The sequence below is a fragment of the Phoca vitulina genome, unplaced genomic scaffold, assembly GCF_004348235.1.
Source record: "Phoca vitulina isolate PV1807 unplaced genomic scaffold, GSC_HSeal_1.0 scaffold19, whole genome shotgun sequence".
Lineage (NCBI taxonomy): Eukaryota > Metazoa > Chordata > Mammalia > Carnivora > Phocidae > Phoca > Phoca vitulina.
This window is the reverse complement of record NW_022589722.1, coordinates 3,956,277-4,028,365: the sequence shown is the minus strand read 5'-3', so window position 1 is coordinate 4,028,365 and position 72,089 is coordinate 3,956,277. Positions and strand designations below refer to the sequence as shown.

General features: G+C 35.4%; 1 pseudogene; it reads right to left on the bottom strand.

The window, feature by feature from the left end:
- Window positions 1–35,160: 35,160 nt before the first annotated feature.
- LOC116639986 lies at window positions 35,161–35,514 on the bottom strand (annotated as a pseudogene).
- Window positions 35,515–72,089: the final 36,575 nt, after the last annotated feature.

Here is a 72,089-nt window from a genome sequence, read left to right as displayed (position 1 = left end):
AATTAGGAAAATCTAGGTTACAGTGCAGTAATAAAAATTCCCTGACTCTCTGTGGCTTACACAATAAAGATGTCTTTCTCACTCATGCTACACACGTAAGTCATTTGAGGTCAGAAGTAGATGGCAATATCAGAACCGCTCAGAGTCATAGAACCATGACTTTTAGCCACTTACTATGCATGCTGATATATAAAATTGCCTCTACTTTATTAAGAATATCATTTCTACACTTTAAGTGTCAGTCTACATGAGAGTGGAGATAAAATGTTTAAAAAGTCATGCAGTAATTGTAGTCAGAGGCAGCATTTAAAAAAATCAGCCACAAAGTACAAAGACATCTTTGATGTTCTCCAACAGATACCATTTTGTTGGTGGGAATCAAACTGAAAGTTAGTCTTTCTTCCAAAAGGAGTTGAGATACAATCCAACCTACTACCTCAGGATCAGTGAAAAACAGAGACAAGAGCCAGAGTGTGTGCAGCAAGGGTCAGAAAGCAGTAAATCTCTGCATATTCAGATGACAGGATCATTCCTGGCAAATACGTAATTGCAGAAAGCATTTTGAAGACTTGAGCATATTAAGCCATTATAATAAGGATTTGATGATATTTGGTTATTGTTATTGTAGGACTATTTAATTTTTTCTATCTTTCAGTATTTTGCAAGTATTCTAAAACAGAAATGTATTTTGTAGAAAAAAATTGAAATAACCAATTGATGAGTCCTCTTATTTAAAAAATTTTATGCATTTTAAGGATCTTGTTATAAGGAAATAATTTAAATATATAATGGCATGGGGCACAAAGAAAAGGGTCTATAGAATTTGGGGGGAGAGGTGGAGAGAGGGAGAGAGAAAGAGAGAGGAGACAGAGAGAGAGAGAGAGTTTGCATAAAGGAATTCTCTAAGTGTTCCCACAAAATCCCTTGGTGGAATTGGAATAGGTGGTTATATCAGATCTCCACCATATATTATTTGTGGTAGACTCTAAATGTTTATGTTTCTATTAACGGTATAGCAAAATGTCAATAACTCCAGTTCCATAGAGTTGGGCCCATCATTTACAATAATAATTTGTTGTCTTTTTAATATCATAAATTAACAAACCCCATCCAGGTACTGTTACACATTGTGCTATGTTCTCACTTCTGGAGCTTGTTCGGGTTTTGTTTTTTAAAACTACAGCTGTCATCTTGTTGGGGTGCTGATCTCTAGTGTTTTCTGGTTGTGGTGCTGAGAAGTACACTCACAGAAACTTTTCAGTAGATATATTTAAAGCTCCAGGGATGGTAGGGTCCAAAGGTCACTGCATGACACGGTTGGCCTTGAGAGTGGTTGGCTGCTGATTTTGCCTCTCTGAATTCCCCTTCTACGATGGAGATTGTTCACCGATAATGAACAAAAATCTGTACCAGATTCTTTAATTTAAGTATAAAAAAAGAAATTTGGACCCAAATTTTAATTATAGCCAAAGTCCAGAGCTCAGAATGTGATGACAAAGAGAAAGAGTGATCCAGGTCCTGCCCCCAGGAAAAGACAAATTTTCAAAAAGCAATTGCTAGAAGTCCATGAAAAAGCTGAACCCTCGACACTGAGGCTCATAGAATCAGCAAAGATTCCTTTGCTCAAGCTTAGCCCGAGAGCAGCAGAGCAGCCTCTCTTCAAGGGGCAGTGCAGGCATGACAGTAAAGACAACTGTAATTAAGAACAGATGATAAAGGTACTTCCCCTATTTTTATGGGTACTGCATGAACTTCAAAGATCTCCATGTGTTTCTAGAGATAGGAGACTACTCCTTTCAACAATATAGGAGTTTGAGTTTCCTAAGAGTTGAGATCTCAGCAACAGATTTTATTCAATAGAAGCAAATGTGATTGCTTTGCCCAAGAAGGGGCCACTTGTTTTGTTTCATTTTTAATTAAAATATTTTCTACATATAATATTGTATAAACTTAAGGTGTATAACATGTTAATTTGTTACACTTATATATTGTAATGGGATTGTCATTGTAGCAATAATTAACACCTCTATCATGTTACATAATTATCCAAAAACAAAAACAAGGAACCTGGGTGGCACAGCCGGTTAAGGGTCCAACTCCTGGTTTCAACCCAGGTCGTGATCTCAGGATCATGAGATCAAGCCCTGCATCAGTGCTCAACTCGGAGTCTGTTTAAGACTCCCTCTTCCTCTCCCTCTGCCCCTCTCCTTCACTCTCTCTCTCAAGTAAATAAATAAATGAATTGTTAAAAAAATAAAAATATTAAACAAACAAGGAAGATGAGGTCTCTGCCCTCAAACTACCTTTGACATTCTGCCTCCAAAGTTGTTCCTTCCTGACTTAGAATCCTAGACTGTTAGATCCTTATTTCTTAAGATTCTTTCCAGTATAATTCTCATTTTTTATGAGTATTTTTCATTTGTTAACTTTTCTTACATGTTATCACCACCCCTGGATTAATCCATAAAACCCTAAATAAAGATAGACATTTCAATAGACCAGAAAAAGAAAGAAAGGAAGAAAGAAAGAAAGAAAGAAAGAGAAAAAGAAAAAGAAAAAGAAATGGCATTCCTGACACACTTGATTCCATGGAATAAGATTTTACCTTTTTTTTTTTTTTTTTGATCTGGATATTCACTCCTTTATTTATTTAAAAATACTGAGTCCTTCTATGTATTAGGCATGCTATTTGGTGCTGGATATATAGCTGTAAAGAAATCAGCCATGTCTCCCACTTTCATAGAACATAGGGTTTAAGGAAGGAAAAGGAGTAATGATTAAATAGTAAATATATCGTTTCTTTGAAGGAAAAGAGGATGCCATCATGGGAGAGAATAAGAAAGAAGATCTATTTTAGAACAAGAGATGGCATCCATGGATATCTAAGTGAGGCACCAGCAATGGGAAGTGGGAAGGGGAAAGTTGTACAAGTAGAAGCAAGAGCCATGAGGGAGCAAAGAGCTTGTCATGTTGCAGAATTCAGCAAAGGCCAATGTAACTGGAAAATAGTGAATAATGGGCACAGCAACAGGAGATGTAGTTGGAAAATAGGCAGAGCCTGAATTTTGCAGGGCTTTGCAGATCATGCTCAGGATTTTGGTCTTTATTCTAAGCCCAGTAAGAAGTTTTTGAAGGATTTTAAGGGGAGAGAGGTGATGTGATTAGAGAAAGGTTCCTAAATGGTCATTCTATTTGCAGTGAGAGGAGTAGAAATGAGGAAGATAAAGGAGGCAAGTAAGTTGGCCTTCTCACAGTACAAATTGTGACACAGGTGGTGGTCTAATCAAGAGGCGATAATGGTATGGACTAGTGTGGTGGTCAGGAAGACAGAATATATACTTTGGAGATAAAATTGATCAGGGTTGGTAAAGGTCTTAGTGCCAGAGTTGGGCAAGTGGAGTGTGAAGAAGATAATGCCCATTTTTTCACTTGGCTAATGACAAATAGTGCCATTCACTGGGAAAGTTGGATTTGGATAGGAATTGGAGCACGTGGAGGTGGGGAAAAGAAGATTTGGCTTGGTCTTATTAAGTTTAAGAGCCTTATGAAACTTAGTGTTCAAATATCAGGATGACATTTAAACATACTAGTTTAGACCTCAAACGAGATTTCTCCCTAGAGGGGTGCCTGGGTGGCTCAGTTGGTGGAGCGTGTGATTCTTGATCTCCAGGTTGTGGGTTCGAGCCTCATGTTGGATGTAGAGATTACTTAAAAGTAAAATCTTAAAAAAAAAAAAAAAAAAAAGATTTCTGACCAGAGGTCATATTTACAGCAATGAGTATTGATGAGATCATTTAGAAAATACAGAAGGAGAAGAAAAGGAGTATATGTGGAATGTCAACAGATAAATGCAAATGGATCTGCAATCTGAGTTCCCAGGCAAAGGGAATGCAATCTGGGGGGCTATTATAATTCATTTTAATAGAATTCTGATAAATTAAGCCAAAAAATTGAATAAAACAGAGAATCATTTACTATTGACCTTGGCTCAAAGGTTTACTTAATCACAAATACTTCCTTTTCCATGGATGTCAGTGTCATTAATAAAATTCCAAAAGGTTTTCTAGGAATCAGTTCATTGAAGAAGGAAGTTGATAAATTGAACCCACTGGGGAGTAAATGATAATTTACGTTGATAATTGATCCAAATTGATTATTACTTTCTTGTGCATTGTTAAATAAGGTGTTAAATTAAATTTTCCTTTGCAGATTAAGAGTGGTAGCTCTGTTTTCTGGCTCTGGAAAGTTATTAGCTATGAGAAAGATTTTCTTTTTAGAGTAGAAGCAAACCAGATATTGTAGGAGAATTCCTCAGGCCAAAAGAGTTTTTTGAAGAAGTTAAAGTATTATGGTTGAGTATAAACATTATTATTATGTTAATCACTATCTTCAAGTATTTAATGTCAATAAAAACCTTTCCAAGTTTCTCAAGGGCACTTCCAGGCACTTTTTGAGGAAATATTAGAAAACCTCCCACTACATTTGTCATATTAAAATCCAATTAGGCACAAAGACAAGACAAAGGAATAAACTAAATTGGAGAACAACGTAGTACACATATTACAAATAGGCTTAAATATCACATACTGGTTAAAGCTTTACTTTTTTTTCTTAGAAATCTGAAGAAAAACGTGAAAGTTTAGAAAAAACTTGGAGTCTTAAAAATGGATGCTAATTCATGAAATATAAAATCAGCATCATCTTAACTGATAAATTTCCTATAACATCACCTTCTCTTATATAATACACATTCTACCTAATTGCCACTTAACACAGGACTACTATGCGATGGGCGGTATTGTAAATAGTCTCAAGCTACATCTCTGCAAAAGCCCAAAACTGAAAAGAATAAATCAGAATATATATATAAGTGTTAGCAAAGCTCTTTTTAAAGTAATAAATGTGGGTGGATTGTTCCAGTTGAATCTATTTCTTCAACTGGCTTTTTTTTTTTTTTTAAGACAATGGAAGCTTTAACAAAGTGACAAAATTAAGACAATTCAGCTTGTAGCCCTTTAGGCTGTACACAAGAATTAGGAAAAGAGATGGATTTTCATTTGACAAATGCCATTTAGCCTTGCACAGAGCAGAGCACCAGTAAAAAGTGGTTCCTAAATGGTCATTCTATTTGCAGTGAGAGGAGTAGAAATGAGGAAGATAAAGGAGGCAAGTAAGTTGGCCTTCTCACAGTACAAATTGTGACACAGGTGGTGGTCTAATCAAGAGGCGATATGTATGGGACCCTCTTTTGATCTTTTCTACTAATTAATGTGATAAATGATCAAATACTCATCCAGAAGGGACAATATAGTACGAGATGAAAAGTATTTTGGTAGCAGTCCATTTGTCCATGGCTGGATATTTGAAATCTTTGGATGTATAACTTTTGGAGATAACTAATTATCGAAAATTACATATGGCTCTGTTAGCTAGTTTACAGCTGGATGAGTTCCTTTAGCTGATAGGAAGAATGTGTAACAGGTGTTTTTCAGACTGTTGGATGAGTACCATTTCAGACTGTTGGATAAGTACCATTATAATTGCTAAAAGTAGGTTGGGGGTGAGCCTGGAAGTTCCAACCCTCTAATCACATCTTTGGTTCTCCTGGCAACCAGCCCCCATCCTTAGGTGAGGTCCAAGTCACCTTATTAACAAGACACCTTTATCACTCCTATCACTTAGGAAATTCCAAGGGTTTTAGGAGCTTTGGGCCAAAACAGGATGAAGACCAAATACATATTTCTTATTATAAAGCACAGTATCACATATGTTCAAACATACTTTGAACATAATCTGCATAGAGTATCAAAAAATAGATCAGTCTCCCCTCTGTTATGTAACATCCCAAACCAGTTAATCATGTGTTGTTGAATAAACAAAGCAGACAGCAGTTTATTTGAAAACCAAAGAAACAAGCAGTGCGTTCTACATTAACTTTAATTTCCCATGCATTCCTCAGCTTCATGGTTATTTATAGATCTTTTCCCCAGAATGATTTATAGTTAAAGTGAATAAAGTTTAAAGCTATGGGAAGTTGCCTTTAGTATCCTTTACTGTGAGGTGTTTTTTTTTTTTTTTTTCTCATCTATTTAAAAAAAAAAGATATGACTACAGTAATGCAGATAGCATTTGAGTGGAAAGCTATGATCCTCACTGATTAAGGACCACAGAAATAGCTTTTATATGCACTTCATAATTTAAGGATGCATTTGCGTGTATTACCACAATCATAGTCAGAATTATTATCAATATTTAGTGATGATCAAGTAAAGAAAGAATCTGCCTTCTTAAAAAAAGAAAAAGTCCCCTAGTCCACCAAGATTTGGGCAAATAGCTCAGATAGAAAAATCTTCTGATGGGAAAGGAATGACCAAAAAATAATCTCTCCCTTCCCCTTAAGAACACTGTTGTTGTTTTTGGTTCTTTCAGCTGGACTGCAATCTGGCTGTCAAGGCAGGAAGGAAAAAGATTACATGTAATTTCCAGAGTATTCTTCCCTCCATGTTCTTATGGCCTTACTTGTTTTGACCTGACTAAATCAAAATAACCTTGTCAGAAAGAGTTTTGCAATTAAACTCCAAAGGAAAAAAATAGATCTGGCATAAAAGCCACCACAATTCCAAATCTATAAGTGGTGCTAAAAGACCAAAAGCAAATAATATAACAACAACAAAAAAGGAAATTTACAGAGCTCCTTACCCTAAAAAAAATTGTCCATCCGCTTCTAATGTGTCAATACAACTTGGCAAGAGCCACTGCTGATGTGCTCTCCTCCTCGGCCACTGGTCTCCTTATGAGCTTTTGTATTGGCCTGTGCCTCTCTCTTCAGTCTCATCTTGAGAAATGCTTCGTGTTCTCTTTTGGTTTTATAAGTCATCCTGCTCCAAGGCCCTGAAAGGATTATCTGGTATCATCTTTTTTCTCTTCTCATCATACTCTGGCCTAGTTTATTTGGCTGTGAGGCCAAATGCCCAATCCCTTAGGGAGGTCTTTCTCTCTCATCCCAGCCTAAACCTCATTCCCTCTATGTGACTTTCATAACCATACACCTTTCCAACTTAACATAGGTTCTAATTATATGTTAACTGGTAGAATAGTTAATGAATTTTTCCTTCACTAAAACTGTATGATACATGAAGAGTATGGCAATGTCTACTTTCCCATCATTATATCTATAAAACCTAGCAAGTATATGTTAAATAAATGGATGAATGGACGATTAGATATATGGTTGGGTGGAGGGATGGATAAGCTCTCTCCCAGTAGATATGTCCTCTAACCCCAGCTATGTGAGGGTATCATAATATTGTAGAACAAATTATCCAATAGAAATGTGGGTCATATATGTCATTTTAAAGTTTTTCATAGCCACATTAAAAAAATAAGAACAAGTGAAATTTTAATATGTTTCATTAAACATAACGAGAAGACTATAAAATATAAAATATTTTAATGAGATTTCACTTTTTTCCATACTAAGTCTTCAAAATCTTATGTGTCTTTTACAGCTCCAGCACATCTCAATTTGGATTCGCAGCATTTCAAGTTCTTAATAACCATATTACCTTGCAAACTCTGGAGAGCCAGTGAAGTGGATCTGCTGAAAGTTCGTGTGTATAAAGAATTATCTTGGATGGAAAGGGTGGAATTTATCTTAGACAAGAAAGTTGAAAAGACACTTTTGTTCAAGATCATTGGTTTGAGTGAGAGAGAAGAAAAGATTTGAAAATATTGCTCCAAAGAAGACATACAAATGGCCAACAGACACATGAAAAAAAAAATACTCCACATCGCTTGGCATCAGGGAAATTCAAATCAAAATCACAATGAGATACCACTTTATACCAGTTAGAATGGCTAAAATTAACAAGACAGGAAACAACAAATGTTGTGGAGGATGTGGAGAAAGGGGAAACCCTCTTACACTGTTGGTGGGAATGCAAGCTGGTACAGCCACTCTGGAAAAGCATGGAGGTTCCTCAAGAAGTTAAAAATAGAGCTACCCTATGGCCCAGCAATTGCACTACTGGGTATTTACCCCAAAGATATAGATGTAGTGAAAAAAGGGGCAAATGCACCCCAATGTTCATAGCAGCAATGTCCACAATAGCTAAACTGTGGAAGGAGCTGAGATGTCCTCCAACAGAAGAATGGATAAAGATGTGGTTCATATATACAATGGAATATTACTCAGCCATCAGAAAGGATGAATACCTACCATTTACATTGACATGGATGGAACTGGAGGATATTATGTTAAGTGCAATAAGTCAATCAGAGAAAGACAATTATCATATGGTTTCACTCATATGTGGAATATAAGAAATAGCACAGAGGATCATAGGGGAAGGGAGGGAAAACTGAATGGGAAGAAATCAGAGAGGGAAAAAAACCATGAGAGACTCTTGACTCTGGGAAACAAACTGAGGGTTACAGAAGGGGAGGTGGGTGGAGGGATGGGGTAACTGGGTGATGGGCATTAAGGAGGGCACACAATGTGATGAGCACTAGGTGTTATACGAAACTGATGAATCATTGAACACTACATCAGAAACTAATGATGTACTATGTGTTGGCTAATTGAATTTAAATTAAAAAAAAAGAATATTAAAAAAATAATTTTCTTTGTCTGTTCAGGCTGCTATAACAGAAATACCATAGACTGGGTGGCTTATAAACAACCAAATTTTTTTCTCACAGTTCTAGAGGCTGGGAAGTCCAAGATCAAGGCTCTGGCAGATTCAGTTGTCTCGTGAAAGCCCACTTCCTGGTTTATAGATGTGCTTTCTCATTATAACCTCACATGGCAGAAGGGGCAAGATAGCTCTGTGGGGTCTCATAAATTCCCTAATCCCATTCATGAAGGCTTCACCCAATGACCCAATTACCTCCCAAAGGCCCTACTTCCTAACACCATCACACTGAGCTTTCTTTCAACATAAAAGTTTGTAGGGGGAGACAGATATTTAGTCTACAGCAATATGAATACTTCTGCTTCTTTTATTGTTTGGCCCTGACCTTTCCATCTTTTCCTATAAGTACTCTGAATGAGAAGCTTTCACACAAAATAAAATTGTTTCCCAACAAAATCTCTGCAAGATAATGAGAACACATAGCAATTGAGAGAGGACTACATGAGTAGGGGTTAAATAGAAGGGGACCATGGTGGCTTAGGAAGGGGACCAAAAGGGAAAAAGGCAGCAGTGACAGCAGACAAGGAACGGAAGGCAAAGAGGAAGACAGGGTGGCATCATAATGGTAGCCCAGATCATGTCCTTGTGTTGATGCAAGACACTCTGTGAATTTCCTACCTAAACCAGTTGAGAGAAATGAGATGTGGTTAGAGCACCCCAATTTTTCTTGCTAGAGTCTGAATTAGCTCTAATATTTTCAGTATTATTTTCCTGCTAGGATAATGTGTTGGGTGAAAATTGTGGTATTTAGAAAATCTATTTTAAAGCCAGCCAAATGGATTTCAATATTTGATTTAATAGTTACTATTTCACCCAATACACTGTGCCTGGATTCTCATCTTAGAAGAGGAATAATTAGGGGTGCCTGGGTGCCTCAGTTGTTAAGTGTCTGCCTTCAGCTCAGGTCATGATCCCAGGGTTCTGGGATCGAGCCCCGCATCGGGCTCCCTGCTGGGCGGGAAGACTGCTTCTCCCTCTCCCACTCCCCTGCTTGTGTTCCCTCTCTTGCTGTGTCTCTCTCTGTCAAACAAATAAATAAAATCTTAAAGAAAAAAAAAAAGAAGAGGGATAATTATATCTAATTGAATGGTTGAATGAATGCCATGTTTCTTCAAATATATTATACACATGTAGGGTTACCAACCCTCCTGGTTCATCTGGGACTGTCCCAATTTTAGCACTGAAAATCCCCCAGTTCTGGGTAAATCGAGATGTTTAGTAACCTCATGTATATTTGAGTTTTTATGGGAATCTTTTCAATTTTAATGATTATATGTATATTTATAATCATTTTTATTTTAAAATGTGGTTTTATACATGAAATATGCCAGTTATTATATAAGTTGGAGTTAAATGGGTAGGCCTATAGGAATCCAATTTAGACAGCACAAATTACAGGCATAGTGTTTGAGCATACCTATGACTATTTCAAACCTTCAAAAACAACATTGAGAATAACTCTTCAGAAGTCTTAATAATAGATGTGATTTGTACCATTAGAAAAGGTTTTTATATACTCAACTTCTATGCACATTGCTGAGAGTTGTTTGTTTTTTTGCCTTAAAAAAAAATTAGGCAAAATGTTAGTCTCAGTGGCAAAAATTTTGAAGGTAGATGAATGAGGTTTGGGAAGTGTTGAGAAAAGATGTATATAAGGCATTTTTCAAAAAGCCTAGCATACAGTGGTGCCCCAAAAATGTTTTGTTTTGTATTTTTCTTCCTTTTCATTTGTTGTTTGTAAGAGAATTTAGTATAAAAGACATTCGAATTAGACAAATCAAGGTTTAAATCCTAGCACTGTCAATAACTGACTGGTGGACTTTAAGCATGTTATGTACTATTCTCAGGTCTCTATATAATAGTGGATAATAGAATACACTTCAAAATATCATAAGCATCTTCAATATTGTCAGGATATTGCTAAGTTGTCAGTTCTTCCCAAATTGGTCACTGAATCTATTGACTCAATACAGTCCCAATCAAAATCCCAGCAAAAGGTCCCACCTTGTAAGTAATTATAAGCAGATATAGTGCTTTGTACCAGAGAGGATGAGGTTCTGTGGTAGAAATAGAGATCTCAAGAACAGTGACTTACATATGTTTATTTCTCATTCATATAAAATAAATCCAGGGATGTGATTTCCAAGGAAATATGAAAGCTTCACAGTGTTAGGGACCCAGGCTCCTTTTATCTTTTTGCTCTACAAAATGTGGCTTGCATCTTAAAACTCACTTTATAGCCCAAGAGAGCTGCTGGAGCTCCAGACATCACATTTGCATTTCAGGAAGCTATAATAATCATAACATTGTGGTATTTGCAAAAGAATAGGCATTGGGGAGGGTATGTGCTATGGTGAGAGCTGTGAATTGTGTAAGACTGTTGAATCACAGACCTGTACCTCTGAAACAAATAATACATTATATGTTAAAAAAAAAATAAAAAGAAGAAGATAGCAGGAAGGGAAAAATGAAGGGGGGGAATCAGAGGGGGAGACGAACCATGAAAGACTATGGACTCTGAGAAACAAACTGAGGGTTCTAGAGGGGAGGGGGGTGGGGGCATGGGTTAGCCTGGTGATGGGTATTAAAGAGGGCACGTATTGAATGGAGCACTGGGTGTTATATGGAAACAACAAATCATGGAACACTACATCAAAAACTAATGATGTATTGTATGGTGATTAACATAACATAATAATAAAAAAAATAAAAAATAAAAAATAAAATAAAAAAAGAATAGGCAAATAGACTGATGAAACAGAAGAGAGTGTCCAGAAATAGACCCACATAAGTACAGTCAATTGGTCTTTGACAAAGGAGCAAAGGCAATACAATAAACCAAAGATAGTTTCTTCCAACATGGTGCTGGAACAATTGGACATCCATATGAAAAAAAAAAATGAAGCTAGACACAGACCTTTCACCCTTCACAAAAATTAATTTGAAATGGGTCACAGACCTATATATAAAATGTAAAACTATCAAACTCCTAGACAATAATGTAGGAGTGTCTGGTGACTTTTTAGATACAATAACAAAGGCATGATCCATTAAAAATAATCAATAAGCTAGATTCATTAAAATTAAACACTACAGCTCTGGGAAAGACACTGCCAAGAGAATGGGAAGACAAGCCACAGACAAGGAGAAAATATTTGCAGAAGACACATCTGATAAAAGACTACTATCCAAAATATGCAAAGAATTTTTGAAACAATAAGAAAACAGACAACTCAATTTTAAAATGGGCTAAAAACATTAACAGACACCTCACGAAAGAGGATATACAGATGGCAAATAAGCATTTGAAAGGATGCTCCAAGTATATATCATTAGGGAATGCAAATTAAAACAACAATAATATACTACTACACAACTACTAGAATGGCCAAAATCCAGAATACTGACAACACTAAATGCTGGTGAGGATGTGGAGCAACAAAACTCTCATACATTGCTAGTGGGAATGCAAAATGATATAGCTACTTTGGAAAACAGTTTGGCAATTTCTTACAAAACTTAACATAATCTTACCATCTGATCCAGAAACCATGCCCCTTAATATTTACCCAAAAGAACTGAAAACATATGTCCACACAAAAATCTGTAAAGGTTGTTTACAGCGGCTTTATTCATATTTGCCAAAACTTGGAAGCAAACAAGATGCCCTTCAGTAAGCAAATGGATAATCTTGGTACATTCAGGCAACGAAATATTACTCAGGGCTAAAGAGAAATGATCTGTGTTCCAAGCCAGGAAAAGACATGGAGGAACTTTAAATGCATTTATGAAATGAAAGAAGCCAATCTGAAAAGGCTACCTACTGTATGGTTCTAACTATAGGACATTCTGAGAAAGGGAAAACTATGGAGATGGTAAAAAGATCAGTGGTTTCCAAGGGTGGGGAGGGGAAGATGTAAATAAGTGGAGCACAGAAGAGTTTTGGGTTAGTGGAAATATTCTGTATGATACTATAATGAACATTATACATTTGTCCACACTCATAGAATATACAACACTGACCACAAATCCTAATGTAAACTATGAACCTTGGATAACTTTGATGTGTCGATGTAAGTTCAACTGTAACAAATGTACAACCCTGATGAGCCACTCTGGTGATGGAGGAGGCTATGCATGTGAAGGGACAGGGAATAGAGGAGAAATCTCTGTACTTTCAACTTTGCTGTGAACCTAAAGCAGCTTTAAAAAGTAGTCTTTTCTTTAAAAAAATAATCTTGAGGCTTCAATGAGACAATTGCTATAAAGCAAAATGTCTGTACAGAGTAGGCGCTTAGTAAATATTGGTCCCTTTCCCCCCCAGTCTTCATTAAATAGAAGAATCTGTGTGTTCTTGTTTTCTTCATACTCTCTAATCCAGGAAAAATGTCACACCTCTTTCATTTTCTTCCAACTATCTTCAAGCATTAATTGAGGTATAGTAGCAAATAGAACTGCTAGAATAAATCTAAACCAAACAACTCAAACATATGATGTAAAGCCCAGTACAAGTATGACAAGTATTAGCTTGAAAAAAACCTAATGAGTTCTAGTAGCTGGGATAAAAACATACATATTTAGATGTCTTGGGGCTGTAATAGGCTTTCCCAGCAATTCTAGAAAAGCTACACTTTCTGGCCTTCCGTATCTCTTAAAAATCCTTTTATTCATAAGAGTACAATTTAATAATTTCCTTCCTGAGAAAAGAATGAAAGGATAGAGTGAAGAAAAGCAAAAAATAAAAATCAACAAAGGACAAAGAGGAGGAAGAAGATGAAAAGGAAGTATTTACTGAGTATCTTTTATGTAACAGGCATTGTGTTCATACTGGATATGAATCATTTGAGTTGCGATGATTTTGTAAAATTCAAATATACATAAAATCAAGGATATTAGTGTGTATCTGCTCTTAGAAGTTAAAAAAAAAAAAGGGATGATCCAAAACTCTGACAACAAGCAAACTCTTCTAGTTCTAAATATTTAAAAAGTATTTTTATCCTTATTCCCAGAAGTCTGTTATTTTTAACTTTCCAGTACTAGCAGTCTTTTTAAAATATTTCTCTTCGTCGGAATTATATACTTCTGAGAGTAATGTTAAAACTATTGCCCATGATGCAGTTAAACAGAAAAGAGGAAATCTCACGCATTTGAAATCCCAAAATAAACCCTTCGGTCTGCCTACTTCCATCATTAAAAGTCAAGATAAAAATCTCATGGTTCTATTTCAGTAGGATATGCCTTTCCCAAGAAAAAAATTTTAATCCCTTGGCCACACTCCAGAACGGGGAAAAAATTGAGCCCCAATAACCTTAGATTTCTGTCACATGCAATGAATGAACTCATCTTCTAGGCATTTAGAATGGAACTAGCTATGTGCCACCTATGTGAGAATTGAAAATAGTTACTCCAATAATTTTTCTGTGGCATTTAATCCTCTCAAAGAACACCAGTTGAGAAAGACTCTTAGTTCTTTTCCTAATAAAATGTGTTCAAAACCATGTTACCAGTAAATCAAATAAAAGATGAATGTAGTAAAGATGGATGCCAGTTAATATAGAGAGTTCATATAAACTGAGTAGCTACAAATCTAAACTATTAACTATAAAGTTGGAAGCTCTCTTTTCTGCCAAAGGGCACTGAACCATGGAAGAAAAAATACAAATGAAAGTATTGCTCAGAAAGCAATTTTCATGGCTTTTAGAAAAAATACAAGAATGTATGGTTATATTGCTGGATATTTTTTTCTTAAAGCAACCCTCAATAATAGAGAAACTAAATAATATATGAGAGGCAATAACAAACAAGGAACAACATAGCAAACAAATACCAGATTCACTATATGGGTGACCAAAGAGAGGAAAAGACAGGGGAAAACAAAAAACAAAAACAAAAACAAAAACTTCACAAATTCCTATATATCTAAGCTCTGATTCCCACCCACTGTCCATTCTATTGGAAACAATTGTCACCCACCTAAACACCAAGTTCAAAAGGGTAGCCTAACTCTATATTGAGTGTAATATTCTATTCAAACTTCCCCTATCCAGAATCATCCCTCAGAAACCTCATCCCGGTAATCTGCTATACTTGACTCAGCATAAGCAGATCAACGTCCAAGTCCCACCTACATCCATCCATTATTGGAGAAAAAAACATCAGCAATTTATTGAAAAGAAAATTGAGAAGAGAACATTCTAGTCAATAATAGTTCTATGAACAAAGGCATGACACTTATAAAAATGCATGAAAGAATTAGTTCCATGAAATTAAATTTAGAGATAGTTTTGTAGGGTGAGGACAAACAGCCAGATACTTGAATGGACAAAAAGGTGATGTAACTATCTTGCCTTGAACCCAATTATGCATATATGGTAGGAAAACTGATAGTTTTCCCCCAAAATCTGTTCTTGCCTCCTGCTGTCAAGAATACTCCATCTAGCAAGGCCATCATTCAGAGTGATAGAAGAGATAAAGTTTCCTAGACAAGACTTAAAGGAGTTCATGATCACTCAGTCAGCTTTAGAAGAAATGTTCAAGGGGACTATCCGAGTGGAAAGGAAAAACCATAAGCAGGAGTAAGAAAAGTAGGAAGCACAAAAGCAGTAAAAATAAATGTACTTATAAAAATCAGTCAAGGGGGAAAAAATCAATCAAGGGATTGATTTAGAATGTAAAGTATGACACAATATACTTAAAATGTGGTGAGGGGGAGGAGTATAAATTTAGCCCTTTTAGAATGGGTTCAAATTTAAGTGACCATCAACTTTATATAGACTGCTATATGCATAAGATGTTATATATAAACCTAATGGTAACCACACACCAAAAAAACAGTAATAGATATGCAAAATATAAAGAGAAAGGAATCCAAGTACATCACTAAAGAAAGCTAGTAAGCCATGAGAAAAGAGAGCAAGAGAAGGAAAGGCGCTACAAAAACAACCACGAAACAAGTAATAAAATGGCAATAAGTACATTCCCATCGATAATTACTATGAATGTAAATGGACTAAAATGCTCCTATCAAAAAACATAAGATGATAGAATGGATAAAAAAGCAAGACCCATCTATTTGCTGTCTACAAGAGACTCATTTCAGACCTAGACACATGCAGACTGAAAGTGAAGCGATGGAAATGAAAAGAAAGCCAGGGTAACAATACTTATATCAGATAAAATAGACTTTAAAACAAAGACCATAACAAGAGACAAAGAAGGACACTATATAATCATAAAGGGAACAACCCAACAAAAAGTTATAACAACTGTTGATATTTATACACCCAACATGGGAGCACCCAAATACATGAAGCAGCTGATATTAATATAGATACACATATCTGTCAACACCAATTTTGTATCACATTTTTTAATTTTTGTCTAAATATTGTAACTATCAAGTTCATTATTGAAAAATGACTACCATATAAATGAATTGTCAAACTAATCCTAATGGTCAAGGCAACAAATGTATTCAGATCGACTTTTTTCTAGAAAATACCTCACTTATTTTCTGATACAATGAATGATTTAAGATGATTCCTTGTAACATCTACCCACTTACTAGTTCTAAGTAAGTCTTAGAGTCTACCTGAGTCATTTGTTTCTGTATTGTCTAATTATTCTCCTCATTCTGAGACATAACTTCATGTTTCTTTGCAAGTTTGTTAATTTTTTATTGGATTCTAGATGTCAATATTATGTTTGGTGTTGGGCTTTATTTTGTTTAAGCAATAGTTTAGTTTTTGTTTTTGTTTTCTGAGACACAATTAAGTTACTTGGAAATAGTTTAATCATTTCAGGACATGTTTGTAAGCTTTGTTAGGTATTCCCAGTCTTCAGTCTAGGGATAATTTGGCCTCACTACCTTTGTATGAAGTAATACTCTTCTGAGGACTCAATTTAATATCCTGTGTGTTAGAAAGCTCTGTTTGGGGAACCCCTACTTGTTCTATGGCCTGAAAACTCAATCCAGACAATAAGATAGGACAATTCTGTTGTTCATTTGTTTCCTCTTCTGAAGGAATCACTATCACTGTCCTGTACTACCTTTTGTCCAATGTATGAAAGCCATTGTTTCTTATGGGTTTGTTTTTTTTTTTTTTTTTTTGGTTTTTAGGGGTTTTTGTTTTGTTTTTTGGGATTTTTTGGGGGGGTTCTTTTTTTTTTTTTCTGGTTTTGGTTTTAGTTTTGTTTTTTTTGGTGGTGGTGGTGATGTTTAAGGAGGGGTGGGGAGATCTGCTTCCTGTTAGTCTATCACGACCAAACATGGAAATATCACTTCCCCACTCCTGAATATATCTTAATACAGAAAATATCAACACAGACTGAAACACTCTGCTTTTCATTTCATATGACATTCTTAGCAAAATTTATATAGGACAGGGAAAGGCATGAGACATCACCATGGATTAGTATTAACATAACAAGGCTTTATGCTTCCCAATACTGCACATTTTTGTCTTTCTTGGCACCCTGAAGGTTTTATTCTTGAGAGGGATATACCAGATAAATATTTTGGATGTTTAAATAGTGTTCTGTATCATTCAGAATCCAATCAGAAGGAAAAAAAAAAAAACACATTCAGTAATTTGAAGAGCTATAATAGGAGAAATGAAATATTAAGTATTTACAGGAAATTAGCTACTAAAAAAAATGAAAGAGGATTTTAAAGAATATTGTAGGACTGTGGGAGAGTACCAAAGGGAGGAATAAACATGAAATGAGGCCCCTTTCCTAAAGCTGGGATTCAGACCTCTTTGGAGAGAGAAGTTTCATCCTACTGGATGGTGATAAAGTTAGCAGGGTTGTCAAGGGTCAGAGTTGGTTCATGATCAGTAGGCCAAGGCTGAGAGACAGGGAAATACATCCTGGGCTTGGCACACGTGAAGGCGAGCACCATTGTGTGTCTTGCATGCTGTTGACTGCAAAACACTGCAGCGGCAGGCTGAGAATAGGTGGGGCTACCTGAATCTAGAAGACAAGTCCCTTTCTCCTGTAGTCTTACTCCACACCCCTCTCCTGGTAAAAAAGAAATGTTTAAAAGATTGAGCTCTAGGATCACAAGGAGGATAATTAGTACGGAATATGGAGGTAAGAAGTGATAAACTGATAACTGACCCATGCTATTCTTTCTTTCTTTCCTTCTCTTTTTGTCCCAGTAGGATAAGTGTGATTGCGAAGGGAGATAGGAAATAAGAACCAACGTGAATCATTTAACTATAAGCCATTCTCGGGCTGATCAATTTTAACAAATATGGAAGTCAAAGATATCAGAATTCTTGTATTTTTTTGTTTTGGGGGTTTTTTTTTTGAAAAAGGGGGAAATTATATTATCATATGATCTTATGATGCAAAATAACAATGAGAATTAATTAATAACTTTGAATCTCAAGGTCATCCCAGATGCAAGGAAAAAGAAAATTAGATTCAGTCTCCTGATGGGAGGAGATGAAAAATATGATGGCCATTAACTTCAATCTACCATAGGGAGGCACAGGATTTGGAGTTTAGGAGAAAGCTGAAATTAAAAACATATTTGTATTTACCAGTACATATGTTATAACTGAAATTATGAGAATGATGATGTTTCTTGAGATAACTAAATATACATATACATATTACTGTAACATTTATTATATATTATTTATATATATATTACCACATATTTCAGAGTGAATGAACCACTCAACATGGATAAATAACAACATAAAGTATAAAAACATAATATTGAATGAAAAAAGAAAGTTTCAACATTTTATGCAAAATTTTATGCAAATCCATATATTGCTTTTAGATGATTAATAATAATCCTTAAGGTAAAACTTGTACATCTTTGCAGAATGCTTAAGAACCAGCTTATATTCTTGAAAACTGGTAAATAAAGGGAAACAATCAAGCTTTTTTTCTGCCTTTCCTATATCAACTGCTTTTTATGGTCACCAAATAGCTGATAAGGGGAGGTTACTTTTTAGAGAGTAAATCAAATCACAAACACAAAAGGCAATAGAATATTATCATTTTGCAACCCCAAGTGAAATAATGAATCCATGCAATTATCAATGGTGGCTAAAATCACAAAAATAGAGCTATCCAGATACTGTATAACTCCTTAGCAAAGTATTTATACCATCTGTAAGCAATCTTATCAAAGAGTAAAAATGAATCAGATCAAGCCTTTGCTTCTAATTACCAATTTGCAGAGTACAGAGAAACATATTCAATGATACTATAAGAACAGAACCAGCGAAATTCAACAAAATAAGATAGATAACACAGGGCTCTCTACAACAAACTGACTAAGAAAAAAGAGACTTCTGGTTTGTTTTTCAGTCTGGCATATAAGAAGCTAGAAGTCACCACACTGTCCTAACAAAAAGTAGAAAAGTAAACAAGGTGAAAAATCAACAACTCTTCTTAGCTTCATAAGAAAAGTGAGGTCATAGGGCAAACCAATGTCCCCAAAATTTGGAGAGACAAACAGACAAATACAGAGAATCACAACTTACCAGAGCAAATACCCAAGAGCACAAATCTCTGCAGGAACAAGCGCCAAGGCAGGGAAATCCGAATTTAACTGATGAACTGCTGAAGGCTCAGCATAGACGTATCTGAGAAATAAAAACAAAAGGGACACCCAGTCATGGGGGGACTGCACGCTTTTGTGAATTTTACCTCCAATAATTCAACTACATTCTCACAATGGATATTGGAGAAAAATCGCCGTCTGTCTCTGGCTGGGGAAGAGGAAAACTGCCACTTTGAAATACGCCAGAGCACTCTTCTTAATAGGGTGTCTGCCCACAGGAGGAACTATTTAACTGGAGCCCTACCTGCTGGGGTGTTATTAGACCTGGGGGAAGAGGAATACGCAACTCCAGCCGCCTTTAACCACTCTATCCCACTTAAGAGGAAGGGGTTGGAAAATGAGAAACCAGTGTGAGGTGCACAGCCCAGAAGTACAAATCCACTGAAAGACTGAGACCTGTTCATGGGACTATAGAATGCTTTCCCTCACCCCATACCTTACCACATTACCAAAGGCTTATTTACTGCAGTTCCCTTTACTCAGTATATCTTTTTCAACTATCAGAAAAAAATTTTTTTTTATACTTTTTTTTTTAAATTTTTTATTGTTATGTTAATCCCCATACATTACATCATTAGTTTTAGATATAGTGTTCCATGATTCATTGTTTGTGCATAACACCCAGTGCTCCATGCAGAACGTGCCCTCCTCAATACCCATCACCAGGCTAACCCATCCTCCCACCCCCCTCCCCTCTAGAACCCTCAGTTTGTTTTTCAGAGTCCATCATCTCTCATGGTTCTTCTCCCCCTCCGATTTCCCCCCCTTCATTATAAAGCACTGTAAAAAGCAAAAAACAATTGAAAGAAACAGAGCAAGCATCAGAACCAGACTCAGATGGCAGACATGTTTGAATTTACAGATTGGAATTTAATTTAATTTAATGATTAAGATGTTAAGGACTCAAATTTATAGAAACAGAGTAGGTTGGGGATATCAGGGGTGGTGGGTGGGAAAAGGAAGAGATGTTGGTCAAAGAATACCAACTTCCAGCTATAAGATGAATAACTTCTGGGAATCTAATGTACAGCATGATGACTATAGTTAACAATACTGTGTTTTATTCTTGAAGCTGCTAAAAGAGTAAATTGTTTTAAGTATAGTTGACATACAATGTTATGTTAGTTTCAAGTGTATAAAAGAGTAGATCTTAAATGTTGACCCAACCACCACAGTAATAAAACATAATAAAAAAAAGTTAAAAAAAAAAAAGTGTTGAGAGAAGAAAACCACCAACCTAGCATTCTGTACTATGTGAAATTATTATTTAAGAGTGAAGGAAAAATCCTTTCTCAGACAAGCAAAAATTGAGGGAATTTGTTTTCAGTAGATCTGCGTTGCAAGAAACGTTAAAAGAAATTCTTTAGGCAGAAGATACTATAGGACAGAAACTTGAATCTACATAAAGAAAGGAAGAGCATCAGAGAAGAAATAAGTGAAGCTAAAATAAAAACTTTTATTTTTCTTATTTTTCATTGATCTTTTAAACTAATGTTTGTCCAAAATAATAATAGCAACAATGTATTCAACTACCTGTATATGTTTATTCTTATGTAAGTGAAATGAATGACAGCAATAATGCAAGGGACAGGAGGAAGGAATTAGGATTATTTTATTATAAGGTATTCTTACTATTTATGAACATATCAATTATACTTCTTTTTAAACTTTTTTTAGTGTTTGCCCTGTAGTTTGCAATATACAAATAATCGAAGTCTATTTTCAAAATACTATACCACCTCACTGGTGATCCAGCAGTTACACTCCTTGATATTTGCCCAAAAGATTGAAAATTTATGTCCATATAAAAACCTGTGCAGAGATGTTTATAGCAGCTTGTGTGTAAAGGCCTAAACTTAGAAGCAGCCAGGATGCACTTTGTTGGTTGAATGAGTGAATGAACTGTGGTACCTCCAAACAATGGAATATTATTCAGTACTAAAGAGAAATGATCTGTCAAGGAAACTTAAATGAAGGAAACTTAAATGGAGGAAACTTAAATGAATATTACCAAGTGAAAGAAGCCAATATGAAAAGGTTATATATTGTATGATTCCAACTGTATGACATTCTAGAAAAAGCAAAACCATAGAAATGGTAAAAAGGAAAACAAAAACAAAATGGTGACTGCCAAGAATTAGAGGAGGGAGGCATGCATAGACAGAGCACAGAAGAATTTTAGGGAAGTGAAAATATTCTGTATGGTACTATTATGGTAGATAAATATCATTATGTATTCGTCCAAATCTATAGAATGTACAACACCAAGTGTGGACCCTAATATAAACTATGGATTGAGTGATTATGATGGGCCAAGGTATGTTTACGAGTCATAACAAATATACTACTCTGTGGGGCATGTTGATAGTGGGAGATAACGTGGGATAATGCATGTGTGGGAGCAGAGAGTGTACGGGAAATCTCTGTACCTTCTGCTCAATATTGCTGTGTATCCCAAATGACTTTAAAAATAAAACCCATTTTTAAAAATTAAATATGAAAGAGAACCTCCAGATTAAATATATGGTTGTTTCTTATTTGGATCCCGAGTAAGAAAATAAATATATAAAAACTTTTAAGACTAATGAAATAACAGGGGAGATTCACATTTAAACACTGGATTTTTTATAATTCTGAGTAATTACGTTTAATTTTTTTAAGTATGATAATGGAATTGTGGTTACTTTTTTAAATAATCTTTTCCTTTTAGATATACATACCAAAATATTAAACAGATGAAATTATATGATGTCTGAGATTTGCTTCAAAATTATCAAGGGAATAATGTGGGTGGGACATTAGATTAAATAGAATTGTTCATAGGTTGATCCTCATTGATGCTGAGTGATAAGAACATGAAGTATATTGTACTAGTCTTTCTACTCTAATATATAATAGAAATTTAACTTGTTAAAAAGTAAATTTTTCAACAGTATCATACATACATAAAAACCATATTCATGCTGTGAATTATAATAATGAAATGAACACTTTGACTCTACCATCCAATATAACTTATAATAAAAATACTGTTTTATCTAGCTGGTGTTCCTCCCTGATCTCTTCCCTTTTAGCATTGTCCTGACTTTTTATTATTCCCTAAAGTTTTCATCATCATCATCGTTATGATTTTATTATGTTTCAGAGGTATCTCTAAATATTTGGTTTTGCTTGTTTTTTTGAGTTTTAAAAAATATTGTCATAGTTTAAGATGTCTACTGAGACTTACTTTTTTCACTCAATGTTATGATTCTAAACTTCATTCACATAGTTCTTTTCACTTTGTTCATAAAATATACCTTTATAAGTACACTTACTACATAATCATAATTAGCAGTTTGAATATGTAGCCCCCAAATAAACCAAAAAGTTGTGGAGAACAGAGACCATGTCTTTTCATCAGTTTTCTCATCTTCTGCAAAAGGTAAACTACATGGTATTTTAAAAATGCACATTTGTGAATAAGTGTTAATGAACAAGTGTTTTCATGAGTAATATAGCTATAAATGTGCTTCAACAACAACAAAAAAGAACTGTAAAGAAGTGTAAATGACATCCTTGTAAAAATAATATTATTTCTAAATTTTTTTTAAAGATTTTATTCATTTATTTGACAGAGAGAGACACAGCGAGAAAGGGAACACAAGCAGGGGGAGTGGGAGAGGGAGAAGCAGGCTTTCCTGTGGAGCAGGGAGCCCAATGCGGGGCTCGATCCCAGGACCCTGGGATCATGACCTGAGCCAAAAGCAGACACTTAAAGACTGAGCTACCCAGGCAGCCCATTTCTAAAATTTTTTTAAAGACCTTATTTATTTATTTGGGAGAGCGGGACAGAGCAAGAGAGAACACAAATGACGGGGAGGGGGAGAGAGAGAAACAGAGTCCCCCTGAGCGGGGAGCCCACAACATGGGAGCTCAATACCAGGAGCCTGAGATCAAACCTGAGCCAAAGGCACACGCTTAATGGATTGAGCCACCCAGGTGCCCCTAAATTTTTAAGACACTTTATGAGAATGTCTGTGAAAAGGCAGAGCTTAGGGACTCTTGTACTAGATGAAATTGAGCATAGGTCCTTCAATTCTTGGACTCAAGGTCCCCCATTTATAAATTATAAAGAACTAAAATATATATTTGCTCAAAGAATAATCTTCCCATTTTTTACGATTCAATTAGCTAAAATTTAAGTGTTAATTTTGGTATTCAGTGCAAAAAAAATTCAAAGAACCCAAATATTAGTACAACAAATGAATATATAACTATTTAGTTCATTGAAAACTGACATATGGCTGGCCCTAAAATTGATTGGTGCCATGAAGTCAAAGCTGATGCCGGAAAGATTAGTCTTCAAAAAAAAATGTGAAATGTAATATGGTATGACAATTATACCTCAACAAATGAAAAAAAAAAAAAGGAATGCAACTCAAGCTCAAACATTTCTCTTTTTCATTTAGGAAGGATTTTGCACTTGGGATAGAGGCCAGTGATTTATTAGGTTAAGTTTTCTCTCAGCAGCACTCTGGTTACTCTCAGTATTCAAACACAACAGCTTCATTGTACAAAGCCAAGCATCATACTTTATTTTTATTACTTCTAGGAGACTGTGATAATATTGAATTTAGAAAGAGAAGACTAATATCCTTATTGACATTATTGTTGACCAAAGCACTTCCTTGTAAGGAGCATGAGTCTATTGCTTCTTTAGATAAAATCTTACAAAAAGTTCAGAAGGGAAATGATGGGCTACAATTTTAATCCAGCAGTTGGAACCATTCATTGTTCAGTATTGTTAAGAGCTATAGTCTCAGTAACATTTGATCAACCTGAATATAAAGATAAGCAAATTTATCTGTTAAGTATTTCTAGTCTTCTTTCCAGATGCTGTTATTCATTGTTGTCATATCATTTTTAGTTCTCCTTCTGCTTCTTTTAGAAAGAGAAACTTTCTACTTTCAATGAATTGAGAAAAGAAAAAAAGACAATATTACTCTCTAGGCTTAGGATTTTTATCTCTTCCACTTTTAAATCCACTTTTTTGTCAGATGCAATCATGGACATAAAGATAGTCATGATTCCCAGAAATTATCAGGTATTGACCCTATGACAAATCATATTCTGCCTTTGGTAATTATTCCCATTTGGCTACCTTTTTTTTATGGTACTTACAGTTGGAATATCAATACTGTCAAAGTTTGATAAAAATTGTGTTACAGGTTAGGCTTTGTTGCTATTCTCTACCACCTAACATGAGAAAAAAATAATAAGGACATGTTAAGTGAAGCTAGAATAAGACTGGATGGTCAGTGGAGTAACCACACTGAAGTACTGTGGCTTAATATGGAGTCTCTCAATAGGTCAGAATTATATTGGTATTTATACTTACACCTCTTGGAGGACTTTGAGGAGCCAAGGATAATCAGAGCTCCTGGGCCATGAAATAGCCTCATCAGTATACTTCAGTATGTCACAGTGATATGATCATATTCTCTGTCTGTCATAATATGAAAATGATTGTAAAGCACTGACCTAATGTTTTAAAAAATTAATCAAAGGAATTCTTACTCAATAATTACATTGTCAAGTTTTTTATGTGCTCCCATTGGCATTAATTAAATAGTGTAATTATCATTTTTTGAAATAAGTATAGTGCCAGTATAATATCAATTTTAAAAAAATTTTGTAACTCAATCAATATTGATATTAAAATATAAAAGTCCTTCACATAAGCTCAAGAGACAGAGGTTATGTTTTATTATTCTTACTTACTTTTAGATGATTACAGTTATCTTACTTATCTAATTAATTTCTTATATTATAAATAAAATCTGGATCCACAAAAAAGAATAAAGAGTACTAGAAATGGTGAATACATGGGCAAATATAAAACATTTTTCTTGTTATATAAATTCTCTTTAAAAATAATCAGTTGTTTAAAACAAGAATAATAATAATGTAGCATGGGCTTTCTAACAAATGTATATTAAAATATATGACAACAGTAACACAAAGTCCCAGAAGAGAGAAATGGAAATATACCATAATATTTTTATGGTATTTGAAAGTAGACCATAGTTAAAGAATTATACTCTAAGCCATAGAGCAGTCATTAAGTAACACAACAAAGAGTTATAGATAACAAGACAACAAAGAAAATAAAGTAAAATCAATACTAAATTAACCCAGAAGAAGGCAGAAAAATGGAAAAAGAGAGGAAAATAACATGACACAAATAGAAAAAAATAGCAAGATTATAGACTTAAACTCAACCATCTCAATACTCACATTGTATATAGTCAAATCATCTCAATTAAAAGGAGTTCATTGTCAGATTGGATATTTAAAAAAGCAAGACCCACGTTATGAGTTGCATTATGTCTCCTCAAAAAAGACATATTGAAGTTTTAACCCCCAATACCTCAGAATGTGATTTTATTTGGAGAAATGATATCTACAGTGATAATTAAGTTAAAATGAGGTCATTTGATGGGTGTCCTTTTTCATAGGGGACATTGGAGGGACAACGAGGGGCAGACATTCACAGAGGGAAGACAACGTGAATGCAGAAAAAATGCCATGTGAAGACGGAAGATTGAAGTGATGATTCATCTGCAAGCCAAGAAATGCTTGAGGCTAGCAGAAACTAGGAGAGAGGGATGGAAGAGTTTCTTCTCTATAGTCATAAAAGGAACATGGCCCTGCTGAGACCTTGATTTAGCACTTCTGGCCTTCAGAACTGTGAGACCATAAATTTCTGTAAATTAGCACTTCTTCTTTATAATGAACTAAACAAGTCAAGAGAAAATTAACATGGATGTAGAAGACTTGAAAATAACACTATCGAGCAACGTGACACAATTGACCTTTGTAGAACACTATAGCCAATAAGAGCATGTGTACCCTTTTTAAGTATACATGGAAGAAGGACCCTATTCTGAGCCATAAAATAAGTCTCAACAAATTTAAAATTACTCATGTCATACAAAGTATGTTCTTGATCTCAGTGAAATTAAATTTGAAATCAATTATAGAAAGATAAAAGACTCCACTAAAAACCACTAGAACTGATAAACTAATTCAGTAAAGTTGTAGGATACAAAATCAATGTATAGAAATCTGTTGCATTTCTGTACACCCAACTTTCTTGGAAACATGTTAATGCTCTTTATATTTGAGACATCACATTTATTTTAAACACAACCAAGGGCAGAACTACTATGTTCAAAGTCACTGTGTATGAAAACACATGGAATAGGGGCGCCTGGGTGGCTCAGTCGGTTGAGTCTGACTCTTGATTTCAGCTCAGGCCATGATCTCGGGGTTGTGGGATTGAGCCCTACATTGGGCTCTATACTGTGCATGGAGCCTGCTTGGGATTCTCTCTCTGCCCCTACCCTACCCCCACTGAAAAGAAAATCCCCAAATATTTGGAAACTAAATTAAATTAAACTAAATTAAACTAAATTAAAAATCCCCAAATATTTGGAAACTAAACAACAATCCAATAAACTGGTTTGAAAAAATCCAATAAGCTAATTTGAACTGAGTGAAGATGAAAATACAATATGTAAATCTTTTTAGCATATAGCCAAAGCAGTACTTAAAGGGAAATTTATAATAATAAATGCCTGGATTAGAAATGAAAAGATCTTAAATGAGAGGCTTCAATTTCTACTTTATGAAACACCTATGAAAAATGAACATACTTCAATGTATTAAAAATTATTTAATTAAAATTACAAGGTTATCTCAGTAGATGCAGAATAAAAGAACAAATAAAACCTTATGTGAGAAGAAAGAAAAATAAAAATCAATGTGTTTATCAATGACTCAGTGAAATAAACAGAGAAGCAATAAATGAAACCAAAAACTGCTTCTTTGAGAAGATCAATAAAATCAGTCAACCTATATAACCAGAGTTACTGGTGTGGGGCGGGGTAAAAAGAAAGAACAGATTACCAATATCAAGAATGAGGGAGATGACATCACTAGAAATTTTATGATGTGAAAAGGATAATAAGAGTATGAACAACTTCTTTGTTAGTAAATCTGATAAGTTAGATAAAATGGACAAACTCCTTGAAAGACACAGTCTATCAAAGCTCACTGGAGAATAGATAATCTGAACAATATATCTACTAAAGGAATTAAAGTTGTAGTTTATATAATTCCCACATAGAACACTCTAGGCCCAAATAGTTTCACTGGTGAATTCTACCAATTATTTAGGAAAAGACAATTGTGATTCTACACAAACTCATCCAGAAAATTGAAGGTAAGGAAATCTGATATTACAACCAAAAACATTAGCAGAAAAGAAAACAAACCACTATCCTCATGTTCTTAATAAAATCTATCAAATCAAATCAGACAATAAATAAAAAGAAAATATGCCATGGTCAAATGGGATATTTTTTTTTTTTTTTTTTTTTTTTTTTTTTTTTAAAGATTTTATTTATTTATTCATGAGAGAGCGAGAGAGAAAGGCAGAGGGAGAAGCAGGCTCCCAAGGAGCAGGGAGCCCGATGTGGGACTCGATCCCAGGACCCTGAGATCATGACCTGAGCCGAAGGCAGACGTTTAACCATCTGAGCCACCCAGGCGCCCTCAAATGGGATATTTAATCCTATAAATGTATGGTTGGTTTAACACTAGATATTTGGGGATTTTTAAGAAGTTTTTATTTAAATTCCAGTTAGTTACCATACAGTATAATACCAGTTTCAGGTGTATAGATTTCCCAACACCACTTGTTGAAGAGACTGTCTTTTTTCCATTGGCTATTCTTTTCCTGCTTTGTCAAAGATTAATTGACCATAGAGTTGTGGGTTCATTTCTGGGTTTTCTATTCTGTTCCATATTTAATTAATCCTGTATTTAATCCTATAAATGCATGGTGATTTAACATTAGAAATTAATATACTTTACCCATATCAACAAAAAATAAAAAATTAAAGCCCTATTATCATCTCAGATGCAGACAAAACATTTAACAAAAATCTCATGCTGACTCTTATAAAAGCCATCAGCAAACTAGAAATATAAGGGAACTTCTTCAACCTGATAAAAAGCATTGCATTAGTTGTCTATTGCTACTATAATAAATGCCACAAAGTTGATGGCTTAAAGCAACATAAATTTTTATTTATTAAACATATTATCTTATAGTTCTGGAGGTCAGAAGTTTAAAATAGGTTGACGGAGCTGTGTTACTTCTGGAGGTCCCAGGAAATAATCCATTTTTCTTTCCTTTTCCAGCTTCTAGAGGCTCTCTACATTCTTTGGTTCATTACCAATGAATAAATACATTGTGGTATATCCATACAAGGAAATACTAGACAAGAATAAAAAATAAATGAACTACTGGTCATATTAAAAACATGGGTAAGTCCTAAGATTATTCTGCTGAATGACAAAAACCAAACCAAAATGAATACATGTACTATGATTTAATTTAAAAATTCTAGAAATTACCAACTAATCTTTACTGATAGAAATCAAATTAGTGATTGCCTGAGGATGATGGGGGTGTGGAGAGATAAAATGAATATTAAATGTCTAGAGGGAGATCTTACAAAGGGGATTGAGAACACTTTTGGGAGGAAATAGATATGTTTATTATTTTGATTATGGTTATGGTTTAGTGGGTGTATACACATGAAAAAGCCTCAAATTGTACACTTAACGTATGTGTAGTAATTGTGTGTCAATTATACCTCAATAAAACTTTTAAAACAGATTAACCAAATCCTTTAACAGTTTTTGGCCTTTCATGTTCCCAAAACTAAAATTGGTATCACAATAAACAGTAAGTGTGCCAGTTTCGCTTGACCTGAGAATTTGAATACATTTCTAAGATTTTTCACGCGTCAAGTATCCCACCAGATGTTAATCATGGATCAGATTCCACAGAATTTAAACACCTGTGGCATTTCTGACACATAAATCTGAAACAAATCAGAAATAAATTCAATTTAGTGACACTCAAGGAAGAACTCAGATCTATGTGAATATTTGAGACTTCTTAGATATTAAAATCTATCAGATGTCTGAACACATTTATGTTGTGCTTTAAAATTCAATAAACAAAAAAGAATAGCTCTGTTTCTGGGAAGGGGAGGGAAGAGGAGTTAGTGAGGATAAGAAGGGAGAATTAACGGTGAAGTTTAGTGATATAACGATCACAAAAAGGTAATATTTCAGATACTATTCCACCATAAAGATTCTTAACTGTCATCCAAGAAAACCCCAGAGGTCCATGAATGGGCTCAAAGACATGTGAGAATGTTCCTTGAACACATGTGCATTTGTCCTGAACAGAGGGCCCATAGATCGGTTCAAAGTATGGAGAGGCTTCATAATTCAAAACATTAATTGACATCTACTCAATGATCTATTTCAAGAAAATATTTATAGCAAAATCTGAGAAAACATTCCAGTCTGTTTGATTTCTTTTCTCTATTGAGATGGCTTTATGACCAGCTGGCTTACTTTTATGAGCTTTGCCATGCATAGTATGGTGGTGCGACTCTTTTGAAATGAGAAAGAGGCTCTTGCCGAATGTGTTTTTCAAGATTTTCCAAATGAAATGCCAGTTTGCTGAAAAAGAGAAACTGAGACAACCAAATCTTTCCAACAAATTCTCTCATCACATGTATAGAATTATCACATATAGTGGAGATAATCAGAAGTTTAAACTATTATGTCAGTATTTTTTTTATGTCAGTATTTTTATTGCAAATACCCGACTGGGACAGCATTCAGTAAATTAATGGGTGCCAGCCAGTTGAAAGGTAATTAAATAATTTATCCTACGGAACCACCTGCATATGTTTTCTTAAGTCCTTGCAATATTTTAACATCTACTTTTTGAAACATTTTTTAATGGTGATGATAAAAGACAAATATGCTGTGAGTTAGGAAGTATACACATATCTGAGTAAGCCTTCAGCAGGCTTCTGTTTCTTCAATTGTCCTCTTTCACATTTTCTTTCTCAAGTATTACAGTAATCTATAGCTATCATGATCTTATCTTTTCTGACAAAGCCTTGTAATAGATTGGTCAGTTAAATAACAGTTAAATAACATCAAACCACTCTGTTTCAGTCGATTATATTTGTAAATGTCCAGATGCTGAGAACTTACTCCTCTGTGTAGTGTTATCATTTGCATGTATATTTCCATCTATCTCTTCTATTCCAAAGATGTTTTAAGCCATGTCTTAGAAGTGAACTGAAAAACTCATTAGAACCCAATCATAATGGTACTGCTTTCAAATATTTGTTTTTTTTTTTTTAAATCTTTTGTTTTGTTTTGTTTTTTAAATGTTTTATTTATTTATTCATGAGAGTCAGAGAGAGAGAGAGAGAGAGAGAGGCAGAGGCAGAGGGAGAAGCAGGCGCCCCACCTAGCAGGGAGCCCGATGCGGGACTCGATCCCAGAACCCTGGGATCATGACCTGAGCTGAAGGCAGACGCTTAACCATCTGAGCCACCCAGGCGCCCCTGCTTTCAAATATTTGTACTCAGTACAGTCGTCTCAATATTTTTTGAGTTATCCTCTACTTTTTCATTATGTTTCTCCAATTTTTATTCTCACCCAATGCAAATATCATTTTTATTATTTTTAATTTTTCTTTGTGAGTCAATTTCTTGGCAACCAGAGCCCTCTTCCGCTCTCAGCCATAATTCTTTCTCAGCTATACTTTTCTTTACATTTATTTATTTATTTATTTATTTATTTATTTATTTATTTATTTTTAAAGACTAATGTATTTATTTTAGAGATAGAGCAAGTGCAGGGGGGAAAGGGCAGAGGGAGAGGAAGAGAGAGAAACTCAAGCAGATTCCACGCTGAGCATGGAGCCAAACACAGGCTCCATCTCACAACCCTGAGATCATGACCTGAGCCGAAACTGAGTCATATGCTGAACTGACTGAGCCACCCAGGCGCTCCTACCTTTTCTTAATATCAAGAAGCATGTTTGTCTCATTCGTTGTTTTCATCTACCCTATCTCTTCCACCTTGAGAGCCAAGGAATGAGGTTCTGCTCAGCTGCAGTCTCATTTGGTGTGACATTAACATGTATTTCTTTTTTATTCATTGTCAAGTTCAAAAACATATTAACACAGGGGAAATAATTTGACAATTAAATTATCTCAGAGCAGGGAAATGTGAAGATTATAGCAACTCTCTTCACTGAAGTGAATCTGTGAAAACAGTGCTCACCAAAAATGAACGGAGAAGCAAACTGAACCCAAAAATCTCCTCAAAGGTAATCCTGGAAAATTGTTTTTCTTTCATTTTTAAAAATATTTCAGAGTATTCTCAAACTTTCATTCGATGTCACACAATATCTATTCATTTTGTAGCATTTCATTCGATCACACAAATTTGCTCATCGTATATTCCACTGGTCTATCACTAGACTCTTTTTTCCTGGGTCATCTAAATAAGTGGATAGTGCCCTGCTGACAGTGGATAGTTCACAAAAATGTAATATCAGGGCGCCTGGGTGGCTCAGTTGGTTAAGCGACTGCCTTCGGCTCAGGTCATGATCCTGGAGTCCCGGGATCGAGTCCCGCATCGGGCTCCCTGCTCAGCAGGGAGTCTGCTTCCCCCTCTGACCCTCCTCCCTCTCATGCTCTCTGTCTCTCATTCTCTCTCTCGCAAATAAATAAAATCTTAAAAAAAAAAATGTAATATCAATGTCTTGCATCTATTTATATGAAACTCTATATGTTCAAGGGAAAAAGGACATGATTCTATTTCAGGAGCAGTGGTGGGGAGTCACTGCTTCTTTGCAGGCTGACTTGTGGGGAAATAAGCAAGAGGTAAAAGGGTGTACGCTGACTCTATTCCTAGTCTATTACAAAAACGACATGACATGGGGCGCCTGGGTGGCTCAGTTGGTTGAGCGACTGCCTTCGGCTCAGGTCATGATCCTGGAATGCCAGGATCGAGTCCCGCATCGGGCTCCCTGCTCGGCGGGGTGTCTGCTTCTCCCTCTGACCCCCCCCCCCATGTGCTCTCTCTCATTCTCTCTCTCTCAAATAAATAAATAAAATCTTTAAAAAAACAAAAAACAAAAAAACAAAAACGACATGACAGACCAAGGGGTCTTTCTGTACCTAAGAAGCAGTCCTGGATTTAGAAATACAAAGGCCATGGTGAGATTCTTTTCAAAAGATCTATCCAGCTTAGATTCCTTTCCATGAAGTTAAATAGATTCCTCTTTCTTACAAGTACATTCTGCTAAAAACAACTTAGCTGGGTACTAAATTTTAGATCAAAGGTATTTTCCCCTCAGTATTATAGAGACTGCATATTACAATAAAAGAGCACGTGTTTTAGAATCAAATAAATGTAGGCTAGATTTCAGTTCCACAATTTTCTGGCTGTAGAATCTTGGTCATGCTAATTGAATCTCAGTTTCCCCAAATGGGGATATATTACCCATCTCCTAGGGCTGTTGTTTTAATTAAGGAGATAAAATGTGTAAGCATGTTATATGTGTCAGGCACTCAATTGAATGATAAATATGATTATTATTAGATGTTGCTTATTTATAAACAGTCTGAATGTACCTTAATTTTAATTTTTGTCCTGAGGTCAAGATTCAGTTGCTTGTTTGTTTGCTTTCTGTATTCTGGAAAGAGGACTTTTAATTTATGATTACACCTGAAACATCACACCAGGATATATATAAATGTTTATTTTTTTTTTTTTTGCCTTTTCCTGGAATGTGATGAGCTCTTTGGACACATAAACAGGTGCTTTTTCAATTTGGAAAATTGTTTTTTATTTACATTTTCATTATTATTTATTCTTATTTGCCTGGGATTTCTTTTTTTCTGTCAAATCTATATTGATTCTCTATTTTTATTCCATGTTTTCATCTTCTCTATCATAATTTTCTCATCTTTGTTCTTTCCCACTATGTCTGGAAAAGATTTGGAAGCTTCTTTATATCACTGATGTAATTTTATGTAATATTATTTCTGCTTCCTTGCTTCTGCAATGAATTTTAACCATGCTATTTTTTTCTTACTGTCTTGAAATCCTTATTTAGTCACCTCTCTTTTTTATCTTTTTATGTTCTCCTTTTAGCTAATCATGTTTTCCCCTTACTGTTTTCTGCTCCTGTTTCAAAAAGGCCAAGATTTCTTGCATTCTATTAAGAATGCCTACTCATTTTCTAAACCTTAGAATGGATTATATATTAGTCTATTTTCAGAATTATTTTCTTCCTCGATTTTTTTAGTTGCTGTTTCTTTTTCCTTACTCCACAGTATTTTCATTGCTCTCTCTTTTCTTGTTCTTTGGCTATCATTGAATGAAGCCAAATCTTTCTAGCTTTTGTATTGGTCAACAGACAAATTGTGTGGATTGCCCTTGGCCCAATTCATATTCTTAGATAATGGTTAAGTCTCTTTCAAATCTATAGCTGGAGAGAAGGTTGATATAAACAGCTCCTGAATCAATTCTCAGTTTCTTGCAAGAATATGCCTAGTTCAGCTATGTACCACTGTGGCTGCTACATATCCTACAGGAAATTTCCTGTTCTTTTCTATTCTGAATGATAAGCTCTATAAAGTACTGCAATTTTCAGGACATGTTTCTTCTAGGAATTTCTGATAGTGTTCAGTTCTTGCTGTAGTGTTTTATTTGTGGAAACTACATCTCTTTGGCAGTAATGCTTCATTACTAGACCTGTATTGTCCCACTGACTTTCTGGGATTTTCTTTCTTTGACTAAACAAAGAATAGGAGTCAGGAGGCAAAAAATGGAAGTGTAACCACAGTATTCTCGTTGTCCCAAAACACAATAGAAGCATATAGAAGGACAGAAACTTAATATTCTGCTTGCTATTGACGTTGAGGATCCAGTCACTGAAACTTCAGTGGGACAGGTGCAAAGTATCATCTCTATTTATGAAGTGATCTCTGGATCACCTATGAGGTGACCTTTAGAAAGTTTTTGTTTTTTCTAATCATACCAACTCTCACGTACTTATCAAAGACTCTTTGCGAAATCTGAGTTTAGGTGGCCTATCAACCTTAGTGTTCAGTGTTGTTTTTGTAACACTTTCTGTCATCTTCATAGACCTTTCAGTGGGAAGTAAGGGAGAAGACAATGGGAACAACCAGCCAAATGCTATTTAAATGAAAGGTCTAAGTGGGGACATTTTTGCTTCATTCATTTATTAACCTTTTTTCTTATTAGAAGGTATTAAGAATCAGTTCCATTACTGGTGAGTTAGACAGTTATTCACTTGTTTTATTCATAAGCATCTTCTGTAATTACTGGTCTTAAAGTTCCCAGATTTCTTTGGTGTCACTCTTGTGTCCTCATCACATGTTACTACCAAGAGTTGTATTGCAGAAATAAAAAAGAAGAAAAGTAGAGAAATTCGAAAGTATTTATAGACTTATGTATAATTTTCCATCTGAATGAAGAATTGCTCTTCTATTTTATTTTTTGGGGGGGTATATGGGAATTTTTATTATACTATTTTCATGTGGTTCAAAAATTACATAAGAAAAGTTTTTTGAAATTGTATAGATAATAAAGCGGAACATACAGATAAATTTTAGCACATCCAGGGGCTATTTTGTATCACTCACTCTATTGTCTGATATAGAGAAGGTGGTCAATTTAATAACATAAAACTTAAACAAAACAGAAAAAAACAGTCACCCTGAAGCCCCTCTTACTGGTCAAGGTATTAATTCCCACCACAGCTTCTTGCCCGATCACCTGGCTCTTTTACACATACGCAGTCTTACACTTTTCCAACGAGTATTTATTATTAGTTAAGCCATGATTCAGAATCCCAGGGTGGGGATCACCATGCACCCAGGTCCCCGCTTCACCTCCCTGGGAGAAGGAGGGAAGACAGAGGAGAGGTGGGTGAAGCCAGTTCAGATCTTCCCAGGAAATGTGCCTTCTGCCCGCCGGTCGTCCCAGGCTGACACCCAGGATATGGGGCAGAGAGACTTGTACACACGACGGTACCATTCGCACACGGAGACATCACCCACTTAAGCAGTCATTGCCTTCTCACAGCGGTGGAAGTCCAGGTAGTTCTGCCAGCAGTTCCTGGTCTGGTTCTGGTTGGGGAAGTGGCTGTCAAAAGGGGCAGTCTGGTAGTTCTTGATTTTGGTCTTGATGTCTTCTGCCATGGTGCTGATTCTAAACACACCACAGCAGCACCTCGCAGCTCAATGTGAACCTCAGCAAAGATGCCAGAGTCGGACTGTGCTCTTTTATTTTTTTTAAGATTTTTAAAATTAATTTGAGAGAGAGAGCAGGAGCTGGGGGGAGGGGCAGAAGGAGAGGGAGTACCTGATTCCCCACAGAGCACAGAGCACAGAGCCTGACATAGGGCTCTATCCTAGGATCATGACCTGAGATGAAGGCAGACACTTAACTGACAGAGCCACACAGGCACCCCAAGAATTGTTTATTTTTGAAAACAATTGGAAAAATAACTAATACATTCTGGACATCTGCACTGACCAGCACTGTGCTAAATGCCTTAATGTATTTTTTTCCTATTTAAACTTTTGAAAGAGAGGACATCTAACTATCATTAATACAGATGAGATAAAAATGAGCCTCAGGGAAGTCAGGTGAGCTGTTTAATGTCACAGCTAAATTTTTATCCCAGCTCAGATCTGCGTGACCAAAGTCCCTGGCTTTTCCAGCACAACATGATGAATCTTTAACATATGAAAGCAATGAACATACACATTTTGAGTACTGTCTTTATGCAAATTTTTAACCAAAATATAAAAAATAAATAAATTGTGCCAAAATCAATGTTTCCAGATCTTTGTTATTCTACCTTTTGCTGCAAGACAAAGTTTAGCAAAGTAAAAGTTACAATGCTTTTAAAAATCTTTCTACTTTATTATAATGCACCATAAACTGTTTACAAAATTAAAATATTTGAATCATCATTGCATGTTATGTAATAATTTACTATTTGAAACTACTTGTTTTGAATGCTGGAATCCATTATTAATAATTTTTGGAAAACAGAGGCTTCCAGATAGAAGGACACTGAAAGTAAGTTTTAGGGTTTATTCCCTACCCTACCACCTGGAAATGCTAGGGATCCTACCTCTTTGTTGTATAGGTCAACTCTAACTCCCAGAGGGATGCTACACCACTGTGCTCCAATGGCCATAAAGCCTGCTAGGAAAGGGTCAAGTAGTAGAATTAGTATGACATTGTGGGGAAACCATGGATTAAAGCTGTAGCCCTAATTGTGGAGAGGAGGCAACAGTGAGACAGTCTCCAAGGAAACGCAAGTAGATACAGGCTATTTATGGGCCAGATGGAAAGAACTTAGGGGACATAAGCTGCAGAGCTAGGAATTCTGCTTGAAAATAAGACATGAGAGAACAGGATGGGTCTAGCTCTGGGAAAATAAACATTGGACAAGTGCAAATGGACACAACTCAAGCTAGCTGATGGAGTCCAACATCATGTCTTTGCACCACCAGTGTTCGGGGTTAGAAAAGCAAAGAACCCCGGATAGTAAGGTGGCCCAGCACAAGAGAACCTATGTCACTCCCCCAACCCCCACCATCACCATTATACATACATATAAACAAGCAAACATATTTTGCAGGAATGTGCTTGTCTTTTCAAATTTTAGGAGACTGGCAAACCAGGTCAGGTAGCTTGATGGTCTTGCCAATACAAATCTTGTACAGGTGTTGTTTTATAAGGAAATCAGATTCTTATAGCAGTTTACATGCTGACACTTAAGAGGATTGCCAATCTCCATTGTCACTTCTTTGAATATTTTGCTCTGAACAATAGCTGAAAGGGGATTTTTGTAGGTTTATTTTTAAATTTTTTTATTTGATTATTTTTTTCAAGTTTTTATTTAAAGTCTATTTATTTAACATATTGATAATATTGGTTTCAGGAGTAGAATTTAGTAATTCATCAGTTACATATAACATCCAGTGCTCAAGGCAACAGGTGCCCTCCTTAATAGCTATTACCCATTTCGCCCATCCCCCACCCATCTCCTCTCAATCAACCCTCAGTTTGTTCTCTACAGCGAAGTCTCTTATGGTTTGCTTCTTTCTCTTTTTTTTTCCTTCCCATATGTTCATCTGTTTTCTTTCTTAAATTCCACATATGAATGAAATCATACGGTATTTGGTCTTTCTCTGACTGACTGTATTTCCCTTAGCATAATACACTCTAGCTCCATCACATTGCAAATGGCGAGATTTCATTCTTTTTGATGACTGAATAATATTCCCAGTACACACACACACACACACACACACACACACACACACACACACCACATCTTTATTCATTCATCAGTCGATGGACATTTGGGTCTTTCCATAATTTGGCTATTGTTGATAATGCTGCTATAAACATTGGGGTGCTGGTGCACCTTAGAAACAGTGTGCTTATATCCCTTGGGTAAATACCTAGCAGTGCAATTCCTGGGTCACAGGGTAGTTCTAAATTTTTGAGGAACCTCCATACTATTTTCCAGAGTGGCTGCACCAGTTTGCATTCCTACCAACAGTGTAAGAGGGTTTCCTTTCTTCACATCCTCGCCAACATCTGTTGTTTCCTGACTTGTTAATTTTAGCCATTCTGACTAGTGTGAGGTGGTATCTCATTGTGGTTTTGATTTGTATTTCCCTGATGATGAGTGATGTTGAACATCTTTTCATGTGTCTGTTAGCCATCTGGATATCTTCTCTGGAAAAATGTCTATTCATGTCTTCTGCCCATTTCTTAACTGAATTATTTAGGTTTTGGGTGTTGAGTTTGATAAGTTCTTTATAGATTTTAGATACTAACCTTTTATTAGATATGTTGTTTGCAAATATCTTCTCCCATTCTGAAGGTTGCCTTTTAGCTTTATTGATTGTTTCCTTTACTTCGCAGAAGCTTTTTATCTTGATGAAGTCCCAATAGTTCATTTTTGCATTTGCTTCCCTTGCCTCTGGAGACATATCTAGTAAGAAGTTGCTATGGCCAAGGTCAAAGAGGTTGCTGCCTATGTTCTCCTCTAGGATTTTGAGGGCTTCCTGTCTCACATTTAGGTCCTTCATTCATTTTGAATTTATTTTTGTCTATGGTGCAAGAAAGTAGTCCAGTTTCATTCTTCTGCATGTTGCTATCTAGTCCTCCCAACACCATTTGTTAAAGAGACAGTCTTTTTTCCATTGGATATTCTTTCCTGCTTTGTCAAAGATAAGTTTACCATATAGTTGTGGGCCCATTTCTGGGTTCTCTTATCTGTTCCATTGATCTATGTGTCTGTTTTTGTGACAGTACCACACTGTCTTGATGACTACAGCTTTGTAATATGGCTTGAAATCCAGAATCATAATGCCTTCAGTTTTGTTTTTCTTTTTCATGATTGCTTTGGCTATTTGGGGTCTTTTGTGGCTCCATACAAATTTTAGGATTGTTTATTCTAGCTCTGTGAAAAATGTTATTAGTATTTTGAGAGGGATTGCATTAAATGTGTAGATTGCTTTGGGTAGTATAGACATTTTAACAATATTTGTTCTTCCAATCCATGAGCATGGAATGTTTTCCAATTCCTTTTGTTCTCTTCAATTTCTTTCATCAGTGTTCTATAGTTTTCAGAGTACAGATCTTTTATCTCTTTGGTTAGGTTTATTCCTAGGTATCTTACGGTTTTTGATGCAATTGTAAATGGGATCAATTCCTTCATTTTTCTTTCTGCTTCTTCATTATCAGTGTATAGAAATGCAATAGATTTCTATAAATTGATTTTAATTCTGCAACTTTGTTGAACTCGTGTATCAGTTCTAGCAAGTTTTTGGTGGAGTCTTATGGTTTTCTACAGAGTATCATGTCATCTGCAAATAGTGAAAGTTTGACTTCTTCCTTGACAATTTGGATGCCTTTTATTTTTTGTTGTTGGTGTCCGATTGCTGAGGCTAGAACTTCAAGTACAATGTTAAATAACAATGGTAAGAGAGGACACCTCTGTCTTGTTCCTGACCTTAGAGGAGAAGCTCTGTTTCTCCCCACTGAGGGTAATATTAACTGTGGGTCTTTTGTGTATGGCCTTTATGATGCTGAGCTTTGTTCCCTCTAACCCTACTTTGTTGAGGGTTTTATCAAGAATGGATGCTGTACTTTGTCAAATGTTTTTTCTGCATCTACCTAAAGGATCCTAAAGAAAGGATCATATGGTTCTTATCCTTTCTTTTATTAATGTAGTGTGTCACATTGACTGATTTGTGAATATTGAACCACACCTGTAGCCCAGGAATAAATCCTGCTCGATTGTGGTGAATAATTCTCTAATGCACTGTTGGATTTGATTTACTATTATCTTGTTGAGAATTTTTGCATCCACGTTCATCAGGGATATTGGCCTGTAATTCTCCTTTTTAGTGGGGTCATTGTCTGGTTTCAGAATCAAGGTAATGCTAGCCTCATAGAATGAGTTTGGAAGTTTTCCTTCCATTTCTAGTTTTTGGACCAGTTTGAGAAGAATAGGTGTTAACTCTTTTTTAAATGTCTGGTAAAATTCCCCTGGGAAGCCATCTGGCCTGGGACTTTTGTTTGTTAGGAGATTTTTGATTACTCATTTAATTTCTTTGCTGGTTATGGATCTATTCCAATTTTCTATTTCTTCCTGTTTTGGTTTTGATAGTTTATATGTTTCCAAGAATTTATTCATTTCTTCCAGATTGCCTAATTTTTTGGCATATAATTTTTCATAATTTTTCCTATAATTGTATTTCTGTGGTGTTGGTTGTGATCTCTCTTCTTTCATTCATGAATTCATTTATTTGGGTCCTTTCTCTTTTCTTTTTGATAAGTCTGGCTAGGAGTTTATCAATTTTATTAATTCTTCCAAAGAACCAGCTCTTAGTTTTGTTGATCTGTTCTCCTGGGTTTTTTGTTTCTATGCCATTTATTTCTGCTCTAATCTTTATTATTTCCCTTCTTCTACTAGCTTTAGGCTTTACTTACTGTTTCTTTTCTAGCTCCTTTAGTTGTAAGGTTAGGTTGTATTTGAGATTGTTCTTGTTTCTTAATGTGGTAAGATTGCTTCTTGCTTCTTTAGTTGTAAGGTAAGGTTGTATTTGAGATTTTTCTTGCTTCTTGAGGTAGGCCTGTGTTGCTATATACTTCCCTCTTATGACCACCTTTGCTGCATCCCAAAGGTTCTGGACTGTCATCGTTTCATTTTCATTTGCTTCCATGTATTTTTTTTAATTTCTTTTTTAATTTCCTGGTTGGCCCATTCATTCTTTAGGAGGATGTTCTTTAACCTCCATGTTTTTGTGGTCTTTCTAAATTTTTTCTCATGGTTGACTTCAAGTTTCATAGTATTGTAGTCAGAAAATACGCATGATATGATCTCAAACATTTTGTACTTGTTGAGGCCTGATTTGTGACCCATAATGTGATCTATTCTGAAGAATGTTCCATGTGCACTGGAAAAGAATGTGTATTCTGTTGCCTTAGGATGAAATGTTCTGAATAGATCTTTTAAGTCCATCTCGTCCAGTTTGTCATTCAAAGTCATAGTTCCTTGTTGATTTTCCACTTAGATGATATGTCCATTCCTGTAAGGAGGGGGTTAAAAGTTGGGGGCATAAATATTTACAATTGTTAGATCTTCTTGTTGAACAGACCCCTTTATTATGATATAGTGTCCTTCCTATCTCTTCTTACAGTATTTGGTTTAAAATCTAGTTTGTCTGATATAAGTAGGGCTATGTTGACTTTCTTTTGCCGTCCATTAGCACAAAAGATGGTTCTCCATCCCTCACTTTCAATCTGGAGGTGTCTTTAGGTCTAAAATGAGTCTCTTGTAGGCCTCATATAGATGGGCCTTCTTTTTTATCCATTCTGACACCCTACATCTTTTGACTGGAACACTTAGTCCATTTACATATAGAATGATTATCAATAGATATGAATTTAGTGCCCTTGTATTACCTGTAAAGTCATTGTTTCTGGAGATTTTCTCTGTTCCTTTCTAGTCTTTGTTGCTTTTGGTCTTTCCCACTCAAAGAGTCCCCTTTACTATTTCCTGCAGGGCTGGTTTAGTGGTCACGAACTCCTTTAGTTTTTGTCTGGGAAAATCTTTTTTTTCTCCTTCTATTCTGAATGACAGCCTTGCTGGCTAAAGTAATCTTGGCTTCATATTTTTCCCATGCAGCAGGTTGAATATATCATGCCACTTTCTTCTGGCTTGCCAAGTTTCTGTGGATAAATGCACTGCTAAACTGATTTGTCTTCCCTGGTAGGTTAGGAATTTCTTTTCCCTTGCTGCTCTCAGGATTCTTTTCTTATTCCTGTATTTTGCAAATTTTACTATGATATGTCTTAATGTTGGCTGGCTTTTGTTGATCTTGATAGGTATTCTCTGTGCCTCCTGGATTTGGATCTGTTTCTCTCCCCAAATTAGGGAAGTTTTCAGCTACAATTTCCTCAAATAAACCTTCAGCCCCTTTTCCCCCTCTCTTCTTCTTCTGGGACTCCTATGATATGTTATTATGCTTTATGGAATCACTGAGTTCCCTAAGACTACCTTCATGATCCAATATTTTTCTTTCCCTCTTCTTTTCAGGTTCATTATTTTCCATAATCTCATCTTCTGTATCACTTATTTGTTCCTGTGTTTCTTCCATCCTTGTGGCTATTACATCCAGTTGGTTTTGCATCTCATTTATAGCATTTTTTATTTTGACCTGATTAGTTTTTAGGTCTTTTGTCTCTGCAAAAAGGGTTTCTCTGGTTTCTTCTATGCTTTTCTCAAGCCCAAGCTAGTATTCTTATGATTGTTGTTTTAAATTCTGGTTCAAGCATATTACTTATATCTATTTTGATTAGCTCCCTGACCATGACCTCTTCTTGCTCTTTCTTTCAGGATGAATTCCTCTGTCTTGGCATTTTGTCTAGGTCTCTGTCTTTTCTGTGTTAGGAAACCCTGTGCCTAGTTCTATTTCCACTAGAGCTCAGGCTTTGCAGCACTTCATGATTAGCACACTTGTTGCGTTTGTGGGGTTTGTGCTCTTCTGGGGGAGGGGCCTGCTGTGCCCTGGCTCTCAATCACACTTGCCCTATTAAAAAAGGCACCTGCAGAGCGCAGGGAGGTGGGGCTTGGTGTAAGCTCAAGCCTCCACTGTGTGCACTGTGCCCCTCGCTGAGGTCAGCCTGTGGTGATATGAGGAGTGAAAAAAGGCACCACCTTACTCTCTTCCCTAGAGAGGGGAGTTCATGCCTACTGCTGTTTGGGAAACTCTTAACAGAAGAGCGAACAATTTCCCGTGTTGTGTTCCAGGCTTCCGTCAGATCCCTGTCTTCACCCTGTCTGTATCTGAGCCCTCTGCCCACCTGGCAGCACAGTGCCCCTGTGTTTCATCTCAGGAGCACAGCTGGGTTCCAAAACTCCAAATTTTAGGGACCCAAAGCAGCGCAGACCCATGATGATCCTCTGGGGGAGGGACTCACCATGCTGTGGCTGGTGCCGGTTTGTCCCAGAAGGGCAGTCACACGAATGTGCGTGCAGGGGCTTGGAATTTATGGCAAACCATTAGTAAAAAGCTAGCGTCTAGATTAGATGCACTCAGCAGACATCTCTGCTTCTGTGCTAATGAATGGGGCAGTTCAATGGCACCTTGCCATCTCTTTTGTCCCCGGAGATGCAGTGCCACCTCTCCCAAATGCACTCCAAGAAGGGGAACTCTCTCTCCTGGTGCAACCCATGTGATCTTCAGAGCACATTGTCCACTCCCAGGCCTCTGCCCTCCTTCTCTACAGGAGCACCACTATGCCCACCAGACTCCACTCAGAGGTGGTGCAGACTTCTAAAATTTCAGACCTTCAGCCCCGCTGCTTTTAAAACTAATGATAATCAGCCCCTTTCATTTTCTCAGTCAATGGTTTGGGGAAGTGTTTTTCTTGTGCAATCCCCTGCATGTTGCTCTGTCTCTCTATCTCTCTCCCTTCCTCTCTCTCTCTCTCCTCTCTCCAGAATCAGGGCTCCCTCCCTTCTGCAGCACCCACCATTCTTTTCTCCCCCAAATCATATCACTGCACCTCCCACCTTCCACAATGTGTCTCTTTTCTCCCTCCAGTTGTGCAGTTTGTTCTTTCTGTCTTCAGACTGATTTCCTGGGTGTTCAGAATAATTTGAGAATTATCTAGCTGTGTTCGAGGGAGAGGCAAGCATAAGGTCCTCCTACTACTCCACCATCTTAAGTCCTCCTTTCTGTCTATAGGTTTAGTAAAGATGAAGTTTTATGAGTGAAAAGTGCAACCCATATTACAGAATTAATTTTAGAAGATTAAAATAGACACTAATATATATTAATGGTCTGTTAAATGTAGGGTGACCATACAATTACATATAGAGAATATGTTATTTAATAGACACCTAGAACTTCGGCATAAATTCACATCAAAATACTAATAACTTAGAGCTCAGAACATTATGATTCTGGTGTCAGCAATCAACTGCTCCTAACAATAATTGGTGACACCCTTAGTTATCCACTGCTCCTCTTTTACTTCTCACATTAGTCACAGAAATAATCCATCCAATCCAGTTTACTACAGGCAATATAAATCATAACTGTTTCTATGTCTCTAAGTTAACCTAAGTGTTCAAATTTAAGGGTAAAAACTTACTTCATTAATGGTAGTTCTCTTGCTTTAGTTTAGTTGTGTCTTTATTTCTTTACTACAACATAGATACTTGCAAATAGAAAGATTTCACTAGGTTCACTTTCTTCTGAGTCATTTTCTGGAAAACATCTGTAACAAAATAACTTCTCAGTGCCTCCCTGGAAAGTTGCTTAAAGACATTTTTGACTATTGATGGACACAGAACATTAAGGCCAAGAGTGTAGAAAAGATTTTGCCTTCTCCATCCCTAAAACACTTTATGATTACTTAATTTGATTTAAAATTGAATATATCCTTTATAGTAAAACTTATCCAAATCAATCTTGTTGTGATTTTACTATTTAATAGTTTCATGTACTCTGAATTAGCTGTGGGAATTGGGTGATATGGAAATGTACCAACATTTCTCATTAAGACTTATTTGATATTAGATATCAAATGTTTAATTGTACATGTCTTGGCATTTTTGCTTCTTTGCATTTGTCCTTAGATATATATGCACAAATCCTTAAAGATATACATGCAAGCACATTTATTGCAGCATGATTAATTAAAGCATACATTAATACATTGGAACAGTTTAAGTGCCCATAAGTAGACATTTGGTATATTAGTTATAGCACCCTTGCAATAGAATATTGTGATTTTTAAAGAATGAGGTAGATTCTATGAGTCACTATTAAAAAAATAAAAGAAAATAAGGCATAGAACTATTATGTAGAATACAGCAACTGTTGTATTACTGTTTAGAGTGTTTTCTCTGAAGAGTATGATAGAACCAGGAGGAGGGAAGGATGCTTTTCACATATAAACATCTGCAATGTTTGACAGTGTTAGTTTTATTTTTATAAAAAGTTTAGCCTACATTTTCCATCAAATGACCAAAGAGTTTGATAAAAGTAAGCACTCCTAAACACCAAGCCCCCAAAAATGGAAAAGAGGTCTTTTTAATGTATATAGTAATGCAAGAAGGATATAGTGGCACGAATTTCTCATCCTACTGTTCTTCCAATCTTGATCCCATGACAGCAGGGGATGACCGTGGTTGAAAATGGAAATCACGGGGCACCTGGGTGGCTCAGTTGGTTGGGTGACTGCCTTCGGCTTGGGTCATGGTCCCGGAGTCCCCGGATCAAGTCTCACATTGAGCCTGCTTCTCCCTCGACCCTCCCCCCTCTCATGCTCTCTCTCTCTCTCAAATAAATAAATAAAATCTTAAAAAAAAAAAAAGAAAATGGAAATCACTTAAATGACATCTTTTGAACTTGACTTGTGTGTTATGTTTCCTAGGGCTGCTACAACAAATTACTACAAACTGAATGGCTTGAAAGAACAAAAATCTATTCTCTCACAGTTCTGGATATTAGAAGTCCAAAATTAAGGTGCTAATAAGGCCATGCTCTCTCTCAAGGCTCTAGGGCTGGATATTTCCTTACCTCTTTCTAGCTGATGGTGACTGCCGGCAGTCCTTGGCATTCCTCGGCTTGCAGCTGTATCATTCCAATCTCAGTCTCCATCTTTACGTGGCTTTCTCCACTGTGTCTTTCTTCTCTTCTCATAATAGTCAGATACGATTAAGGCCCATACTAATTCAGTATAACTTCATCTTAACCATTACATCTGCAAAAACCTTATGTCCAAAACCTTGATGACATCTGAAAAAACCTACTCCAAATAAGGTCACATTCACAGGTACTGGGAGTTAGGGTTCCAATATATCTTTTTTTGTGGGACATAATTTAATGCACAACTAGATTTTTTTAAATCATCCACTTTAAATTGTTTATTCTATGAGATGAATCCTAAGGAATTGTATGGCAATGATGTAGCAGCTGAATTAGCACTGTTGATCTAACAGCAATCACGATTTTCTGACAGGCCTCAAAGCCTCTTATCGAGCTCCTCTCCAGCCTCCACACATTTATATCAGAAATGGAGGCAAACTAAAGAGTAAAAGACCTAATTACCCTTGGTGCAACTACTTTATATAATTTAGGATGATAATACTCAGGAATTAAAACATTTTTATGACTAAAACTTGTACCTGGAATAAATGATCTCTGATGTAGTGTGTATTTAAATATACAGTTGACCCTTGAGCAATGTGGGGGTTTAGGGGCACCAACTCCCTGCAAAGTCAAAAATCCATGTATAATTTTGGACTCCTCTAAAACTTTACTAATAGCCTACTGTTGACAGGCAGGCTTACCAATAACATAAACAGTTGATTGACACATATTTTGTATGCTTTATGTATTATATAACTGTATTCTTACAATAAAGTAAGCTAGAGAAAAGCAAATGGTATTAGGAAAATCATAAGGAAGAGAAAATACATTTACAATACTGTACTATAAAAACATCCATGTATAAGTGACCCATGAAGTTCAAACCCATGTTGTTCAAGGGTGAACTGTACTCATATCTGAAACTAAACACACACTCTATTAACAAGGGAGAATAACCATAACATCATATTTCAGAAATTTCATGATATATACAAGCCAATATTGACTTTCATTTTCCTAACCTCTTTAAGAAGGGATGATCACAAAGAACCAATTATATTGTTTCCCACACAACCACATAGGTAAGCCTTGTGTGAGTTTGTAGTTAAATCCTTCTGCTCTTTGACTTTTGAGAAATCCCTGTGGCTGCTTAACCCTATGAATATCCTGGGCCTCTAGCAACCCAGAAGCCAACTAACTAGAGACCTCTCCCGATGCAATCACGATAATGCTGGATAATACATTTTTTAAGTTTTTTTTTTAAGATTTATTTGAGAGAGAGAGAATGTGCACATGCGTGTGCATGCGCAAGTGCAGGGGGGAGAGGCTGAGGGAGAGGGAGATAATCTCAAGCAAGCTCCCCACTGAGCACAGAGCCCCTAAAGTGGGCCTCAATCTCATGACCCTGGGATCATGACCTGAGCTGAAATCAAGAATTGGATTCAACCAACTGAATCACCCAGGCGCCCCCCTTTTTTAAATTTTAAATGCATAGGTGAGCTCACAACAAAAAAATGGGGAAAAGAAAAAAGAAAAAAAACACTTCAGCTTTCAGAAATCAAGATAATATTTAAAGCCAGAGTTATAAGCACCTGAACAGCCCAAAGAAATTTTTGACCTTACAGAGGCTTGAACAACTAAGAGCTATGGTTTGTTGTTATTCTTTTATACTTTATTTTTGAATGGATGATGCATCTACATGGTTCAAAAATAAAAACTATATAATAAGTTTTACCCCATCTCTACCCATCAATTCCCCTCCTTCTATAAATAATGTTTTTTATTAGTTATGATTCTTCCAGTGTTTCCTAGACAAAATAAGTAGTTGTTTTTCCTTTATACCCAAAATGTAGCCTACCTTTTGTATACAATCTTATGAGATTTGATGTTGTTGTTTTCAGTTAGCAGTGTATCTTGGAGATATTCCCGTATCAGTACGTAGAGATTTTCTTTGTCTTTTAAAACACCAGAAAGTATTCATTTGTGCAGAAAATAGTTGTTTATTGATGGACACACAGGTTGCTGCAGCATATAAACATGTAATTACATCATAATGTATATTTGTAAATATATCTGTAGGATTAATTCCTAGAAGTGGTTTCCTTGGATCATAGAAAAAATTCGTGTTTTATTTTATTTTATTTTTTAAAGATTTTATTTATTTATTTGACAGAGAGAGACATAGTGAGAGCAGGAACACAAGCAGGGGGAGTAGGAGAGGGAGAAGCAGGCTTCCCGCGGAGCAGGGAGCCCGATGTGGGACTCGATCCCAGGACCCTGGGATCATGACCTGAGCCGAAGGCAGATGCTTAATGACTGAGCCACCCAGGCGCCCTTCCTGTTTTATTTTGAGAGATATTGCTAGATTGTCCTCAGTAGAGGTTGTACCATTTGCCAGTCTGACCAGAATTGTAAAGAACGTCTCTTCTGCAGGCCGATACACAAAACACATGTCAAAATTTTGGATTTTTTCCCCCATCTTCTAGATGGGAAATGGCATCTCATACTTTATTTTATTATGCATGGTGATGAGTATCTTTCCATACATTTAAGAATCTTTTATATTTCTTTTTCTCTGAACTCTTTATTTTTTCTTTTGCCCATCTTTCAATTGAGCTTTGGGAGTTTTTGTTGCTGATTCTTGGAACACTTTATACATAAAAGGGACTAGTATTTCATATGTCACAACCGAAAATATTACATAAAACCTGTACTCAGCAAAGGATGACTCAAAAAAAAAAAAAAAGGATTTGAAAAAGAAATGATTCATGAAAATCTCCCCAGTAGGTCAGGGAAGAGACAAGAATTTCTGGTTGTTTCTGATAAGCTTATTTCTGGATGGACTCTGGGGAAGAATAAAAAGTTTTCTGTGAGGAATTTTGTGAGTCCATATTTCTAGTGCCTACTTAGCATTGGGGATTCCCAAAACTTAGAGAGTTACATAAAAACTGACTTAGAGTCAGTGAAACTCTAGAATACATAGAGGATATGGCCCATGGTCCATAATTTACTGATCTATAAGCTTCCTGATGGCAGGGTCTTTCTACCATAATTCCTGGAATACAGAGATGAGAATGAACTAATGAATGGATAGATTACTACTATATGAAATGTAGTTTCAAAGCAATGATACCTAAACATTCCCCAAGTGTTTTGTTGCAGGGATTATAGCAGGGTAACAGTGTCTCTCCCAGAATATGGCCCAGGGCAAAGAACCTGAGACCAGAAACCAAGCACACTAATTAGTAACTCTCTTTATTAAAGCACATAGAGAAATTGAATTCAAGTAAAGAAAATAAAAGTGTTTTAATGTGCTATTATCATGGGAATTTGAATTAAATATGTGGGGATATGCTTTGCAATTTTGACCTAGGAAAAAGTTGTTCAATTCAAGCCTATAATTCCCTACTCCTCAAAATAAATACATATGAACATGAAAACAACATTCTTTTACCATTATTTTTAATTTAAATTTTATATATTATGAAATATTCCAAACATACAGTAAAACATATAAAATAATATAATAGAAACCCAAGCAGTATCATGAGTTACAACCAATGTTAATATGTTGTTTTAAGAGTCAAGATAGGCTAGATATTCTATGAAACAAGTATCAAGATATCAGTGACTAAAAGTAACAACATTATTTCTAACTCATACTTTATATCACTAGGAGTCAACAGGCAGGTTCTTACTCATTGGAGCCACTCAGCATCTCAGGCTGACAGAGGCTCAACAACCTCCCCTCTCTCAACAAGAGGCTTCTGCATGTGCCACAGCAGTCAGAGAGATCATGAAGATTTGCACATCTGGGGGTGATATGAGGCACATACCCTCATGTTTCACTGGCCAGTGCAAGCCAGACGGCCACACTTTAACTCAAAGTGTGGTTAAGTGTAACCCTTCCTCGTGCCTGCAAAAAAAGAACAAAAAATATAGGCAAGCATTTTTTTTTCAACAAAAGACCCAATAAAAAGACTGAAATGAATAAACTAAATAATGAACTTAATGCATTAAAAAAACACAAAAACAATACAAACTAATGATAACAATGTATGAAAAGAGAGTATTAAGTTTGGAAGAAATTTAAAAGAATGTAGCATGAACAACATAAATACCAACCAGAAGAAGCCTCCAGTAATATCCATCAAAAGAACTTCGAGGTCATGACACAAATAGATAGGAAAAGTAGCTATAAACGTGAAAGAAAATGAATCATTTATTTAATAAATAAACTCTATTCAAAGAAAATACCATAACCTCTAACTACAATTTTATACAAACTCTTCCAGAGAATAAAGAGAAAATATCACCACACATTTTATTTATTTTTATTTTCCACCACAGATTTTATTTTATTTTTATTTTTATTTTTTTAATTTTTTTATTGTTATGTTAATCCCCATACATTACATCATTAGTTTTAGATATAGTGTTCCATGATTCATTGTTTGTGCATAACACCCAGTGCTCCATGCAGAACGTGCCCTCCTCAATACCCATCACCAGGCTAACCCATCCTCCCACCCCCCTCCCCTCTAGAACCCTCAGTTTGTTTTTCAGAGTCCATTGTCTCTCATGGTTCGTCTACCCCTCCGATTTCCCCCCCCTTCATTCTTCCCCTCCTGCTACATTCTTCTTCTTTTTTTTTTCTTCCCACCACAAATTTTAAATGGCTAGTGGAATTTTCACAGCATGACCAAATAAGGACAGTGAAAAAAAGGAACATTGCAAACCAATGTAATTAATGAACTATCTTAAGAAAAACATAATGAACCAAATACAGAAATGTATATAAAAAAATAATGTATAATGACCAAGTTTGCTTAACCTTAGAGAATCTAACTCAGCATAAAGTAATTTCCTTTAACAGATTAAAGGAGAAAAATCATACAAGTACTTTAGCCAATTATTTTAACCAAATTAGCATTAGCTATAAGTCAACATAAATCCATGTGAATAACTCAGCAAACTAAGAATAGAAGAAACTTATTTTATTTTTTTAAAGATTTTATTTATTTATTTATTTATTTATTTATTTGAGAGAGAGAGAGGGAGGGAGAGGGAACACAAGCAGGGGGAGGGGCAAAGGGAGAAGCAGATTCCCTGCTGAGCCACTGAGATCATGACCTGAGCCTAAAGGCAGATGCGTAAGGGACTGAGCCACCCAGGCGCTCCAGAAGAAACTTAATCTAATAAAAAGCATATGCAAAAAAACTATGGCAAACATTATACACAATAATGAAATGTTAAGGCATTTGTTAAAAAATTAGGAACAAGACTAAGATGTTATTGCTTATTCACTATTATACTAGAGTTCCTAGTCTGCAGTATTAAAGAAAAAAATGAAAATAATAAAGCTTACAAAGAAAAGGAAAATATCATTATCAACAAATGATCTGATTCTCTAAATATAAGTCTCCAAAGAATACAGAAAAATTACCAAATTAGTAAGAGTTTAGTCAAAATTAATATACAAACAAAACTAAATTTTTATATCCCAGTAACATACATTAGAAAACACAATTTTTGTACATTAAAAATATATGAATCTAAGAAGATGGTAGTGCAGTGGACATAAAAATTTAATCAGTGGAAAAACAAATGAGAGCCCCAAAACTAGACTCATGGAAATCTAGAAACTTGATTCACGACAGACTTGTAAATGCAAATCAGTGGGAAAGAAGATATTATTTAGTAAATGCTATAGAGACATTTTGTTATCCATATGGGGGAAAAAGTAAATATCGTGCTTCACAAAATCAATTTTAGACGAATTAAAGACTTAAATAGGGTAGAAACCTTTAAAATATTTAATAATAAGAAGAATATTTCAAGGTAGGGAAAGATATATTAAACAAGATTTTTTTAAAAGATTTTATTTGACAAACAGAGGGAGAGCACAAGCAGGGGGAGCAGTAGAGGGAGAGGGAGAAGCAGGTTCCCCACTAAGCAGGGAGCCTGATGCGGGGCTCAAGCCCAGGACCCTGGCATCATGACCTGAGCCAAAGACAGACGCTTAACCGACTGAGCCACTCAGGCACCCTTAAAAAAGGTTTTTAAAATGCCAATCATAAAGATAAAGATTGATAAATGTGACTACACTAAAATTAACAACTAATTTCAACAAAAGATCCATAAAGAGAACAAAAAAAGACAAGTAACAGCAAGATCTTGATCTTGAAAATATTCCCAAGGATAAATAATTTCATTCCTAAAAATGTAATGAAGATATTGCGTAGACATTCATGTGTATGACTTTTTAAAATTTTTTACCTGCGGGAAAATACACATAACATATAATTTACCATTTTGACCATTTTGGAGTGTATAGTTTAGTCATATTAAGTGCATAATATTGTTGTGCAATCAATCTTCAGAACTCTTTTCATCTTGCAAAACTGGTACTCTATACTTATTAAATAACAACTCCCCATCCTCCCTCCCTCAGCCTCTGGCAACCACCATTCTACTTCCTGTCTGTATAAATTTGACTATATTAGGTACCTTGTATAACTGGAATCATACAGTATTTGCCTTTTTGTGACTGACTTATTTCACTAAGCATAATGTCCCCAAGGTTCATCCATGTTACAACACATGTCAGAATTTCCTTCCTTTTTAAGGCTTAATAACATCCCATTGTATGTATATACCACATTTTGTTTATCCATTCATCCATCTATGGACACTTGAGTTGCTGCTATCTTTGGCTATTGTGAATAATTTTGCTATGAACATGTGTGTACAAATACCTCCTTGAGATTTTGCTTTCAATTTTAAGTGTAGACCTAGAAGTGGAATTGCTAGATTATATGGTAATTCTATTTTTAATTAAAAAAAACTGCCATACTGTTCTCTATAGTGGCTACACCATTTTACATTCCCATCAACAGTGCACAAGTGTTCCAATTTTTCCATGTTCTTGCTAACATTTCTTATTTTCTGTTTTTGTTTGTGTCTTTTTTTTTTTTATAGTGGCCATTTTCACAAGTATGAGGTGATATTTCATTGTGGCCTTGGTTTGCTTTTCCCTAATGATTAGTGATGTTGATCATCTTTTCATATGCTTATGGGCCATCTGTATGTCCTTTTGGAAAAATGTCTATTCGTGTCTTTAGCCAATTTTTAAATTGGGTGGTTTGTTTTTGTTGTTGTTGTCACATGGATGACTTCTAAAATGCATAGAAATAAGCAAATTAAAGTATCAAGGAATTTTTATGCATTATAAATTTAATATAAAGCTTAAAGTAGGCAAATTTAAATAATGTAAGGTTTTGTGATCACATACACATTTTTTAAAACTACAAAGAAATATAAGGAAGTAACAAAATTCAGGCTGTTGGTTACCTCTAGAAAGGGAGAGGAAACATGATTGCGAGGAGCACATTGGAGCTTCAATAATACAAAGTGTTCTACTTCTTAATATTCACATTATTCACATAAATTCACATGGACACTTGCATTATTGTCATTTTTTAAATTTTCTTTTATTATATTATGTTAATCACCATACATTATATCATTAGTTTTTGATGTAGTGTTCCATGATTCATTGTTTGCGTATAACACCCAGTGCTCCACTCAATACGTGCCCTCTTCATTTTTAAATAGTTCATATGTGTTATGTACAATTCATTTCAAAATAAAAAGTTTTATAATAGGGAAGAAAAGTATGGGGGGGGGAAGCATCAGTGGATAGGAAGCATCAGGTTGGTGAATCCTTTATTCAAAGGAAAAAATTATTAAATGAATTTTATGAGCACTGGGTGTTATATGCAACTGATAAATTATTGAACACTACATTGAAACTAATGATGTGCTGTAAGTTGGCTAATTGAATTTAAATTTAAAAAATGAAGAATTTTATGAACAGTGAAGTTGAGGTTGTATAGTATATTTGTGTGTATATAACATATAGGAACAGAAAATGTACAATCTAAATATCATTTATGTCTGAACACAATGGGTGAAATCAAATTAAGAAATCACTGCTTGATATTATTAACAGTGAACACTGAGAGCAATGAAACACAAAGATATGTATAAACAATATTTTATTTTTTCTTTTTTTTCTTTTTCTTTTTTTTTTTTTTTAAAGATTTTATTTATTTATTTGAGAGAGAGAGAATGAGAGAGACAGCACATGAGAGGGGGGAGGGCCAGAGGGAGAAGCAGACTCCCTGCCGAGCAGGGAGCCCGATGCGGGACTCGATCCCGGGACTCCAGGATCATGACCTGAGCCGAAGGCAGTCGCTTAACCAACTGAGCCACCCAGGCGCCCTATAAACAATATTTTAAATAGATTTACAAAACTGAATGCAGAGTTTGAGATCATTTTTTAAAAATGTTTACAACCCAGTTATTAAGAATAAAAAGAAAAATGGATAAACAAATGTTCCCCACATCTTCATCTTCAATGAAGAGAATTTAAAAACCATTTACCAAGATATGGAAATAACCATACATATATACATACGTATGTATGTATAATATATGTGTATATTGTGTTCACATACAAACACAATGGAATATTTCTCAACCATGAGAAAGCAGGATATCCTGTCATTTGTAACAATATGGATGGACATTGAGTACATTGGGCTCAGTGTGATATATCAGAGAAAGAAAAGTTCTGCATGATATCACTTATATGTGGAATCTAAAAAGTCAAACCCATAAAAAACATAGAGTAAAATGGTGGTCACCAGCGATAGGGGGTCAAGAGATAAGATTGATGCTGTTTAAGGGTACAAACTTGCAAAGAGTAGTAAATAGGCCATAGAGATCTAATGCACAGTATAATGAATATAGACAACAATATTTTACTTACAATCATCAAACTTGCTAAGGACACTAAAACTTAGTGAAACCACTAAAAATAAAAGGTAATTATGTAATGTAATAGAGATGCTAAATATCGTTATAGTGGCAACAGCATTACAATATATAAATGTACCAAATTAACAAATTGTACACCTTAAACTCACACAGTGTTATATGTCAAACATATTCAAAAATAACAAAAATAAACCACTTACCATTGGGGGTTACTAGGGCACCAACTATTTCTCTGTAAATTGATAACTAAAGAAAAATGTCAAGCCATTATCCTTTCTATATGAACTGTATAATACAGAAAGCAAATAGCCCTAGTAGATGATGGAAGTATTTTCCACTGAAAAAGTCCACCTAATATGAGCAGGCAAATGATATAATTAGAAAATTACCATTTTTGCAATCCTTTAAGAAGTAAATGACTCAGGCAAGGGTCATCAATGGTTAGTTAAAACAAAAAATAAATGAGAAGTTCATGGGGAAATTGGAAGTGAAGAAATCAAGCTTTTACCATTTGAACTGAGTGAACAATCTCAGCTTCATGAAAAGCCAGAAAATAAATGCTTCCTGATCTGAAGGGGTATAATCAGCACAGAATGACCTTTGAAGAGTTCCCACTTACGAAAACAGAACAACAAAAAAAGAATTTGAATCTAATCAAACCTTAAGTCTAAATTCTCTGGAAACATTGGGGTATTAAGAAAGGTTAGGAAATAACATGAGGAAATATTCTTACCACCTAGAATGTGGAAAATTCTACAGAACAACTAGAATGATTTTTATATCAAATCAGTGTGTATTGCTTTCTCACTAGAATATTGTAGTTGCGTCTCAAGTGATTTTTCTGTCTCTAAAATTCTTATTCTTCTTTACCACATAGTCACACAGATAATACCATAAAATTTCCTGGCAAGCTATAAAAGCAAAATCACTCAAAAACCAATTATTAAACATTTACTTAGCTAAACAGTACAGGTGTACAAATAAAGACATGTAATAAATATAATCCCTTTCCCACCCACATTAACCTCCACCTTTATTAATATCATTTCCTTAATAATAGGTTGAAAGAAAAAAGTGTTAATCTTCTTCAAAGAGGTCAAAAAGGCATTTGATATGTCCTCCAACAATTATTATTTTTTAAACCACATTATATTAAGTCTAGTAGGATATATCCTTGACTTTATATTTAAATATATATCAAAACAAAAAAAATTTAAAAATGATTGCCATTCTAACAGGTGTGAGGAGATATCTCATTGTGGTTTTGATTTGCATTTGTATTTGATTTGATTTGCATTATGCTAAGTGAAATAACTCAGAGAAATACAAATACTCTGTGATTTCAGTTATGCACAGAATCTAAAAAAGAAACCAGAAACTCATGGAAACAGAGATCATATTTGTGGTTGCCAGAGGCAGGAGTGGGGGATGGGCAAAATGGGTGAAGGTGGTCAAAGGGTACAAACTTCTAGCTATAAGATAAATAAGTCTTCAAGACATAATGTACAGCATGGTGATTATAGGTAATAATACTGTATTATAGGGGTGCCTGGGTGGCTCAGATGGTTGAGCATCTGCCTTCGGCTCAGGTCATGATCCCAGGGTCCTGGGATTGAGCCCCGCATTGGGCTCCCTCCTCAGCAGGGAGCCTTCTTCTCCCTCTCTTTCTCCTGCTCCCCTGCTTGTGCTCTCTCGCTCTGTCAAATAAATAAATAAAATCTTAAAAAATAAAAAAAAAATATAATCTTTAGATTCACTGAAATTCCATCTTTCTTCTTCTCACACTTCTTACATCCTATATTTCCTACCGAACTAAGTAGAAATCAATTTAATTTACCTTCCACCTTCCCTTTCTCCTTATTTAGCCAAAAACATATGTTTCAATAGTTATAGCACAAATTTTGCTAATAAGCATTATATACTTGAGGCATTGTGATAAAAATCATTACTTGTCATAATATAAATAACCAGCTTATTATTGGGTAGATCTTAAAAGTTCTCATCACAAGGAAAAAAACTTGTAGCTATGTGAGGTGACGAATGTTCACTACTTACTGTGGTAATCATTTCACAATATATGCATACGTCAACTCATTAGTTTGTATACCTTGAACTTATACAATCAATTGTATCGCAATAAAATTGGAGGAAAAAAGTCATTGTGACACTAAAATTCTAATAAACATTGTCATGACATTCAGAAAAAGACAAGGATTCAGAATTTTTCCTTCTTTCTTATTGGGTTATGAGGAAACCCAAAGGGGTGACTAACCTGAAGGAGACACACTGCTGCAGTATGGGTGACGGATTGGCTATCTGATTGCTCAGGCCCAACCCCAAAGAAACATTTCCATAGTTTAATGGATTGCTGCTGTGCCTACCCAACCTTATGATTGGTAGGTCAGATTAAAAGGAGTTGTATCATGGCTTCCTATCCTATGATCCCCAGTAGCATGCCAAGAGCTACCGATGGAATGTTGAATAAAGCTCTGCTTTTTATGCTGTAAAAGGTATGGACTTGCTCTAGAACCCTAGGGATCTGATCTACAACTCTCCTGTCAGGACACACCAGAGATTCCTTATCTCTCTTTTTTTTTTTTATGTTATGTTAATCACCATACATTACATCATTAGTTTTTGATGTAGTGTTCCATGATTCGTTGTTTGCGTTAACACGTAGTGCTCCACTCAATACATGCCCTCCCTATCTCTTATACTCTATCCTTCCACAAATGGTATTGCATGTTGAAATCTGGAGAAAAATTTTTGGAAAAAATACAAATGATCAAAATTGGTCCAGCTAAAAATAGGAAACATTATAGATCAACGGTCATTAAAGAAATGGGAGCAGTGGTTAAAAGTCATGTTCAAAAAGTGCAAATTTTAGTAATTCAAACAGACTTTGAAATTTCACATAGATTGATTGGGTTATAAAGTAAATCTTAACACATTTCACAGTAAAGGTATTCCATAGTGCACATTCTCTGGTCACAATTCAATCATGTTGGAGGTTAAAAAATATAAATTAAAGAAATATATGTATTTGAACATTTTATAATATATCTCCAGATAACTCATGGTTAAAAAAAGAAATCATTATGAAAATTAAAAAGATTTTGAACTGAATAACAAAAATATTTCATATTTAAAATTGTGGAATGTGGGGAAAATGGTGTTTTGAGAAGAATTTGTAACTTTAGGTGTTTCTATTAGAATAGAAGAAAGCCTGAAAGGAGCTACATATGCAATTGAGTATGTTTTTAAAGAGAACACGATAAACCCAAAGAAAGATGTAGGAAGGCAATAGATAAAGGGTGGAAATAAGCAAAATTGAAAACAATACAAACCAACCAAGTAGATAAGCCTCTGGTGTGGTTAATCAAGAGGAAAACTAGAAGATGCAAATAAATGTACAAATCAAAACCATCAATAAATGCAAAAATAAATGAGAATAAGATTATTTTATCAACAGCCCTAAACTATTATTTTATCTTTCAACTCTGTTGAAATTTTTCTGAGGAGTTAAGATGCATTTGGAGGACAACATCTATGGTTTAAAGGAATTCAGTAAATAACATATGCAAGATATAAAGAGTTTATCACATTTTCTTTACTCAACTGCTCTGTGTGCAGCAGGATTCCTTTTAAGTCAAATCTCATGTCTAAAGTATTGGTGAAACTACACAGCTGAGGTTAAACCCGTGAGTTAAAATGAAGATTCACCTATAATCCCAAATATATGAAGCTGGTTATTTATATTATGACAAGTAATGATTTTTATCACAATGCCTCAAGTATATAATGCTTATTAGCAAAATTTGTGCTATAACTATTGAAACATATGTTTTTGGCTAAATAAGGAGAAAGGGAAGGTGGAAGGTAAATTAAATTGATTTCTACTTAGTTCGGTAGGAAATATAGGATGTAAGAAGTGTGAGAAGAAGAGAGATGGAATTTCAGTGAATCTAAAGATTATATTCACATGAGGAAGATAATGAATTGAGGTAACTAACCAAATAGTTCTGTATAACAAAACAAAACAAAACACTATTCTACAAAGCAGTTGTACTGTGAGAATTTATCAATTATCTTAACTTGGCCTGAACAGACATTACAAATTCAGTTTTTTATTTTTTTTAAATTTTTTAAAAAGATTTTACTTATTTATTTGACAGAAAGAGACACAGTGAGAGAGGGAACACAAGCAAGGGGAGTGGGAGAGGGAGAAGCAGGCTTCCCGCCGAGCAGGGAGCCCGATGTGGGGCTTGATGCAGGGCTCGATCCCAGGACCCTGGGATCATGACCTGAGCCGAAGGCAGACGCTTAACAACTGAGCCTCCCAGGTGCCCCACAAATTCAGTTTTAATTAGAATTGTCAAATAGACGAAGTTTGCTTTCAAAGTCCTCCCATTCCTTTTTTTAGAACTTCTCTCTGCTTTTGCTTTTTTTCAGACATCAATCTTAATACCCGCAACTTGCCTCACTCAGGCACTGTCCCATGTTCCAAAATAACTTTCATACTTTTTTTTCAAAGTTTAAGGATTTCCGCTTGTGGCTTATGGCATTTTCAGCTCTGACACATCTAGCAGTTGAAGTTCACATCTGTAGTGTGTTCCCATGGGCATTCTGAGCATGAGAGCTTCAACTCTTCCTTCTTCTCTCAAGAAACAATTACAGGATGCAGAAATCTGAAAAGGGTATCAGCCTAAGGGAAAAAAAAATGGAATCCTCTCTAGTTTTTAAAGTATATTATTAGCATCAGTATTCGTAGTATTATTACTATTAATAAAGCTGTGATATTCTCAACCGATCACTACATCATTATGTGAAGATAGCACAGTTAAGGATGGTGTGGGGGATAGCTTAGGGAATATAGTCAATAATACTGTAATAACATTATACAGTGACAGATGATAACTATAGTTACTATGGTGAACATTTCATAATGTATGTAATTGTTGAATCACTATGTTGTACACCTGAAACTAATATAATATGTCAACTATACTTCAATTAAAAATAAAAATTAAAAAAAAAGAGTAATGAATTAGAGGAAGTAATCCTTGTAAGGCTGATTCCCCCTAAGGCAAACATTACTGACACTCTTCCTTAGGAAATCTACAATTTTTTCAACCATTTTTATTTCAAAAGATGCAAATTAAGAAATTCCACACAAAATGAACGTACACTTTTGTCTCTTTATATCTATTTGCCTTACTTTCATCTCCCAGTTAGACCATATTTAATCATAAATAGAGAGATAGTCAATTTTTTATTGGGATAGGATATTCTAACTTGCCTCTATGACCCATGGGAAAGAAATAGATTTACCTAGATGACAATTCATTTCCTTCCATGGAACTGAAAAAAAGTAAAGTAGTTAAAGTAAATTACTCTGATGTCCTGAGGATAAACACATGCTAATACACAAATAGTTTTCTATTTACAAAAGAGAAGAGAGAAGGGGGAAAAAAGAAAAAGAAAAAAAAGGAAGGAAGGAAGGAAAGAAGGAAGGGAGAAAAAAAGAGGGAAGGAAAGAGGGAGGGAGGAAGGTAGAAAGGAGGGAGGGAAGAAAGGAAGAGAAAGAAAAATGTAAAGGCAGAAGAGAGGGAAGAAGGGAGAAAGGGAAAAAAAAAATTTATGGCAAGACATTTTGTCTTCAACAAAACTATCAGCTCCTTGGAGGAGGTCAGGGACTAAATTTTATATGGCATTGCTTTTGAATCTTCTACTGCAGTGGGCACATGGTAAGCATCCCACAATACATATTAGCTGTTAGAAATAATTAGCCTGCAAATACACAAGATATATTGGAGATTTTTTTTGTTTTCTTTTAAAGAAATCAAACCACATTAAAAGAAAGGGGAAAAAAAACTTCCCAAGCTATTTAAAAGGAAAAAAAAAATGTATTTCTCACAGTGTGGCAAAAGCTACAGCATAAGGGGGTCATATTTTTCCAGTGAGCTGGTTCCTTTTGACGCCATATGGCAGTATCAGCACATGTTACTCTGCCAAACTCAGGCAACTCAAAGGTCATATTGAGGGAAGACCTCCAGGAGCTGGAACAATTGATAAAATGTGTGTTAATGACTTAATTCTCCTCTCTTTTTTCTCTTATTTTTTAACCTCTTCTAGGTATAACAATTGCTTTGCCATGCATTACTTTCAAAATTAAGTGCTCATAGAATTTGTTGCACTTAACATGACTCAAAAATGGGTTGAGAACACATAATTCTAATCTATTTACATTCTGGTTGAGTAAATTAATAATATCTCAATGACTCTAAAGTCAATTCTAATCTAGTCAGGTTCTGGTTTAGAGACTGTCCTTGGGAAAAGAATATAGAGATGTTATTACAGTATAGTTTAATAGACATCAAGGAGGTATAAACAGGATGCTATGAAAAATAACTGATTATTGAAACAAATTATTTGCAATTCAAAGTTGAGTATAACAATAGATGTATGAATATGTGGGACCATAATGGGCTTCAAAACACTGAAGAAGTCAGGGAAGGCTTCCCAGAAAAGGTGATATTTGAGCTGAGGTGGAAAAGTTGAGTAGGAGATGACAGGTAAAAAATTCAGTGGAATGACAGAGGGAACAACATATCAGAAGCCATAAATTTGTCAACAAGTTTAGCTTGGGTGGGAAACACTAAGACTTTTCCTAGAGACAGAAGGGCACATATCAGGGAGTGATGTAAATAACACCAGAATTAGAGATTAGCTACAGAATATGAAAGGTGATTTGAAGTAAGCCAAGAAAATTGCACTTTTTCCTGCAGGCAGGGATCTAAAATAACTTTTTATGAAGAGGAAGAACATGGATAAAATTTCCCTTCTCTCTCTCTTTTCCTTCCTTCCCTTCCTCCACTACAATGTAGAAAGTGAACTGGAGTAAAAGGAAACACTGATGGGAGAAAACCCAGTTAGGAGATAGTTGCTGAAGTTTAAATAAACAGTAATATTCATCTGGAAAAAAGCAGTGACAGTGGAAACAAAGAGGTGAAGATAAAATTGAAAAGCATTTCGAGGTAGAATTCATAGGGTTTGGTTACTACACGAGTGAGTTTGTGTGGAGGGTAAGATAACAGGGGGCAGAGATAGAGATGTAAGAATCGAGAAGACTGAGAAGATTTTTAGCTTGAAGCCTAAGTGACATCATTGCCTTAGAGGAGCCATTCAGGAGACAAGTAGTTTTAGGATCAAGAAAACATTTTGGAAAAGAAAAAGTGATCTACTTTGCAAATTTAACTTCTGGGTATCTTTAGAGATATTAAAGAAATGAAAGAGGACATTTGAAATGGTTGATCTTTCAATGTCAGATCCAGTACACAGGGAGAAGTTTCCTTCTGCTCTAAGAACAGACGTGGTGTACAGTTAACCCTTGAACAACACAGAGGTTAGGGGAGCCACCCTTCTGCCCAGTTGAAAATCCATGCTTATCTTTTGATGCTCCGAAAATTTAACAAACTAGTAATAGCCTACTATTGACTAGAAGCCCTCCCAATAACATGAACAATCAACACATCTTTGGTAGGTTATGTCTATTATACACTGTATTCTTACAATAAAGTAGCTAGAGAAAAGAAATGTTATTAAGAAAATCATAAGAGAAAATACATTTACAGCACCATACTGTACTTACTGAAAAAAATCTGTGTGTAAGTGGAGCCATGCACTTCCACCCCATGTTGTTCAAGGGTCAACTAGAAGCCCAGAAAGACTGAGGAAGTGAAAGGGGTTTTCTAATCAACTCTCCTTCCTCTAAGAAGAGACACTGTTAACATACTGAGTTCAGGGTGAGGTCAGGCTGAGGTTAAGAAGAGTGAATAGAGGTTGGGGAGACCAGAAGAAATTAGGAAGGAGAAGGAAAATTTGCTAAATACAAGTGAAAGGTTTAGCATGGAATCAAAGTCAAGATGAGATTAAACACTAAACAGTTGTATAATCCTCTACAGCAAGAGAGAAGGAAGTAAATGGGTTATTCTAAAAAGGTGGAATTCAGTTCCCCCCTTGGAAAGCCACAATTGGAAAGCCTGTAAAGTTTTGGCATAAGTTAATAATACATGTACTAACATCTCTGGAACTCGGAAATAAGTTAGATTTGGTTAAATACCTATGTGTGAGAAACTGAAGTGCATTCTTGGCTGGAAGAAACCAGACAGACTAAAATGAGCTCTACTGGTCGTTAAAATATCATTACTAAGTTAGCAAACTGCTATAATAGATCATCTTGTGTTACTTTATCCATTTTTAGAAAGGTGAAATTCATCTTAGAAAAATCTTAAAGATACAAAATAGCTAATTATTCTTGACTTTTCAATGCAGTGATATCCTTAAAGAGTGTTCTGTTTTCACTCATTTCCTAAATAAAAACATATTCACATTATGACTTCTGATTGAACAGAGCCAAACCTATGTTTTCGTCCTCTTGGTCCTTGACCACTTTCCTGAGTATCAGATAATATGATGCATACTAACTGGTTATTGACCATTTGCTGACCTTGCTCCAATGAACGTTAAATCCAGATGGAGAATCTGTAATGAATAGCAAAACACACAGGCAACTATTTTATTCCGTTGTCCCTTGACCCTTTCAGCCAAGCGAAGTGCCAACAGAAATGTAGCAGAGCCCAAATCTCCACTGCTTGATATGCATGGGCTTATCTTTTGTTGGCTATGCATGACCTTTTTTTCTGAATGGCACACAAGAAACTGCATGAGATACTAAGGCAAAATATTCATGTTCAAGTTTCCGTAAGCACATGAATCTCCTTATATCACAATTATATTTAGTTTTCTTTTGAAAGAGGACTAGTTCCTTTAAAGGGTAAAAGGATGTTCTATCAACAAGAAGATTCCAGGTAGATATGCTCAAAACTAGAGGACTGAAGTGGAGGGGCATAATACAGATGTCATATTGAAATCAACTTCAGTGGCTTGATATGTTTGAGGTTATCCAAATTCCAGAGCTTCTCTTTATGGCTTGTAAACTCAGAATTGCTTCAGACTGCATATACATAAGCCCCACACAGGATTCATCACTTTTTAGTGGTAATTTTTTTTTAAAGATTTTATTTATTTATTTGATGGAGAAAGAGAGAGAGAGAGAGCACACAAGTAAGGAGAGGGGCAGGCAGAGACAGAGGGAGAAGGAGGCTCCCCACTGACAGGAAGCCCGAGGCGGAACTTGATCCCAGGACCCTAGGATCATGACCTGAGCCGAAGGCAGACGCTTAACTGACTGAGCCACCCAGGCGTCCCTAGCAGGTAATTGTTTTGACTTTTAAGGCCAACTGCATGCTTCTACTATTCTTTCTTGGTTATTCTAGAGATTACAATTTGTATGTTGGACCTATATGAAATATAACTTTTATACTTCCCTGACAACTCTAGAACTTTAGAACACTTCAATTCCATTTCTTTTAGTGGTATTTACCACTAGACTATTTCCTCCAATTCTTCACTTCTTCCCTGTGATAGAAATATACGTCCATAACCTTTGATTTAATGTTGGAGTGCCCCCAGTAGAGCAAACAGAGTATATTTCCTTGAATTATTGATATTTAGTAACCTGCTTCAGCCAATGGCATGTTAATGGAAGTAACATGAGCCTAAGTTTCAAATGTGACTGCACAGTTTGCCTTGTATACTTGAACTTCTGCCATTACCATGAGAAGGGAGTGCCCTCAAGAAACTCATGGCCCAAGAATAAGATATATGGAGTATATCTGAAATCAAACTGCAGCCTGCAGCCAAGCCCAGCTGAACCAGCCAAGCCCAGCTGACCATATATATAGAGACCCTAGCCCCATATATACATATATATATCACCGAGATTTGGGGATTGTTATGTAGCATTATTGCAGCAATTGCTGATCAGTAAAACTCCTATTTAGTACCTTCATATTTTATTGAAGAATAATTGGAGAAAAGTAGAACTAGCATAAATTTGCTTCTGCTTAGTGGTAGCTTCTACAAACTAAAATTTTCCCAGGACCACAGCTATTTATTATTTATTTGTTCCTAATTGTTTTTTATATAATGTTAATTAATTTTTTAAAGATTTTATTTATTTATTTGAGAGAGAGAGAGAGAGAGCATGAGCAGGGGGAGAGGGAGAAGCAGGTTCCCCACTGAGCCGGGAGCCCGACATGGAGCTCAATCTCAGGAACTTAGACCCTGACCTGAGCCGAAGGCAGACACTTAACTAACTGAGCCACCCAGATGCCCCTAAATAATGTTAATTAATTATCCCATTTAAAATCCAACTAGTATATAAATATTTCTTTAAAAAGCTATTTGATTTTCAAACATTTTAAATTTTTAATGCAAATTTTTTACTACTCCAATGAGCACATTGTTCACATAAGTTTCTAGGTATTTTTAATACTGTACTCCAACAATTACTCTCTTACTTTGCCTCTCAACCTTGAAAATGGAAATCATGATTTGCTTGCTACTATTGAATGGTACTGTTTGAAAATCACTCAAAATGCATTTTGTAGAAAAGATTTTTTTATAGTACATGCTTCTCTCAAATCAGACAATACGAGTAATTATTGAATACAGACTTAACAATTACTTAACCATACCTCTCCCCAAAGGGAGTGGATTATTAAACTGCATTTATTCAACTTAATGTAAAGCAGTATGATGAAAATCTTAACTGGAGATTTTAAGTTAAGATTGTAAGTTAAATATGTTAAACGAATGTTTGGAAGCCTAGCACACAAGTTTGGAAAAGGACCTATCAATATAGTGTAGGCACACGTGGATAAAAAACTAATAAACAAAATTCTCCTCTTCTTCAATATAGCAATAAGGAAACCAGATAACAAAGTAGGAGATGAAAGGCTACTGGTGGGACTTGAGACTGGGATGAGGTTAACTCTTAGGAACTAAGACTGAGAAACGAACATGGAGCTTCTCAGTGGCTAAAAGTGAAATCCTCTCCAAGGGAAGAGTGTTATGAGCATTCAAGGCGAAATTGGAGAAGTGGCCCCAACATGGAACCCCAGCTCCAAAGGCAGAGAAAGCTTGCTTCAGGAAGTGTGCAAGTGACACTCTGGTCTCACTGGGCCCACCCAGTGGCCTGGCGCCTGGAATCTGTACAAGGTGTGGCAGTAGTAATGACGACATTTACATCAATGGGATAAAATGGCAGCTAAAGAGGATCCTCGACAGTGTGCAATGGAACTGGCAGTTACAAGACCACCAGCTAAGAGTTTTGAAGATAAGGAGCATCAGGGTCTAGAAGGATGTTCCCACAATCAGCACTGACAACATAATTTGAGGTCACCATAAAGCTGGAACAGTTGTCTATGGGGACTAACAACAATTTCTTTTATGTTGTCTGATTCTAATGATTAATCTTAATTTAAGTTTAGTAGATAAATCCTGTCAGAAATTTAGATGCCTGGGCTGCCAAGCATTTATTTCATTTAATTAGCTTGATAAAGCTAAAGATAGAAACATAGCAAATTGGTTGGGAAGGCAGGTTGTAAAATAAGACTAACCTGGGTTTAAACCCCATTCTGTCATTCACTAGCTACTTGATTTTAGTTGCTAAATTTCTCTGTACCATTTCCTCATCTATAAACTGCAAATAATAATGGGTTTGCACATATAAAAGGCTTAGACCATTTCCTGGTACTAAGTAAATACTAAATAATGCTAGTTATTATTATTACCTGCTTTATCTCAAGGAGAGTTCATGAGGCCTCCCTTGTTTTCTTCTCCTGTCCCTCTAAGCCAGGAATACATAATCAAAGTATGAAGGAATGGGAGGCAAGGACCAGATGTGACTCAGTGACAAATTCACAATACTTCTGCCTTTGTTTGTGCTTGATTGAATGTGTTTGGGGGGTAAGAGAGATACCTCTCTTCTTTCCTTCTCCTGGCTGCAGCCTAGGAAACCAGTAGATAAGAATGCAAAATTTCACATGGTGGAAGAAAGAGACAGATGATAGAATTATCTTGGTAATGCCCTGGCCCCTGGATGGATGGTATGTTTGTCTTTCTCTTTATTCTTACTTTGGGGGTTGGCTGCTTTAATGAAACAGTTCAGATTTAATACATTCATTCTGGAATAAACATTACTAAATTTGGAAGGAGAACAGTTTGAAACTAATGGAAAGTGGCCAGAGAAAAATGCTAAACCCAAATTACCAATGTTTGTTGAATAGAGAAAAGAAAAAGCATGAAATCAATGTTACTTCATAATACAATACTTTGTGTAATTATTTCTAATTTTAGGAATTTAATGGGCAAAATGAGTCTTTATGAAGTCTTAAATGGATACAAATAAATAAAAAATTTATAACAAGGAACTAGACATTACCTGAATGAAATTTCCTAAAAACAAATAAAATCAGAGAAAACTAAATGTGAAGGTTGAGTAAATAAATTATGGCATGAAATGGACTATAGTGCAACCATTAAAAAATGCTATAGATCTATATTTTTTGAAATCTAAATATATCCATGATATATCTTCTGTGATAAAAGCTGATTACAAAGTGGACTTATAGCATTAAATAATTTTACTTATTTAAATTAAAAGGAGTGGGCAAAATCATGGGTGTGCCTGTAAGTGTGTGTATGACTATGAGATATTTTGGAAAGATGTATATAAAGATGATAAGGGGCACCTACGTGGCTCAGTCGGTTAAGTGTCTGACTCGTGATTTCGGCTCAGGTCGTGATCTCATGGGTCGTGCGATCGAGTCCCCCATCAGGCTACATGCTCAGCAGGGCGTCTGCTTGAGATTCTCTCCCTCTCCTTCTCCCTCTGCCCCTCCCCCCAGTCATGTGCTTTCTCTCTCTCTCTAAAATAAACAAATAAAATCTTTAAAACAAAATAAAATAAAGTTTGATTGAAAAAAGTTAAGCTTATTCATAAAATTTTAAATCTCAGTCTGCATTCATCTGAATCATTTTTGAAAAGCAGTTGAAATAGTGACCAAGATAGATGTAAAAGATCAGAGGAATGTTTGTCAGTCAGTTTTTCAATGTGCAACCTCGAATCAAATTGGACTTCCAGAAAAGTTGATGTATATGACTCCATGTCTTCATATCACACTAATCAAAATAATAAGCACAACAGGAAACAATAAAGGAATCTCCACTTACAGAGACATTAGTAAATTACCAAATTCCCTTACTGCAGAATCTAAAATATATTTGCCATTTTTAATAATATTTGATCTAAATAAGAGGAAGATGCTCACCTTTGACACATATATCCCATAATTAAGACTGGGATGCTGTTTGGGGGAAGAAAGTAAGCAATATCCCTAAAAATCCCTTACTTGGAGGTTGGACCCTTGCAGTTTGGATGGGTTGCAGAAGTATGGGTCACCATTTTGGATACCCTACACAAATGAGCTCTGTGAAGTCAGGAACTGTAATGTTTTTTGTTGTTATTGTTAACAATCTTATCTTCAGTTTCTGGCATCTAATAAGGGCTGAATAAATATTTATTGAATAAATGGCTGAAGTTGTTTCCCTTCCCACATAATGGCAGCAATAGAAGGAGAAACAAAATGGCAATGTCATTTTAATTTAGCCCAACCAACTTTCATAACCAGGAGGACACAGCTGCTCAGCCACAGAAGAGAGGTAACCAAACAGGCATAAATATTCATCCATCAAGTAAAAATCCTTAGAGTATTACACTGATATGGAAATCTGCCAGGATGATCTGACCAGACTCTTTAAAATGGATGAATAGCTGAAATCCAGGAGACTTAAGATTTGAAATAACTTGAAATCTCACACTTTTAATCATTGTATTGTACTGCGTCTTTTTCTAAGGAGGATGCAAATAATCTTCCCAATGACTAAATTGTAATAATAGATTTGTAAGATAACATAAGACTAAAATACTATCTTGCTCTTCCAGATGGCTCTAAACGAATTAGAGTAATAAGAGAACTTCTCTGATGCAGTTTTAATCAAAGACTTAGTGATTCAGAACACTCTGAGTGACTGCACAAAAGCTACATGAGACTCATAGAAAGTCAGTATGCAACCTTACCAAGATCTGGTCTCAACCTGTGTCTTACGTACAAGAGATCACAAGGTTCCACTGGGTTTTAGAATGGTCTTGAGATTTTACGGCCTTGCCTTCTAAGGATATTTTCCATATCTTAAATTCAATATTTGTTTTTAAGATGCAACTGATCAAAAGTCATAACGGCATCTTATTTTGGCTAGACATTTGTTAGTATCACTTTGAAAGTAGCTTTTAAAAAAATGTGGTAAAAAACACATAACACAAGATCTACTCTCTTAATTAATGTTTAAGTGTATAATACAGTATTGTTAACTATAGGCACTATGGTGCACAGCAGATCTCTAGAACTTTTTCATTTTGCATGACTGAAGCTTTATACCTACTGAACAGCAACTCTTCACTTTCCCTTCCCTAAGCCTCTGGAAACCACCATTCTATTTTCTGCTTCTATGAGTTTTCCTATTTTAGATACTTCATAGAAATAAAATCATGAGATGGGTATATATCACTCCATATCTATGATTATGTGTATGCAAAAATATATTAGAAGTCAAATCAAAATAAATAAGAAAAATAAGTAGGAAGAAAGTAATTTGGACTGTAGAAAAACTAATCAAAAAGACACCAAGTAGAAATGCCTTAATTATTTATCTGCATATCCCACATATTCTTGTTTTCATCAGTCTATGACTATAATAAATTTATACTTATTTAATCAAAAAAATCATAACCAATTTAGTTATAAAAACAGTTCATTTGTCTTTTTCTTAACTCACCTGTGCAGAAAGATTAAATTACAGACTTGTAACAGACCAACATCTTTAAGCATAAGTTCATTTAATAAGGATGTAGTTTATAAATAAGGTAGGTCGAGGCATAACTGTTAAATAACTGAAAATTACTCTGGCTAACTCAAGCAAGAAAGTTAAATTTATTAGATTACTAAGATAGCACACAGAAGTGAAAAATATATTGAACCACCATCTTGCCTTGACACAGTCTCAGGACAAAGGCTGTTCTGGGTCTTCAATATCAGAAACTATTGAACCTTCTCTTGAGTGTTGACATTAGTTATCTCTGTGCTAGTAACCTTGATTCTCTATGGGGCTCTGTTCAAGTTTCATGTTTCCAAGAAAGAGAATTGGATTTGCACAACTTAGATTAGGCATCTCTGACCTTGATAAATTAGTCAGGCAAGTGTTTGGGGGCAGAGGGTGGTGACATCAGCACAGCCACAGGGTAAAAACTGAAAACAAAGACATTGCTCCAATTTGTATCATTGTAATGGGTTATCCTATGGTCAGAGCAATGTTCTCTTGAGGTAGAAGTGGATGCTGATGCACCTCTCAGAATGTGGCTTGACCACAGTTGTGTTTGCTCTGGGACTAAACCAAGAAGCAGAGTTATAGATCTTAAATTGATTTGAATAGGCAGAATATAGTATGCCAAATCCTACAGCCCTGGCCTATGACTAGAATTTAATATTAGAGTTCCTCTCTCTTTCCCTTTCCTCCAGTTTCTGTTGATAGGAACAGTAGCCACATTTTCTTTGCTTCATCTTTCTCAAGCTTGCTTCATAAGAAGTGAGAGCTGCTTTCTCACAGACTTAAGCAATTCTGTGTTTAGCTCTTTAGACATGGAGGACTGAATCTTCTCTGATCATTGCTTGCACTAAGGAATAGACAATATTGCAGTAATAATATGCTAGAAAACGTAAGATCATCTCTATCTCTTTTAACCAAGATTGTATATTCCGAACTTAAACATAGTCCAACATCTTGCAATTCTTAAATTCCCACATTTTTTAAGGTAAAATAATTATAAAATTATACTTGTAAAACTCCCCTTATATAAGAATATCAGAAAAGGTATTTGGGTGGGTGTTTTAGTTATCTATTGCTTTATAACATATTCTTCCAAAATTTAGCACCTTAATAAATGAACATTTATCTCACTATCTCTGTGGGTCAGGAATTTAAGTGTGGCTTACTTTGGTGTCTCTGGCTCAAGGTTTTTTCATGGGGTTGTATTTTGGGTGCTGGCTAAGACTGTAATCTCACTTGAAGGCTCAACTGGGAGATGAGCTACTTCCAACTTCCCTCAACATCGTTGTTGATAGGATTTAGTTCCTCATGGGCTGTTGAACTGATGGCCTCAGTTCTTTGCTGGCTGATGTCTAGAGAGAGACTGCCAAGACAGAAGCCACAGTCTTTTTGTAACCTAATCTTATAAGTGACATCTCATCATCTCTGCTACATTCTACTCACTAGAAAGGAATCACTAGGTCTAACCCACATTTAAGTGGAAAGAATTACTCAGGGTACAATTCCCAGAAAGCAAGAATCATTGGGAGCTCTCTTAGAGTCTGCATTTGACAGCAAGGAAACCCAGATCTGTGATACTTTTAGTATTGAAAATACAGGTATATTTTGATATTTAGGAAATAGAAGAAAGTCATAAAGTAAAGTACAATAAAGAAACACTAAAACTGAAAAGAGACTTTGGGTAAAAATGAAAAGCATTTATGATTATGGTTCTATAAACCAAGAGGAAAAGTGGTTCAATTGCTAAGGCAGATTTTTATTGGCAAACATTAAGAATTTATACCAAACATTTACATCAAACATTCAGTAGGCCACAGATTTCTGTACAGATTTTAAGTGTATGCCTAGTTACCCTTTACAATAAGTAGCTTCCCATTGTTACTTGTGGTTATCAGTACAAAGAGCTAAGTAAAGATACTGGCAATGTAGAGAGACTTATAAAAGAAACTCTTGTTGATACAAGAAAAATGTAAAAAAAAAAAAATGACACAATTTTAACAAAGTATGCTTACAAGAAAGGTACATAGAAAGAAAATGCAATAATTTAAATAACTTACATTGATACAAAACCCAAATATTTTGAGATAAAAGATCTCAAGAGCTGTGGGCCTCTTTTATCTCTATAGGAAACTGGCTAATTATACTCCTTCATATGAAAAACAAGGAGAATAACCAAATTCCTTAACAAAAACATAAAAGTTATTATATTTAATATTTTAATCTTCTTAATGAACTATGAATACAGATACAGATACCCAGAAAGAATGCCATATGGGATGGGTAGAGTAGCTGAGACATAAACATTGAGAAAGAAAATTAACAGATATTGGAAGAACAACTTAAAACATCAATTTGGATATGTTAAAATCAACATGGCATGTTTTACTTAGGAATTGGCAGATGGTCTACCCTACTAGTCACTCTGAAGATTCATTTCTCAGATAACAGGAAGCTCTCTTGTATGTGTTTTTTTTCCCAAGACAAAGAATGGATAGGTAAAGCCAATAATGATACACTGGTGCCTTATTTGAAAAGATGGGGAAATAATTTTAAATACACATTTTCAGATTAACTCACCAGAGAATTTATAGGAACATAAAGATTGAAAGCTTTAAGAAGATGTCAACAAATCAATGGCCCCAATATTCCTAGCAATTCACCAAGATTTATTGAATGTCAACACTATGAAGAGCACTGTGCACCAGAGGTAGAAACCCAGCGAACCATAGTTCACAGGATTATTTTGTTTTATAATATTTTTTCTAATATTTGTTATTTGGAAAAAGTCAAAAAGCATAAATAAAAGATAAAATCACCCATAATAAACATGGTTAATATTTGGTATGTTTCCTATTAAAAATTAGGTGATTTTACCTATGAATATATGTAGGTAAATTTTAAATACTGATATATAATTTTTATAAACTA